A 58,054-nucleotide genomic window follows, 5' to 3' on the forward strand; every position below is an offset into this window, starting at 1 on the left:
TCAGTGCTGTGGATGGAACCGTTTGCAACTGGCTGCTTGGAACTGATGGACCTGGCTGAATGCAGTAATCAGAGCCAATATTCAATCAATACACTATTTAAACAAAAAATGGGTACTCTCTTCTCACAAAAATTTTTTTCCTTTTTATTTCAGCACTACAAAATGGACACTAAGCCACTGATTTGGAAGGCTGTTTTCCTTTTCATGTAATGTTTAAATTGTCTTGGGGCCACCCAAGACGGGTGGGTCATGGTGGAGAGGTCTGACAGAATGTGGTCCACTGGAGAAGGGAATGGCAAGCCTCTTCAGTATTCTTGCCTTGAGAACCCCATGAACAGTATGAAAAGGCAAAATGATAGGATACTGAAAGAGGAACTCCCCAGGTCAGTAGGTGCCCAATATACTACGGGAAATCAGTGGAGAAATAACTCCTGAAAGAATGAAGGGATGGAGCCAAAGCAAAAACAATACCCAGTTGTGGATGGGACTGGTGATAGAAGCAAGGTCCAATGCTGTAAAGAGCAATATTGCATACGAACCTGGAATGTCAGGTCCATGAATCAAGGCAAATTGGAAGTGGTCAAACAGGAGATGGCAAGGGTGAACGTTGACATTCTAGGAATCAGCGAACTAAAATGGACTGGAATGGGTGAATTCAACTCAGATGACCACTATATCTACTACTGTGGGCAGGAATCCATTAGAAGAAATGGAGTAGCCATCACTGTCAACAAGAGAGTCTGAAATGTAGTACTTGGATGCAACCTCAGAAACGACAGAATGATCTCTGTTCATTTCCAAGGCAAACCATTCAGTATCACAGTAATCCAAGTCTATGCCCCAACCAGTAACGCTGAAGAAGCTGAACAGTTCTATGAAGACCTACAAGACCTTGTAGAACTAATACCCCCAAAAAATGTCCTTTTCATTATAGGGGACTGGAATGCAAAAGTAGGAAGTCAAGAAACACCTGGGGTACCAGGCAAATTTGGCCTTGGAATACGGAATGAAGCAGGGCAAAGACTAATAGAGTTTTGCCAAGAACACGCACTGGTCATAGCAAACACCCTCTTCCAACAACACAAGAGAAGACTCTACACATGGACATCACCAGATGGTCAACACCAAAATCAGATTGATTATATTCTTTGCAGCCAAAGATGGAGAACCTCTATACAGTCAGCAAAAACAAGACCAAGAGCTGACTGTGGCTCAGATCATGAACTCCTTATTGCCACATTCAGACTTAAATTGAAGAAAGTAGGGAAAACCACGAGACCATTAAGATATGACTTAAGTCAAATCCCTTATGATTATACAGTGGAAATGAGAAATAGATTTAAGGGACTAGATCTGATACAGTGCCTGATGAACTATGGACGGAGGTTTGTGACACTGTACAGGAGACAGAGATCAAGACCATCCTCCTGAAAAAGAAATGCAAAAAGCAAAATGGCTGTCTGGGGAGGCCTTACAAATAGCTGTGAAAAGAAGAGAAGCAAAAAGCAAAAGAAAAAAGGAAAGATACAAGCATCTGAAGCAGAGCTCCAAAGAATAGCAAGAAGAGATAAGAAAACCTTCCTCAGCAATCAATGCAAAGAAATAGAGGAAAACAATAGAATGGGAAAGACTAGAGACCTCTTCAAGAAAATTAGAGATACCAAGGGAACATTTCATGCAAAGATGGGCTCGATAAAGGACAGAAATGGTATGGACCTAACAAAAGCAGAAGATATTAAGAAGAGGTGGCAAGAATACACAGAAGAACTGTACAAAAAGGAGCTTCACAACCCAGATAATCACGATGGTGTGATCACTCACCTAGAGCCAGACATCCTGGAATGTTAAGTCAAGTGGGCCTTAGAAAGCATCACTACGAACAAAGCTAGAGAGTTTTCGAAGAAGAGACTGGAGTTCATTGAAAAACAGCATATTCTGTGATAAAACTTAGCACATATTAAAGGTGTACAGAAAAAGTCACTAAGGGAAAACTAAACTCAGGTCATGGGAAAAATGAGAAATCTCTGCCAATTCACAAGTATACACAGAGAAAACAATGTATTTACTCAATTTGCTGGGCTTTCTTCTTCCTTAGGCTTTTCTGGCTTCAAAAAATACCAGAAATGCATGTGGATCCAAAGGTAGATGACAATGAGGTGAAAGGTTCATGTTTGGATGTACTAAAGTCATATGGAGGAACCAGAGATCAAATTGCCAACATCCGCTGGATCATCGGAAAAGTAAGACAGTTCCAGAAAAACATCTATTTCTACGTTATTGACTACGCCAAAGCCTTTGACTGTGTGGATCACAATAAACTGTGGAAAATTCTGAAAGAGATGGGAATACCAGACCACCTGACCTGCCTCTTAAGAAACTTATATGCAGGTCAGGAAGCAACAGTTAGAACTGCACATGGAACAACAGACTGGTTCCAAATAGGAAAAAGAGTACGTCAAGGCTGTATATTGTCACCCTGCTTAGTTAACTGATATGCAGAGTACATCATGAGAAACGCTGGGCTGGAAGAAGCACAAGCTGGAATCAAGATTGCCGGGAGAAATATCAATAACCTCAGATATGCAGATGACACCACTCCTATGGCAGAAAGTGAAGAGGAACTAAAAAGCCTCTTGATGAAAGTGAAAGAGGGGAGTGAAAAAGTTGGCTTCAAGCTCAACATTCAGAAAACGAAGATCATGGCATCTGGTCCCATCACTTCATGGGAAATAGATGAGGAAACAGTAGAAACAGTGTCGGACTTTATTTTGGGGGGCTCCAAAATCACTGCAGATGGTGGTTGCAGCCATGAAATTAAAAGACACTTACTCCTTGGAAGAGAAGTTATGACCAACCTAGATAGCATATTCAAAAGCACAGACACTTTGCCGACAAAGGTCCGTCTAGTCAAGGCTATGGTTTTTCCAGGGGTCATGTATGGATGTGAGAGTTGGACTGTGAAGAAGGCTGAGTGCCAAAGAATTGATGCTTTTGAACTGTGGTGTTGGAGAAGACTCTTGAGAGTCCCTTGGACTACAAGGAGATCCAACCAGTCCATTCTGAAGGAGATCAGCCCTGGGATTTCTTTGGAAGGAATGATGATAAAGCTGAAACTCCAGTCCTTTGGCCACCTCATGCAGAGTTGACTCATTGGAAAAGACTCTAATGCTGGGAGGGATTGGGGGCAGGAGGAGAAGGGGACGACCGAGGATGAGATGGCTGGATGGCATCACGGACTCGATGGATGTGAATCTGAGTGAACTCCGGGAGACGGTGATGGACAGGGAAGCCTGGCGTGCTGCGATTCATGGGGTCACAAAGAGTCGGACATGACTGAGCGACTGGACTGAACTAAAAGTCATATAAGAAAGGATTTATTTCCCATGATTCCATACTGATTAATGATTGAAACTGTGCACACTTGAAAATCAATTCTGGACAGGGGTAAAGAGATGTATTTCTGAAAGGCAGTGCAACTCCAGGAAGGGAAGGTATACCTAGATGCACAGTTACAACTTTTTCTCTCTTCTGAAACAGTTTGTGCAAACACTTTGTGGTTTTAATACTTTAATCATCAGATCACCACTTCAGGGACTTCTTGTGTCGAAAGTTAATTTAACTAGATATTTCTTCTCTGATACACGGTTTCAGAGATGATTTTACCCTTAGTTCATCACATTAACTATTGTTTCATTAATAGAAAAATAAAAAATTGGGTTGTATTACCTTGTTCAGCTCAAAATGGACAGTAACTGCAGTCACTTATTATTGAAAATGGACTTTCCTGGTGGCTCAATGGCAAAGAATCTGCCTGCCAGTGGAGGAGATACAGGTTCAATCGCTGGGTCGGGAAGCTCCCCTGGAGGAGGGCATGGCAGCCCAGTCCAATATTCTTGCCTGGAGAATCCCATGGACAGAGAAGCCTGGTGGTCTACAGTCCATGGAGTCACAAGAGTTGGACATGACTTAGCAGCTAAACAACCATCACCAATGCTGAATACTCCCTGGAGCAAAAGAGTTAATGTATTCCTTTGCTATTGACTTTAAATGAAAGCTTTAATGAATACACAAACACGTGTATATGTATTTACTTGCCTTTCTGAATTTTGAAACAATACTTAAAAATAGCCAGGCTCCATGTGAGTTACCAATGACAGCACCTTGAGTCATTTAGAAAGTGTTCATGAGAGAAAAAGCCAAAAATTCATAAAGTGATTTTGCTATTGAATCTGCACAAGCCAATAAGTATTTATAAATGTGATCCAATTCTTCTCAAATACTTGTCTTTCTCAAATATATTCTGTTTTAGTGCATGAGATTTCCACCCCCAACCATTGGGAAGGGAAAGGGTTGATGTATAAGCCAGAAAGATAAGCAAAGTTCATGGCTTTTCAATTTCTTTCTCATTTAAATTTATGTGTTATTATTCAGATAATTGAATTTTGACCCATATACCTTCATTACATATTCCAGTGATATTTGGGGGCGGGGGAGCTGATATTACTTTAAAAAAATTTTTTTTCGTTTGGAGAAAAATTGCTTTACAGTGTTTTGTTAGTTTCTCCCGGACAACAATGTGCATCAGCCACGAGTACACGTATGTATCAGTCTAGAGAGATGGGATGTGGTGGGGCGCAGGAGGGGGAAACATTTTTATTTTTTATTTTTCCTGTGCTGGGCCTTCTTGCAGCACACGGCTCTTCTCCGGTTGTGGCTCGTGGGCTTAGTTGCCTGGCGGCATATGAGATCTTAGTTTCCCGACCAGGGATCAAACCTGAGCCCCCTGCAGTGGAAGTATGGAGCCTTTACCACTGGACCACCAGAGAATTCATCTCTCCCTTTCCTTACCTAAAAATAATAGAGAGTATTTTACCTGCCACCTGGATAGTGTGATTTTTTTTTAACAAATCAAGTTAAGTTGTAAGAAACAGATAAAAATCACAGACAGCTCAGAAAGGATAAAGTGATGATCAGAAGAAAACTTTGCATAAAACTTAAATAAAAACACGATTACAAAATTTTAAAAAAATAATTCATGCCAAATTATCATCCATAATTTAAGCTACAATTATAGAATTCACAAATATGTTGATGTCATGAGATGTACTTAAGTAGAAATTGACTAATTTCAGTAAGAAACAACACCAATAGACATAACACAAAAATATTAAAAGTGAATGATAAAAGAATACATTAGAAGAAAATCCTCAACTATAATCTGCTGAGATGTGTGTCTTGCAAGCCTTCCATAACAGGATTAAGCCAGAGAAGCTGAGCTCACGGAAACAGAGAGAGTATTAATAGATGGTGGTGAGTGTCCATTACTTGACAATGAGACATTAAACATCAATATCCAACATATCTTTGGTACAATTACATAACAAATTGGAAAATGCATTTAAAGTGTGTGGTACACAGCAAACATTCAACAAATAACAAAGATTATTATTAAAGAGATGAATGCAAGTAAGATGTCCATCATCATCCATGAAGATGTTATTTCTTTTTGAGGCTCACTTATTAAAAGCCTAACTTCAAGGCTTCCCTGGTGGCTCAGGGGTAAAGAATCCACCTGCCAGTGCAGGGAACACGCATTCCATCCCTGGTCCAGGAAGATCCCATATGCTGTTGGGCAACTAAGCCCCTGGGCTTCACTACTGAGAACACACACCACAGAGCCCAGGAGCTGCAACTTCTGAGCCCACGTGCCGCAAGTACAGAAACCTGCACGCCACAAAAGAGAAGCCGCTGCAGTGAGAAGCCCATGCACTGCAGCTGGGGAGTAGCCCCCCTTCTCCGTAACTAGAGAAAAGCCCGCACAGCAGCAAAGACCCCACACAGCCATAAATAGACAAATACATAAATAAACTTTTTTAAAAGTCTAACTCCAATGATCCACGTATGGTTTTGACCCTGTTTGGTTCTGCCTCATCACAGAACTGTTAATATTTAATGGAATCAGCAGTTCAGTTCAGTCAATCAGTCGTGTCTGACTCTTTGCGAGCCCATGGACTGTAGCTTGCCAGGCTTCCCTGTCCATCATCAACTCCCAGAGCTTGCTCAGACTCATGTCCATTGAGTCGGTGATACCATCCAACCATCTCATCTTCTGTCGTCCCCTTCTCCTGCCTTCCATCTTTCCTAGCATCAGGGTCTTTTCCAATAAGTCAGTTCTTCACATCAGGTGGCCAAAGTACTGGAATTTCAATGGAAACAACACAAGTGATATCTGTTCACCAAAACCTGTTTGTAAGGCCTTCCTCATAAGCCACAGAACATCAGAACTAGAGCATTTTTGACTCACCAGATTCTGCTGCTACACACAGCAATTCAAACAGGTCCAACCACACTCTCTAGTAAAAACACATCAAGGGCATGCTTGGAGTTCAGAAAATGAGGTGTCCCATCTGCCCACTAGAAGGTACAGTTCACGGGATGGGAACCTACCTGGCCCATCACACAACATCTCCTCAATCAATACTGGAGTGGCCTTTTTCACCACGTTTCTTGTTTTTGAACTGGCACTTAACTCACATTTAAAGCAAAGTGTTACTTGTGCTTCTCCCTGTTTGCTTTATTTACCACAACAAAACTCCTAGACTTCTATTCCTAAATTCTTCATCATATCCAGACCTAGTCTTATATAGAACCTTAGTTGCCATATTTAGAGCTAACAACTAAATAAAAACTAGGGAAAAAAATATTTTTTCTCCCAATGCATGGGGCCCAGGTTCAATCCCTGGTCAGGGAACTAGATCCCACATGTCACAAACAAGACCAGGTGCAGAAAAATAAATAAATATTAACAAAATAAATAACAGTCTCTATTTCTTATGGGATTGTTTCAGAAACATTTCAGACCCATGATACTGCCTTTTCATATGTATATAAAACAGGTTTTACAATAATCAGTGCTTAGCTTCATAGAGCATGACGTTAAGAATAATCCTCACCAAAGACCAGATAGATCTTAAGTGGTATGACATTGTTGAATATACCACAGTTCAATACTGGTCTTCCATTTTGTCTGTATTACAGTAGCAAAAAGTACAAATAAAAGCATAAAGATACCACAGTAAAATTAAGTACTATGGTCAAGAAACTGTGGTCAAAGTCCCTCCATAGTTTCTCTGGAGCCGGAGCTCCTCCAGGTGCCCGGCCCCCATTCCAGCTCCTTGGGACACCCTCAGTCCTCACCCCCCGACACCAGCTTTTCAGATGAATTCAGGAACCCTAACAGCAGCTCTTCGTAACAGTCATGGGCAACACTGCAAGTGAGGTGAGTATGTGATGCATTTACATTTTTAAAGCTAAAATTATAAATGCCAATAAACTATCAAATAATATGTGAATCTTCAAGACAAGACTTTAAAATGTGTGAAATTATGAGTGCCATGAGACTGAAGTTTGACAAAATATCCAAGAAGGCTATCACTGCACAGCTTTCGTGTTCTGTTGAACAGAAGGGATATTTATATAAATAATTGAAAACAGTGATTTTGCTAAAATGAAGGTAATAAAAGCTTACAAAATATGACTCAATTTTTCTTCCATCTAAACATTACTTTCCCTTCAACAGATCACCTCGATTTGTTCAATGAAAATTAAATTACTTCAACACTATCTTTAAAATTAAAAGATAAATTAGAATGAAAAATAAAAAGAACTCAGAATGACTTAAGCTGAATGCAAATACTTTTGAAGATGCAATTAAGTCTTATTTATTTTTATAAAGATAAGACTAATGCTTATATAGTTTAACATTATTTACCTGCCAAAATAAATTATGGACGTAACACTCCACTCATATTTCATCTAAAGCTACCAATTTGAGAATGGTGCTAATTGTTTAACATGGTAAAATGTTTGTAAAGTATTGTGGTCCTTTAAGATTGTATGAATTCCATGATAAATTGGGAGAAATTGATACATTAATTCTTCTCGCAGTTTTCCATTTTGTTGGCATTTTTCATTCCTTCTTTCAGAATGACTCTACTGCTTTATTTACACAGATCCTGTGCCTTTCTTGTGGACATTGTTCCTAAGCATTTTATTATTGCTCGACATATCATGGAAGGATAGTTTCCCAATTCTATTTCTAGGCATGCCTTGCTATCCTACAGATATATTATTGATTTTTGTGTTTATAGCTTCTGTCAATTTTAGGCTTTAGCAAAATGCTGTCAAAAACCCCACTGACCAGACAAGGATGGATTTGCTGAATAAGAAAGGAAAACACCCTGGCTGGGTGACAGATTCTCAGACGAGTCTTGTGAGGTCGGGAACTCCTTGGGATACGGCAGCGTGTGAGACACAATAGCTTTACATGCATGTGCATACAAGACAAAGTTCTGAGCTGAGTCTTTATAATTCAGGTGTTTTTGCTGATTTACAGTTGATATTCAGGGCTAAGTATCTCCCAGAGCCAGACTTACCCTTCTAGGATTAGGGGTAGGCATCATCCTAAAAGATGCTGCTGCTAAAGTGCTGTAGTCAATATGCCAGCAAATTTGGAAAAATCAGCAGTGGCCACAGGATTGGAAAAGGTCAGTTTTCATTCCAATCCCAAAGAAAGGCAATGCCAAAGAATGTTCACAATTGCACTCATCTCACACACTAGCAAAATAATGCTCCAAATTCTCCAAGTGAGGCTTCAACAGTACGTGAACCGTGAACTTCCAGATGTTCAAGCTGGATTTAGAAAAGGCAGAGGAACCAGAGATCAAATTGCCAACATCCACTGGATCATCAAAACACCAAGAAAGTTCGAGAAAAACATCTACTTTTGCTTTATTGACTATGCCAAAGCCTTTGCCTGTGTGGATTACAGTTAGTTCAGTTCAGTCGCTCAGTCGTGTCCGACTCTTTGTGACCCCATGAATTGCAGCACACCAGGCCTCCCTGTCCATCACCAACTCCCAGAGTTCACTCAGACTCACGTCCATCGAGTCCGTGATGCCATCCAGCCATCTCATCCTCGGTCGTCCCCTTCTCCTGCCCTCAATCCCTCCCAGCATCAGAGTCTTTTCCAATGAGTCAACTCTGCATGAGGTGGCCAAAGGACTGGAGTTTCAGCTTTACCATCATTCCTTCCAAAGAAATCCCAGGGCTGATCTCCTTCAGAATGGACTGGTTGGATCTCCTTGCAGTCCAAGGGACTCTCAAGAGTCTTCTCCAACACCACAGTTCAAAAGCATCAATTCTTTGGCGCTCAGCCTTCTTCACAGTCCAACTCTCACATCCATACATGACCCCTGGAAAAACCATAGCCTTGACTAGATGGACCTTAGTCGGCAAAGCAATGTCTCTGCTTCTCAATATACTATCTAGGTTGGTCATAACTTCTCTTCCAAGGAGTAAGCATCTTTTAATTTCATGGCTGCAATCACCATCTGCAGTGATTTTGGAGCCCAACAAACTGGAAAATTCTTTAAAAGATGGGAATACCAGACCACCTGACCTGCCTCCTGAGAAATCTGTATGTAGGTCAAGAAGCAACAGTTAGAACTGGACATGGAAAAACAGACTGGTTCCAAATAGGAAAAGGAGTACGTCAAGCCTGTATATTGTCACCCTGTTTATTTAACTTATATGCAGAGTACATCAGGAGAAATGCCAGGCTGACTGAAACACAAGCTGGATTGCTGGGAGAATTATCAATAACCTCAGATATGCAAATGACACCACCCTGATGGCAGAAAGCAAAAAACTAAAGAGACTCCTGATGAAAGCGAAAGAGGAGAGTGGAAAAGTTGGCTTAAAACTCAACATTCAGAAAACTAACATCATGGCATTCAGTCCCATCACTTCATGGCAAATAGATGGGGAAACAGTGGAAACAGTGGCAGACTTTATGTTTGGGAGGCTCCAAAATCACTGCAGGTGGTGGCTGCAACCATGAAATTAAAAGATACTTGCTCCTTGGAAGAAAAACTATGACAAAACTAGACAACATATTCAAAATCAGAGACATTACTTTGCTAATAAAGGTCCGTCTAGTCAAAGCTATGGTTTTTCCAGGGGTCATGTATGGATGTGAGAGTTGGACTATAAAGAAAGCTGAGTGCTGAACTGTGATGCAGGAGAAGACTCTTGAGAGTCCCGTGGACTGCAAGGAGATCCAACCAGTCCATCCTAAAGGAGATCAGTCCTGAATGTTCAATGGAAGGACTGATGTTGAAGCTGAAGCTCCAATACTTTGGCCACCTGATGAGAAGAACTGAGTCATTGGAAAAGACTCTGATGCTGGGAAAGATTGAAGGCAGGAGGACAAGGGAATGACAAAGGATGAGATGGTTGAATGGCATCACCAACTCTATGGACATTAGTTTGAGTAAGCTCTGGGAGCTGGTGATGGACAGGGAAACTTGGCATGCTGCACTCCATGGGGTTGCAAAAAGTCAGACACGACTGAGTGAACTGACTGACTGAGATTTACCCTGTCTTTCATTTTTCTCAGCCTTCACATACTGACAGGAATGTATCTTTGGGATGTATAGTTTCTAATCATGGGGAAAACCAAAACCACGTGGGTTTAAAACCTTGTATCTAATTATAAATCATCAAGAACTCACATTAAAAGTAGAAAGAAACAAGTGAAATTAATTTTAATAAATTAATCCAAAATATTCAAAATATTATTTTCAACATGTAATCAATATAAATTAATTTTTTGTACTACATTTTCAACAATCCACTATATATTTTATACTTACGTACATCTCAATTTAGACCAGCCACACTTCAAGAGCTACATCTGGCTGGTGGCTACTTGCCAATGCTATGAGTCCACTGGTGAAAACAAAGTTGCTCTTCTTCTGTGCCATCATCATCTATTCCAGTGTCCCTCTTCTTTCTCCCTCCTGAAATCAAGGACTAGTGTTCTCAGAGAATCTCGTTTATACTTTATTAGAGTACCCATTTCACTTTGCCTTACAGTCAGACGTTTCTGTTTCGAATTCCTGAACAAGATGACTAGTGCCGAATGGCATCTGTCCTATTCCCCATCTTCTCTCTTCACTAGGGTTAGCACTTAGTTTCAATAGATGTTTGGTGATGAATGAAGGAGACAATTCTTCCATGACTGATGAACATGCTTTATGGAAGACTTTGTTTCATCTGGGATATCCAGGTTCATACAACCTATTTCCTGATTAAACAATGAAGCCACTCACAGCGCTGTTGGTCTCAGGCTGGAAAGCAAGGGAAGCACTTGCTTTATCCTCTGGGGTCTCATGTTCATGAATTCAATATAACAAATAGTTCCTGAACAACCTCCATATTCCAGGCACCATGCTGGGTGCTCTGGGAGCTGCAAAGAGAAGCAAGAAATGTCCCTGTCCTCCAGACCCTAAGTATTTAGTAGAGGGCACAAAGAATTACACATTAATCATACACAAATATTTACAATTTTAGATTTAGTAAAGAAAGCGCTTTAAAAAGTACTATAGGGAGAGGGCACTTGCGAAAGAGGCTTTATTCAGACTTATCCTTTGAGATGATACTTCAAGGTAAGACAGGATTTGAATAATTGGAATAGAGGGAAGGAAAGAAACAGCTTTAAAAATCTAACAGATGAGGAAGAAACACAATTCAGAGGAGGTACAGTGAAGACACCAATTAGGACAAAGAAATTAAATGGACTCCAAAGAGCAGCATGGAAGACATTACAGTGTGGCAGAGAAAAAAACCCCACCAGAGAGGGCGAGGGCCCCACAGCTCCTTATTTTTGCATTTCTTTCTTTAAAAAAAATAAAAAGTGAGAGTTCAGCTGCATTCCAGTGTTGCTAGTTTCTGCTGCACAGCAAAGTGAGTCAGCTGTGCAGATACATGAGCCCTCTCTGTGACCACAGAGCACTGAGTGCTGCCCAGCAGGTTCTCATCAGCCATCTGCTTTATGCAGAGCAGTGTATACACATCAGCCATCTGCTTTATGCATGGTAAAGAGTCTGCCTGCCAATGTAGGAAATGCGAGAGGAGGGTTCAGTCCTTGGGTTGGGAAGATCCCCTGGAGGAGGAAATGGCCGGTATTATTGCCTGGAAAATCCCATGGACAGAGGAGCCTGGCAGGCTATAGTCCGTGTAGTCCCAAAGGATTGGACACAACTTAGCAACTGAGCATGCACAGAGTATATATGTCGATCTCAGTCTCCCAGTTCATCCCACCATTCCTTCTTAAGCTCTTATTTAAGAAGGCAATGCTGCAAAGAACTCGACTGGAGGAAAGACAAACCTGGGAATTCTGGGAGGTGGGTCAGTCTGTGTCACAAGCTCAAAGCAGCAGAGGCAGGGACTAGAGGAATGAAGAGCCCTCCAACCAAGGAAGAGCAAATCTAAACAATGTTCAACAACCAGATCTGAGCAAAGCCCCAGAGTGACAAAGTATGAGAAGAGATCAGATAAGCCAAAACGAACTTTATGTCGCACAGGAGACATAGGTGATATTCTGCCCGGATGGTACTATATGCCCTGAGATCACAGAAGCAGTCAGAACAGGAATCAGACAATAATAGCCTGGGAAACAGAAGAATAGAAACAGTGATTCACTGAGTTGACGTATAAATTACAACCTGCGATAGCCTTCTCCAAGCCACTAGAGTTAAGATTCATGCCTGGAGGTGTGTAGGCAACTCTGCACACAGAGCAACAGAAAATAGTTGAAGGTGGCTCTAAGGCAGGTGCACAAAAGGAGAGCAGAGAGAATCTGGTTTAAGGACAAGACTGATTGACCATCAAATTTATTTTAAAATTTAAGATGCACCTATTCCCCTTGAGCACTTTTACTTCAAAAAAAAGAGAAACCAGTCCCTGTTACCTCTCAGAACAGGCACAGCAGGGCGCCCACAGAACGCGTTTTTGCATTCAGTGGTACACACCCAGACCGTGAAGGAGACTCATGGCCAGCAAACAGAGAGCATGTGCCAACTACCAGGCCATATGCAAAGCACTCCTATCAGAATTTAATCCTCAAAGTACTCCCTATGACATTACGCTACCTTTTAAAGTCTAATGATGCAATTCCTGGCTGCGCTGGGTCTTCCTTGCTGCGAGGGCTTTCCTCTAGCTGCAGCAAGCAGGAGCTGCTCTGCAGTCTCTTGTTGTGCTGGTTTCTCTGGCTGCGGAGCACAGGCTCTAGGCTCTAGTACGTGGGCTCAGTAGCTGCGGTGCCCAGGCTGTAGGGCACAGGCTTCACAGTCGTGGCACGCAAGCTTCGCTGCTCCAAGGCATGTGGGGCCTTCCTGGATCAGAGGTGGAATCTCTGTCTTCTGCACTGACAGGGAGGCTCTTTTACCACTGAGCCACCAAGGAAGCCCTGACATTACGTTGTTCTCTTCATTTCTGAGATGGGGAAGCAGGCACATAGCTTGCCAGCACCACAACACCAGTAACTCATGGGGCTATAGGGAGCTTTTTATCTTGTAAATTCGTAATTTTTATAGTTAGAGGACTAATCATATTTCCTATTTTTTGCATGTCAGATTTAGTAAAACAGATTTCCTAGGAATTTAGGTAGCTCATTTAAATACTTGAACTTACTGGCTTAAGTCTGGTCAAATTTCTCTCAAAATTTTTAACATTTGGCTTCATTTCTGATACTGGTTTTATGTGCTTCTTTCTCTTTTTCTTAACTAGTCTTGCTAGAAATGTATCAATTTACTTAGTCTTTTCAAAGAAAACATTTTCTTGATTTGTTGTCCCTTTCTATTATATATTTGTTTCTTATTTCATTAATTCCCCCTCTTATCTATATTATTTCTTCCTTCTATTTTCCTCAGGAGTTGCTGGTGATTTTTTTCTAGTTTCCTGATATGAATGCTTATTAGATCACTGATTTTTAGTCCTTGTTCTCGTCTAAAGTATGTATTTAAAATTACACAACTTCCTGAAGACACAGTTTTTTCAGGCAGAAGCCCAATGTGTCTCCCTTTGCCTGGCAAAGCAAAATAGCTATCTTTTTCTACTTAAATGTCCATACAATAGAATACTACTTTGTGATAAAAATAAAGTACTGATACCTCAAAGTGTAATGTGAATAAACTCCACATCATGCTAAGTGAAAGACGTCTGTCACAGAAGAGCATGTGTTCCATGACTCCACGTACAAATCATGTCCAGAATGGACAAATCTACAGACGGAAAGTAGACCAGGTGGCTGCCTCCAGTCGGGGGTGTGGGTGTGGTAGAGTGGCATGGCTGCTGGCCCAATAGGCAAGGGGTTTCTCTCTAGGGTGATGAAAAAGGGCTAAATTAGACTGTGGTAATGGTTGCACAACTCAGTCACTATACTACAAACCATTTAGTTGTACCCATTAAATGGGTGAATTGTGTGGTATGTGATTGTATCTTAATAAAGACGTTAAAGAGAAAAAATGGCTATTCCATTAAATCAATGAAATATGATTTTAAGGTACATTCTATTCATTAACTATTAAACACTGAGTTTATTTTCAGGTTTTCCACATTGCTGAGTAATACTGTAACTAAATACTCCATTTGAAAGAACTATTTTTTTTTAACTAAAGCTGCTATAAATGTAAAAGACATGCTATGTTATTAAGGTCACCTTTATAACTTCAAGATTAACACTTTACAGATGTAAAGAACTGGTTATCTTCCATACAATTATCTCCCATAAAACAAGGTCAGTAGCCTGTTCTTATGCCTCATTTATGGTTAGTCTGGCAGAAAGAGACACAAAAATAAAGTGCCTTAAACAAAGAAGACATTTTTCTCGGTCACATGAAAGTCTAGAGGTAGGCAACCCAGGGCTGGGGTGGCAGGTATCTCCACAATGTCCTCAGGACCCCAGGCTCCTTTTAGTCTACTGCTTTGCCAGTCACAGTATGCTCTTATGGTTCAAACAGTAGCTAAAAGAGGACCATGCTCCAGTCCCGGTTTAGCCTCCAGTTAGTCACTCTAAGCAAAACACTTTGTCAGGGCCTTCATTTCCTCATTAAAAACAAACAAGTTGGACCCAATATTCTCTAAGGTCCTTTCTAGCACTGTGATTGTATGGTATCTTGTGGGTTCATTTCAGAAAACTTAACATTTGTTTACATGAAATCACTTCTGATACATTGATCAGAAACTGTTCATATAATGAACTGTGAATTACTTACTTCTTAACATATTTTTTCAAGCCAGAAACAGTAATTCAGCTATCACATTCTGAGATTTTAATCAAAATAAGATGACCAGAATCATAAAATTTATCATTTACAGCATTAAACTTAAATATATATATATATAGTTAATAGAACATTAAAGTCAAAAGAATATCTGACAGAGGGAGAGACACTGAGAATTCATGAAGTATGTTTCATCGATAATTACTCCATAACAAATATGTACTCAGAATTTGTGGACATAACCTTACAAGCTGGGGGAAAATGCCTTCCCAAATGTAAAAACAGAGAGCCAAAATGATTCTGAATTTCTAAAGGTACATTTTGAGGAAGAAAGAATTCTTCCCCATTCCCCCAACCTCCTGTCCCAAAGAGGAGAATTTAAAAATATGCACATCTTTGGTAATAGTTTACAGAAAATAAATGCCCAGATAGAAAGACAATATTTAACTTAATACTTATTCTTTAATTTGTTTTTTATTGCAGACATGTTAATTTCATTTTGAACATGGTATGCCAAATAACCTGAACTTCCAGGAATGAAGTCATGTAGCTCCCCAAGAAATTTCTTCATGGCATCAATTGATATATAACCTACAGAATAGAATATATATATTGGAAATTCATACTATCTCCTTTTCAAGGTCTTTGATTTATTAGAGCTAAGATTTCCAAAGAATGTTTTTAGAAAAGAAGTAAAAAGAAGAAATACCAGTGAGAATATTCTCCATAAAACATGGTAACTATCGGGGAACACCTTCCTCGCCTCTTCACCACTATCCCTAGCCTTATACTCTTTTAAAACACCAGATACTTCATTAGCCACTTTGACTACAGAGAGTGTGATGTACCAGTTAGGGCTGGAACTTAAAAGTACCTAGACCAAAATAACTGGGACATGTGTCTGGCTTAGAATGTAATCACTTAGAACTCCCTATCCAGCTAGCTACTAACACAAACAGCTTTCCCTAGTAGGGCAAGCAACACCTTCCTGCATTGCTAACACTGAAATAACAGTCTTTAATAAAAAATTAAGAGGAAAAAGGATATCACAACTTAGTCAACAAAGGTTGTAAGTGTGAGTAATTCCAATGTCATTAATAATCTGAAATAGATATGAGAATCAAAAAGAAAACCTGAATGGAAAGAGCTTACAGACTCAATGATTTTGAGTAATATTACCTTGATAGCAGTTGCTTATCTGAGTGATAATGTTTTATGTGTAATATAAATGTTTGTGGTTTATACTAATATTGAAACCTAATTTAAAAGTAAATACCATATGAAAAAAAATTCTGCTAAAGCTCAGGGATGACTGAATTTAGACCACCACCATCAATAGTATATCTATACAGTTTGTTTATAATAACAGATAATAAATTCAGTTAATAAATTAACTATGAGGCCAATAAAACTCATTAGAATCTTTATAGATATTTTAAACATAACCATTTACTTTAGAATATCTCTTAAAGCACTATTACTATACTCCATATTGTTCATGGTCCTTGCCTAATGGCTAGATTTCTGTGTAAAATAAAGTAGTGCATTAAAATATTAGCATTTAATTAACTGCACATACATACTATGTGAAGTTTCTAAAGATATGACGGAGGATAGAAATGTTTTAAATATTTACTATATTAATAAAATTATTCCTGCAAGTTAAAGAAGGATAGGACATTTACGATTTAAAACTGGATTATTGTAGCAGTTTTGAAGTAGTTAGGACTTCAGGCTGAAACTGACAGACACTCAATTTAAACTATCTTAGACAGAAACTAATGAGAACCTACTGCACGCATAGCACAGAAAACTCTACTCAGAGTCCTGTGGTGACCTAACTGGAAGGAAATCCAAAGAAGTGGGGATACACATATACACACAGTTGATTCACTTTGCTGTACAGCAGAAACGAAAACAACATTATAAAATGACTATCCTCCAATAAAAATCCATTTTAAAAGATTAAAAAAGAATAAACTAGCTGAAGGTGAGTTTACTGGAAAGACACTGCTGTATCAACCAAACTATGAGGAAGGCATACATATTGCTAAGCCTCAGAAATAACTAGCTCTCATGGCCATCTCACTGATCTCCAGTTTTTTCCTATACATATTAATTTAAATTATTTTTCTTCTCAACACAAGCTGACTTTCTTTACAGGGTAGAAAATATAGCCACCAATAGCTCTCAAGTTTTTTATCTTAGAGGTGTGGTCACTTGAATAAGAACAACATGACTTGCTGCGTTCCATGTCTAGAAATCCAAAGAACTGATTGGTCCAGCTCAAGTCAGGTATTAATTCCCAAAGCAACTGTTTGGGGTAGGAACTAGCTCATGTTTTGGACAATGTAACCCAAAATAATTGGGAAGAAAAGAGAGTTCCTGAGAAAGACATTCTTGGTGGACAATTCTATATGAGTCTGTGGTAGTCAGCCCCTCAAATGGTCCTGAATGATCCCTATTTCCTGGTATTCATAAATTTGTGTAGGCTCCTCCCACTTTGTAATTGGATTGTTCTGTATGACTGACAGCACTTGGCAGAAGTAATGATATGTCCCTTCTGAGAATAGGATATAGAAAAGACACTGGCTTCTGTCTTCAACACACTCTTTCTTGCATTGCATTTCTCATTCTGAGGAAAGCAAGCTACCACGTTGTGAATAGCCCTTATGGAAGTCCACTTGGTGAGATCTAAGCCTTTTGCCAAAACCAACAAGAACCCAAAGCCTGCCAACAACCATATGCATAAGCTTTGAAATGGATTTTTGTGTCCCTAAAATGACTGCAAACTAGCTGACAAACTGACTGCAACCTTACTAGAGAGATTATTAGACATAAGTATCCAACTAAGGCTTCCCTCGTAGCTCACTCAGTAAAGAATCTGCCTGCAATGCAAGACACCTGGGTTCTATTCCTGGGTCAAGAAGATCCCCTAGAGAAGGAAACAGCAACCCACTCCAGTATGCTTGCCTGGGAAATCCCATGGACAGAGGAGCATGGCAGGCTACAGTCCATGGGCTCACAAGAGTTGGACACAACTTAGCAACTAAACTGCCACCATCCAACTAAGATGCTCCTGGATTTCTGGTCCTCAGAAACTATAAAATAATAAGTGTTCACTGTCTTAAGCTGCTAAGTTTTGAAGCAATTTGTTACATAGCAATATATAAATGGAGAAGGGAATGGCAAACCACTTCAGCATTCTTGCCTTGAGAACCCCATGAATAGTATGAAAAGGCAAAATGACAGGACACTGAAAGATGGACTCCCCAGGTCGGTAGGTGCCAAACATGCTACCAGAAATCAGTGGAGAAATAACTCCAGAAAGAATGAAGAGATGCAGTAGAAGCAAAAACAATACCCAGTTATAGGTGTGACTGGTGATGGAAGCAAAGTCCAATGCTGTAAAGAGCAATACTGCATAGGAACCTGGGATGTTGGGTCCATGAATCAAGGCAAGTTGGAAGTGATCAAACAGGAGATGGCAAGAGTGAATGCCGACATTTCAGGAATCAGCGAACTAAAATGGACTGGAATGGGTGAATTTAACTCAGATGACCATTATATCTACTATTGTGGGCAAGAACCCCTTAGAAGAAACGGAGTAGCCATCAGAGTAAACAAGAGTCCGAAAAGCAGTACTTGGATGCAATCTCAAAAAGGACAGAATGATCTCTATTCATTTCCAAGGCAAACCTTGGAATATCACAGTAATCCAAGTCTATGCCCCAACCAGTAATGCTGAAGAAGCTGAAGTTGAACAGTTCTATGAAGACCTACAAGACCTTGTAGAATGAACACCTAAAAAAGATGTTCTTTTCATTACAGGGTACTGGAATGCAAAAGTAGGAAGTCAAGAAACAGCTGGAGTAACAGGCAAATTTGGCCTTGAAGTACAGAATGAACCACGGCAAAGGCTAATAGAGTTCTCCCAAGAGAATGCACTGGTCATAGCAAACAACTTCTTCCAACAACACAAGAGAAGACTCTACACATGGACATCACCAGATGGTCAACACCGAAATCAGACTGATTATGTTCTTTGCAGCCAAAGATGGAGAAGCACTATACAGCCAGCAAAAACAAGACCGGGAGCTGACTGTGGTTCAGATCTTAAACTCTTTATTGCCAAATTCAGACTTAAATAGAAGAAAGTAGGGAAAACCGCTAGACCATTCAGGTATGACCTAAATCAAATCCCTTATGATTATACAGTGGAAGTGAGAAATAGATTTCAGGGACTAGATCTGATAGATAGAGTGCCTGATGAACTATGGACGGAGGTTTGTGGCATTGTACAGGAGACAGGGATCAAGACCATCCTCATGGAAAAGAAATGCAAAAAAGCAAAATGGCTGTCTGGGGAGGGCTTACAAATAGCTGTGAAAAGAAGAGAGGTGAAAAACAAAGGAGAAAAGAAAAGATATAAGCATCTGAAAGCAGAGTTCCAAAGAATAGCAAGAAGAGATAAGAAAGCCTTCCTCAGCAATCAATACAAAGAAATAGAGGAAAACAATAGAATGGGAAAAACTAGAGATCTCTTCAAGAAAATTAGAGATACCAAGGGAACATTTCATGCAAAGATGGGCTCGATCAAGGACAGAAATGGTATGGACCTAACAGAAGCAGAAGATATTAAGGAGGAGCCAAGAATACACAGAAGAACTGTACAAAAAAGAGCTTCACTACCAAGATAATCACAATGGTGTGATCATTCACCTAGAGCCAGACATCCTGGAATGTGAAGAAGTCAAGTGGGCCTTAGAAAGCATCACTACAAAGAAAGCTAGTGGAGGTGATGGAATTCCAGTTGAGCTCTTTGAAATCCTGAAAGGTGATGCTGTGAAAGTGCTGCACTGAATATGCCAGCAAATTTGGAAAAACCACCAGTGGCCACAGGACTGGAAGAGGTCAGTTTTCATTCCAATCCCAAAGAAAGGCAATGGCAAAGAATGCTCAAACTACTGCACAATTGCACTCATCTCACACGTTAGTAAAGTAATGTTTAAAATTCTCCAAGCCAGGCTTCAATAGTACGTGACCCGTAAACATCCAGATGTTCAAGCTGGTTTTAGAAAAGGCAGAGGAACCAGAGTTCAAATTGCCAACATCCACTGGACTACTGAAAAAGCAAGACAGTTCCAGAAAAACATCTATTTCTGCTTTGTTGACTATGCCAAAGCCTTTGACTGTGCAGATCATAACAAACTGGAAAATTCTCAAAGAGATGGGAATACCAGATCACCTGACCTGCCTCTTGAGAAATCTGTATGCAGGTCAGGAAGCAACAGTTAGAACTGGACATGGAACAGACTGGTTCTAAATAGAAAAAGGAATACATCAAGGCTGTTTATTGTCACCGTGCTTATTTAACTTAAATGCAGAGTATATCATGAAAAACGCTGGGCTGGATGAAGCGCAAGCTGGAATTAAGATTGCTGCAAGATATATCAATAACCTCAGATATACAGACGACTTCACCCTTATGGCAGAAAGCAAAGAAGAACTAAAGATCCTCTTGATGAAAGTGAAAGAGGAGAGTGAAAAACTTGGCTTAAAACTCAACATTCAGAAGATGAAGATCATGGCATCTGGTCCCATCACTTCATGGCAAATAGATGAAGAAACAGTGGAAACAGTGGCAGACTTTGTTTTGGGGGGCTCCAAAATCACTGCAGACAGTGACTGCAGCCATGAAATAAAAAGATGCTTACTTCTTGGAAGAAAAGTTATGACCAACATAGACAGCATATTCAAAAGCAGAGACATTACTTTGCCAATAAAGGTCTGTTTAGTCAAGGCTATGGTTTTTCCAGTAGTCACTTATGGATGCGAGAGTTGGACTGTGAAGAAAGCTGAGCACCAAAGAATTGATGCTTTTGAACTGTGGTGTTGGAGAAGACTCTTAAGAGTCCCTTGGACTGCAAGGAGATCCAACCAGTCCATCCTAAAGGAGATGAGTCCTGAATGTTCACTGGAAGGACTAATGTTAAAGCTGAAACTCCAATACTTTGGCCACCTGATGAGAAGAGTTGACTCATCTGAAAAGACCCTGATGCTGGGACGGTTGAAGGTGAGAGGAGAAAGGGACAACAGAGGATGAGATGGTTCGATGGCATCATCAACTCAATGGACATGAGTCTGAGTAAACTCCAGCAGTTGGTGATGGACAGGGAGGCCTGGCATGCTGCAGTCCATGGGGTCACAAAAAGTTGGACACGACTGAGCGACTGAACTGAATTGAACTGAATATATAACTAATAAAGTATCTCTTATAAGTTCCCAAGCTTTTAATTATCAGAACTTTTTGGTTTGGGGACTTCCCTGGTGGTTCAGGAGTTAAGAACTTTAATGCAAGGGGGTCTAGGCTTGAGATTTTTTGCCTGCAAGAAATTTATCACTCTTACTTATTCTTTTCCTTTTTATTAACTATATGTGCTCAGTTGCTTCAGTCATGTCTGATTCTACAACCCTGTGGACCATAGTCCTCCAGGCTCCTCTGTCCATAGGCTTTTTCCACCTTGAATACTGGAGTCAGTTGCCATGTGCTCCTCCAGGGGATCTTCCTGACCCGGAGGTCACACTGGTGTCTCCTGCATCTCCTGCACTGCAGGCAGATTCTTCACCACTGAGCCACATACGAACTGTTAATCAGAATTTTTTATTATGGTTATAACCAGTGACAGCAGACTGAGAGAACTTAATTCCAGTCAAAAGCAAAAAAATTAACAAAAAACAGACCAAAAACACTTTGATATTTTATGGGACACTTGTAACACCTGGATATACGTCTGGTTGTCACAACATGGGGGTCATGTGGTGGACAGGGGCATGTTTCTGGATGGGGTGCTACTGGGCACCCCATCTAATGGGCACTGGCCAGGGTTGCTCTCTACAGCAAAGAATCATCTGGCCTAAAATGCCAACAAAGGTCCGTCAATTTCAAACTATGGTTTTTCCAGTTGTCATGTATGGATGTGAGAGCTGGACTATAAAGAAAGCTGAGCACCAGAGAACTGAAGCTTTTGAACTGTGGTGTTGGAGAAGACTCTTGAGAGTCCCTTGGACAGCAAGAAGATCCAACCAGTCCATCCTAAAGGAAATCAATCATGAATATTCACTTGAAAGACTGATGCTAAAGCTGAAACTCCAATATTTTGGCCACCTGATGCAAAGAACTGACTGATTTGAAAAGACCCTGATGCTAGGAAAGATTGAAGGCAGGAGGAGAAGGGGATGACAGATGATGAGATGGTTGGATGGCATCACTGACTCAATGGACACAAGTTTGCATAGGTCCCAGGAGTTAGTGATGGACAGGGAAGCCTGGCATGCTGTAGCCCATGGGGTTGCAAAGAGTCGGACATGACTGAGTGACTGAACTGAACTGAAAATGCCATATATGACAGTTCCAGGACTGAGAAACTCTGTTCTAGGGTATAACTCCAACTTGTATTTTCTAAAACCAGACATCTAACTAGATTTATTTTAAGATATTTAACATTCACTGAGTTGAACTCAACCCATTTTGAGGAAGAGACAGTAAAGTTATAGTCACAAATGTTGATAATGCTGCCTAAATTAGAATGCTGCTGCCCTACATTTTCAATTAGATTACCACTGCCCTATATTTTCAATTAACACATGCTGATTTTCTCAAAAGGAAGTTATTTCTTCCTGTACAGGCAAATGAGCATGATAAAAAAGGAAAGACTGTCACTTTATGTCAAAATTAAAGACAATTAAATAATTTTTTAAATAAAACTTTCTTTTAAGAAAGCACTATTTTTAAATTTAATGCAGTATTAGAAAGAAAAAATAATTATTCAACTTCACAAATTAAAAAATTAGAAGATTTTAGTTCTACCAATAAAATCAATACCAGCTTACCACAGGTTAAAATTATAAAGATGACTAATGATTATTTTTACAGTTTTTGCTAATTTTATTTGGCTGCACTGGATCTTAGTGGCAGCACATGGGATCTAGCCCTCTGCCTGTGTGCTAAATTGCATCTGACTCTCTGTGACCCTGTGGACTGTAACCCTCCAGGCTCCTCTGTCCATGGGATTCTCTAGGCAAGAGTGCTAGTGTGGGTTGCCATTTCCTCCTCCAGGAGATCTTCCTGACTGAGGGATCAATCCCATGTCTGGCCGGTGGGTTCTTTACCACTAGCGCCACCTGGGAAGCCAGGGATCAAACCCAGGCCCCTTGTATTGGAAGCACTGAGTCTTAACCACTGGTCCACCAGAGATATCCCTATAGTTCTTTTTTAGTTTGTTTTATATAACACTGCCATGTCTTTTTAAATATTAAGATGGCGATGAGATATAGAACAGCATTGTTACTTGTTCAAGCCTAAGCATATGTCTTTACTGTATGGCTGATTTTAATATTTATTATTGGTCTTTATGTTATCAAACAGTCAGTAAATCCAAATAAGCAAAAGACATTTAGTATGTGGTGATGGAGCTGCCTGAAGCAAAATCAATACCAATACTATACCATAACCATCCATTTTTAAGGTACCTACATCTTATGTGAATATTTAGATCTAGGGAAAATCTAGGCAGCAACCAGCTACTCCCAACCGTAGTACTTAAGTACAGTTGACCCTCCAAATAATGTGGGGGTTAAGGGTGCCAACTCTTTCAGCAGTCAAAAATCCGTTCACAATGTATAGCCCTGGAGATTCAATGTTCCTCTTTATCTGTGGTTCTACATCTGCAAACTCAACCAGCTGCAGATTATGCAGAACTGTAGCATCTATTATTTTTAAAACCCTCATATAAGTGGACCCTGGAAGTTCAAACGCTTGCTGTCCAAAGGGCAACTGTACACCCTCTTAGTTCACTGTCCCTTGCAGCCAACAGTTGCCCCTAAGACTTCCAGAACTGACTTTGCTACTATCATAGTTGGAATAGAAGTTTTCTTTGATATCTCCAACACTCAGCCCCAAACTACACATTCAAAGTTCTTAATTGCTTTTCTGAAGGCCATTTATATTACTCAAATGAATAGAAGGAAAAAACTAATAAAACAAGTGGATAGATAAACTTAGTTAGAGGAACAGTAATATGACAGAAGACATTTATGAATTTGTAAACTAGTTGCGAGAGGTAATTATGACAATGCTAAAAAAGATAAAACGATAAATATACAAATGATTTTATAATGAAACATCCAAAAGTCCACACATTTTAACTGTAGTGTTTTAAAAACAATTTTTTAACCCTCTATTTTTAAAATTAATGATGACCCTACTAAATACTACCCACATTAAATTATTCAAATAGTATCTCCTACTTTGCCTCACTTAGCACTATTCAAATTTCAACAGCCACTTTTCAACTAGTTCCTTTGTTTGCACCCTCTCAATGTCAGCCTCAATTAACTGTCTTCTTTTTATGCTGGGCACTAGAAAACCTAAATATGGAGTCTTTCAACATCTGGGTGACCCATGAAAGGGCTTCTGGGCACACGTGAGCCTCTTTAAATTATATGTAAAGTTTATGTGTTACGTTTGTATGTATGTATGTATGCTTGGGGGAAGAGACCTATGTTTCATCAGATTCTCAAAGGAAACTATATAATTAGGGTTGTTCAAGCAATTTATCTAGCTTCCCTGGTGGCTCAGATGGTAAGAATCTGCCTACTATGCAGGAGACCTGATCCATGAGTCGGGAAGATCCCCTGGAGAAAGGAATGGCTACCCACTCCAGTATTCTTGACTGGAGAATTCCATGGACAAAGAAAACTGGGGGCCTACAGTCCAGGGGGCCACAAAGAATCGGGCATGACTGAGCAACTAACACTAACATTTTATACAATTAATCTTCCAAATTGGGACACTTAAGAGCAAAAGTTGATGCCAGGACAACAGGCATAAACTGGAACTGTCTTATGTAAACACGGATGTGTTTCCACCTTACCAATAGACCAGCGTTTTAACACAGGAAATACAGGGCCTATTTGGGGTCAGTTCTGCAGATTAATTTTTTTAATGTGTGAATGAGGTCTCCTATTAGTGTGTATGGCAGGGGAGTTATACTTTGTATAACATATTCCCTTGTTTCTTCCCTACTTGAGTTGACTCTAAATTTTATTTTAAATTACCTGTTACCATGTTGTTCACTGGATAGTGCTGAAGAGGAAAGTACATCTGCTTTTCTACAACTGGAGTCCTTATACAATGCTTTTCTGTGCTATAAAATGAAACATATAGAAAGTCATATTTATATTTGTTTTTTGGACTTGTTATACAAATTAGAAATTATTCCAGGCAATATGTATAGCAATGTATTGCTCTGTGATAAAACTTCAGTCTTATTAGGTGAAAACATTAACTATGAACTTCTTCTGTGCTTCCAAACAGACGGGGAAACAGTGGAAACAGTGACAGACTTTATTTTGGGGGGCTCCAAAATCACTGCAGATGGTGACTACAGCCATAAAATTAAAAAGATGCTTGCCCCTTGGAAGTTATGACCAACCTAGACAGCATATTAAAAAGCAGAGACATTACTTTGCGAACAAAGGTCCAGCTAGTCAAAGCTATGGTTTATCCAGTAGTCATGTATGGATGTGAGAGTTGCACTGTAAAGAAAGCTGAGCACCAAAGAATTGATACCTTTGAACTGTGTGCTGGAGAACACTCTTTTGAGTCCCCTGGACAGCAAGGAGATCCAACCAGTCCATCCTAAAGGAAATAAATCCTGAATGTTCATTGGAAGGACTGATGCTGAAGCTGAAACTCCAATACTTTGGCCACCGGATGCGAAGAACTGACTCATTTGGAAAAAACCCTGATGCTGGGAAAGATTGAAGGAGGGAGGAGAAGGGGACAACAGAGGATGAGATGGTTGGATGGCATCACCATCTCAATGGACAAGAGTTTGAGTAGACTCTGGGAGCTGGTGATGGACAGGAAGGCCTGGCATGCTGCAGTCCATGGGGTTGCAAAGAGTCAGAAATGACTGAGTGACTGAACTGAACTGACCAGATATTTTTGGTTTTCTTGACTACTTCAAAACACAAGTATTTATTGAGTAATAGAGACCTGGTCTTCTCCCCAATATTCTTGAAAGCATAATAATTCAATAATACTTTATAATTAGATAAAATACATAAATACACATGTAATTTTAAATACTCTAAAAGAAAAGGCCCCATTTTAAATAATCGTCACATTTACTGCTATTGTGTTCAAATAACTGGAGCTCTATTAATTAGTACTTGCACATTTTAAGCAAGAAATGATGTCTGGGAAAGAACATGAGGTACACTAAGTGACTTCTGAGTTAAAAAGAGAAAAAGTTAAATTATTCTGAGTGTGGTTATATAGTACAATTAATTACATTCTAATTTTTACAAAGCTAAGCAGTTTTCAACTAAAATATCTTATTTTCCTACTGCCAAATAGCAATGTTAACTATATTTAGGCTATATATAATCCATAGATAATACAACTGTATGAGAATAAAAACTTCAATAATAAAACATTGAGGTCATCCTTAAATTTATTTTCCTAAAAAATATCTTAAATTATATTGAGAGATAACAAAGACTTTATTTTCAATTTGTTTAAAAGTCCATCTAAAAGAAACTATAGCCTGGAGACTTCCCTGGCGGTCCAGTGGTTAGGACTCTGTGCTTCCACTGCAGAGGCCATGGGTTTGATTTCTGGTTGGGGAATTAAGATCCTGCATGCCATGAGGCATGGCCAATAAATTAAAAGAAAATAAATGAAAATAGAGAAACCATAGCTCATTTAGAAAGAGTCCTACAAATAAAGCAAAACAATGTTCCCAGAAAAGTCAGGGACTAAACAAGGATACCCATTATCATTGTTATTATTTACTATGGCTTTATAATTTCTGGCCAAGCAGAAAGAGATGGGGGAGGGAAAAGCAAGAAACGCAAGAGATAGCTAGTAAAATAGAAGAGCTATATAGAGAAAAGGAAGAAAAAATACTTTCATTATTAACAAATGATATAAATGTGCATCCTGAAAACCCAAGAGGAAAAACTGAAATATGTTTAGAATCTTAAAGATTCCAAGTGGGTAAATGTAAGACAAATACTCAAATAAATTTTCTATGTATCAGCGATGACTAATGAAAATAAAATGGAAAAAAATGATCCAATCCACTATAGCAACAAAGTTCATAAAAATCTAGGAATAACATAATAAGCAGTTTCTGATTCTATCTGTAGAAAAATTAGGGAACCTTTCTGAGATATCAAAAAATAAAAACAAAAAAGGCATTGTCTTGGATAGGAATACTGAAAATTATCAATTATTCTCAAAGGGATTTTAGTGCTCAAGAAGAAATAATTCTAAAATTCACAGGAACAATCACATTAGAAGATCTAACAGGAGGTAAGATTAAATTTATAATAAAATGAAATAATACCTAGGAATAATCTTAAAATAAATAAAAGATTTATATGAAGAAAATATGAAAAAGAATTCTAATATATATCTAGTTATGTGGCTACACCAGATCTTAGTTGCAGCATGCGGGGTCTTTAGTTGCAGCATGTAGGATCTAGTTCCCTGATCAGTGGTCTAACTGGGGACCCCTGCATTGGGAACACGGATTTTTAGCCACTAGACCACGAGGGAAGTCCCCTGAAAAAAAAATTTTAAGGTCCACAAAAGAAAACTTGAACAAGTGAGGAAAAATATACCATTTTCTCAGATAGGAAGATTCAGCGTCAAAGTCTCCCTAAATTAACCTATAATTTTTGTAATGTTACTAAAAATAAAAACAGGAATTTTTAATATGAACAGGCTGGTTCAAATTCCATCAAAATTCAGATGGAAAAATAAACCAGGAAGAATAGCTAACTAAGAAAATTTGGAAAAGAGTAAGGAGGAGGAACTAGCTCTAGATATTAAATCATATTATAAATAATTAAAACAGCGGTACTGTTGTATGACAAACAGAATGTAATAGAATATATTAATAATAAAGTCCAGAAATAGACCCAAATACTTAAAGGGATTTAACCTAGGATAAAGGTGGCATTTCAATACAGTGGCAGGGGGGAGATAAATTATTCAACCAACAGACAAAAGTAGGTAATTATCTGAAGAAAAAAAAGGTGAGATCCATACCTCACATCTTACACCAAGATATATTTGAAATGTGTCAAAGATTTCAATTTAAAAATTAAAAAGTATCATTAAGAAAAACCATAGCAAAATAATAACAATAATCTCATAGAAGGCTTTCTTAAAGAATGAAACAAAACGCAAGGAGCCATTAAAGAAAATATTAGTAAGAATGAATACAGGACTTCGTCCAGTGGTTAGGATTCCACCTGCCAAAGCAGGAGACATGGGTTCGATCCCTGGTCTGGGAAGATTTCACATGCCATGGGGCAACTAAGCCCCTTGTGCTGAAACTACTGAGCCCTCATGCCAAGCCCATGCCCCACAAGAGAAGCCACTGCAATGAGAAGTCCACTCGCTGCAACTAGAGAAAGCCCGTGCACAGCAACAAAGGCCCAGTGCAGACAAAAATAAATAATTTCTTTTAAAAAAGAATGAATACATATAGTACAAAATTTCTGCATGCAAAACCCATTTTTTATTTATGAACTTTATTTTTTTATAAAAATTACGTATTTCTTTGGCAAACAGTCTTCACCTTATTTTACTCATAGCATATCTGGAATGCCACACTACAGGATAAGTCTTAACAAGGTCTATATTTCCAAAGTAGCACGTGTCTACCAGGCACTGTAGAGGAAGATAAAGAAAAGTCAGGATCTGCTGAGGTGAAGAAGACGGAAGGGGTAATATATATTAGCAAAAGGCTAATGTGAAGGTAGAAATATGTTATCACACTGTGTCAGAGAAAGTATAAAAGAATGATGACTATCCCAGTTTACCCTGGATTGAGGGATTTCTCAGACATGGGCTTTTCAGTGCTAAAACCAAGACCATTCCAAGCAAATCTGGATGTCTGGTTACCCTAACCATGTAAATACAAAATCAATTGGAATGTAATTTGGTTTAACCTCTTGGAGGGCAATTTGACAAGGCCTATCAAGCATACAAAATGAATACACTCCTGACTCAGCAATCCCCTTCTAAGAATTACTCTACAGACACTTGCACACATACAAAATGACATTATTTGATCAGTCACTGAAGCACTGATTTTAACAGCAAATGAGAAATTACCTCAAGTCCAGGAAAACAGGAAAACAGTTAAATAAATTATGGTAAATCCATATAACAAAACACCACATGGCACAAAAATGAAAACGTTCTTTATGTAGTTAACATGGAATGATCTAAAAGGTAAATTATTAAGAGAAAAGAGGAAAGGTGCTGAACAACGTTTATAGAATATTACTATCTATGAAGAAAAGGAAGAATATTTACTTGAATTTGCCAGTATATACATATACAAGAACCTGATAATACTGGTTGCCTCTGGGAGGGAAACGGGCTATTTAGAAGCCAGTATATTTCATCAGTTCAGTTCAGTTCAGTTGCTCAGTCATGTCTGACTCTTTGCGACCTCATGAACCACAGCACACCAGGCCTCCCTGTCCATCAACAACTCCTGGAGGCCACCCAAACCCACATCCATCGAGTCGGTGATGCCATCCAACCATCTCATCCTCTGTTGTCCCCTTCTCCTCCTGCCCTCAATCTTTCCCAGCATTGGGGTCTTTTCAAATGAGTCAGCTCTTCACATCAGGTGGCCAGCGTACTGGAGTTTCAGCTTCAACATCAGTCCTTTCAGTGAAGACCCAGGACTGATCTCCTTTAGGATGGAGGATCTCCTTTAGGACTGGTTGGATCTCCTTGCAGTCCAAGGGACTCTCAACAGTCTTCTCCAACCAAAGCATCAACTGTGAACTTCTCCACAGTCAAAAAGCATCAATTCTTCTGCACTCAGCTTTCTTTATAGTCCAACTCTCACATCCATACATGACCCCTGGAAAAACCATAGCCTTGACTAGATGGACCTTTGCTGCCAAAGTAATGTCTCTGCTTTTTAATATGCTGTCTAGGTTGGCAAGGGCAGTGGCCGAGAGGAGCTATCTCACATCAGAGGTAAGAGTATATTTCACAGTTTCCCCTGTTGTGTATCTTGAATTTTGAACCATATGAATATATTATCTATTAAAAATAAAATTTGACAATAGAAAATAATACGTAGGCATGAGGAACTAAGGAAAAGATTTTTTAAAGGAGAGCAATGAGTTTGGTATTTATGTGCCTTGTCGGGTATTTACGTTATTTATCTGGACATAAAAGCAGTAAAAGAAAAAGAAAAGTGATTAGTTTAACAATGTAAAAATTCAAAACTTATGTCTCCAAAAAATATAAGCCAGATAAACATCTGAGGAAACAATGTGACTAACTGGATATGTGACAATGTGACAAAAAGTATAATATAGCTATTATGTAAAGATATCAGACAAGTTGATAAGAAAAACAGTAAGACTCCCAGCAGAAAATGAGGAAAGGGTAAAAATAAGTCATAGAAAAGGACATGTAAAATGCTAATAAATTAAAAAAGATTCAAACCTACTAGTAATCTAATAAAAAATACAAATTAAACCAAGATCCTATTTTTCATCTATTAAGTTAGCACAAGACTTATTAATATACTGATGAGGATACAGTGAGACAAACACTAGTGGAATTTTTAAATTTGTACTTTTATGGGAAGCAACAGGCATCATGGCCTTTAAAAACATTCATGTTTCATTAATACCATAAAATTCACATCTGAGAATTTACATTAAGAAAATCATCTAGGGAATTTCATGGCTGTCCAGTGGTTAGGACTCTGCACTTTCACTGCCAAGTAGCTGGTCGAGAAACAAAGATCCTGGAAGCAACATGGTGCAGCCAAAAAATGAAAAGAACATTATCTAAAAAGTGGAGAAATATTTATTTTTAAAAAGATATTTATGAAGGTGCTACAAGAGTAGCAAATTATAAAGTTTTTTTAATTTAAAGGGAGGTGGTTAAACGGACGATAAGACTAAATGCCAATACAGCCATTCAGTTCAGTTCAGTCGCTCAGTCGTACCCGACTCTTTACGACCCCATGAATCACAGCACGCCAGGCCTCCCTGTCCATCACCAACTCCCAGAGTTCACTCAGACTCATGTCCATCGAGTCCATGATGCCATCCAGCCATCTCATCCTCTGTCGTCCCCTTCTGCCTCCAATCCCTCCCAGCATCAGAGTCTTTACCAATCAGTCAACTCTTCACATGAGGTGGCCAAAGTACTGGAGTTTCAGCTTTAGCATCATTCCTTCCAAAGAAATCCCAGGGCTGATCTCCTTTAGGATGGACTGGTTGGATCTCCTTGCAGTTCAAGGGACTAAGAGTCTTCTCCAACACCACAGTTCAAAAGCATCAATTCTCTGGCACTCAGCCTTCTTCACAGTCCAACTCTCACATCCATACATGACCACTGGAAAAACCATAGCCTTGACTAGACGGACCTTAGTTGGCAAAGTAATGTCTTTGCTTTTGAATATGCTATCTAGGTTGGTCATAACTTTTCTTCCAAGGAGTAAGTGTCTTTTAATTTCATGACTGAAATCACCATCTGCAGTGATTTTGGAGTCCCCAAAAATAAAGTCTGACACTGTTTCCACTGTTTCCCCATCTATTTCCCATGAAGTGATGGGACCAGATGCCATGATCTTTGTTTTCTGAAGGTTGAGCTTTAAGCCAACTGTTTCACTCTCCACTTTCACTTTCATCAAGAGGCTTTTTAGTTCCTCTTCACTTTCTGCCATAAGGGTGGTGTCATCTGCATATCTGAGGTGATTGATATTTCTCCCGGCAATCTTGATTCCAGCTTGTGTTTCTTCCAGTCCGGCGTTTCTCATGATGTACTCTGCATATAAGTTAAATAAGCAGGGTGACAATATACAGCCTTGATGTACTCCTTTTCCTATTTGAAACCAGTCTGTTGTTCCATGTCCAGTTCTAACTGTTGCTTCCTGACCTGCATACATTACAGACATGATATCAAATAAGGTTTTTCAAAATGGGGAACTGCCCATACAATAATAAATAGAAAATGAAGAGACAGACTCTCTGCTATCTGACCTCAACTCTACTTAATGTGTACACGGAAATCACTTCAGTCATGTCCAACTCTTTGCAATCCTATGGACTTCTGTGTCCATGTGTCTAGTTTCTCAACCACCAGCCTCCTCTGTCCATGAGATTCTCCAGGCAAGAATACTGGAGTGGGTTGCCATGCCCTCCTCCAGGGGATCTTCCTGACCTAGGGATGGAACCCACGTCTCTTACATCTCCTGCATTGGCAGGTGGATTCTTTACCACTAGTGCCACCTGGGAAGCCCACTTAATGTGTGTATCTGTATAAAACTAGCAAGAAATGTACTAATGTTGATGGTGGTTATCTGAGTGGTGGGTTTGGTTACAATTTAAATTTTCTTTATTCTTTTTTTGTCAGTATTTTCCATTTTGACAAACTAGATGCATTTATTATAAAATAAGAACAAGAAAAATAAGCAAAAATTCATGCCATTTTCAGAAGATTTGGGAACATCCTGGGAAAGAAAAATAGCACAATGATTAAGGGTTTGGACTCTACAATTGGTTTCAAAGTACCTTCACTACTTAAATAACACAGGGTGACTTATTTAACTCTTTGAACCTGTTTCCTCAATTGTAAAACAAGGCTAATACTATTTATCTATCTTATAGAGTTGTTAGAATCAAATGAAATACTGTGAATTGCCTGGCTCATAAATGTCTTCCATTTGGCATGTGTTCAATAACTAGTTCACCATTTAGTGTTCAATATTACACGCTCTGGTGGTTCCACAAAGAAAGACATCTACCTTTATTTTTGTTATTTTGTTGTTACTGGAAAATATTAGACATATTTCCCCCAGATTTGTAAGCTCTCTTTGTATATTAGGGCTTCCCTGGTGGTGCAGAGGTTAAAGCGTCTGCCTGCAATGTGGGAGACCTGGGTTCGATCCCTGGGTCAGGAAGATCCCCTGGAGAAGGAAATGGCAACCCACTCCAGTATTCTTGCCTGGAGAATCCCGTGGATGGAGGAGCTTGGTGGGCTACAGTCCACGGGTCTCAAAGAGCCGGACACGACTGAGTGACTTCACTTTCACTTTCTTTTGTATATTAAGGAAAATAGCTTTCGTCAAATGTTTTTTCAAGTATATATTTTTCTTTTAACTTGGTTTATATTTCTATTTCCAGGCACAAGTTTAAAATACTTTTGGTAGTCATATTATCAGTCTTTTCCTTCAGTTCAGTTCAGTTCAGTCACAGCTGTGCCCGACTCTTTGCGACCCCATGAATCGCAGCATGCCAGGCCTCCCTGTCCATCACCATCTCCCGGAGTTCACTCAGATTCACGTCCATTGAGTCCGTGATGCCATCCAGCCATCTCATCCTCGGTTGTCCCCTTCTCCTCCTGCCTCCAATCCCTCCCAGCATTAGAGACTTAACCAATCAGTTAACTCTTCGCATGAGGTGGCCAAAGTACTGGAGTTTCAGCTTTAGCATCATTCCTTCCAAAGAAATCCCAGGACTGATCTCCTTTAGATTGGAATGGTTGGATCTCCTTGCAGTTCAAGGGACTCTCAAGAGTCTTCTCCAACACCACAGTTCAAAAGCATCAATTCTTCGGCGCTCAGCCTTCTTCACAGTCCAACTCTCACATCCATACATGACCACAGGAAAAACCATAGCCTTGACTAGACGGACCCCACTAATGTCTCTGCTTTTGAATATGCTATCTAGGTTGGTCATAACTTTTCTTCCAAGGAGTAAGCATCTTTTAATTTCATGGCTGCAATCACCATCTGCAGTGATTTTGGAGCCCCCCAAAATAAAGTCAGCCACTGTTTCCACTGTGTCCCCATCTCTCTATTTGCCATGAAGTGATGGGACCAGATGCCATGATCTTCGTTTTCTGAATGTTGAGCTTTAAACCAACTTTTTCACTCTCCTCTTTCACTTTCATCAAGAGGCTTTTCAGCTCCTCTTCACTTTCTGCCATAAGGGTGGTGTCATCTGCATATCTGAAGTTATTGATATTTCTCCCGGCAATCTTGATTCCAGCTTGTGTTTCTTCCAGTCCAGCGTTTCTCATGATGTACTCTGCGTATCAGTTAAAAAGCAGAGTGACAATATGCAGCCTTGATGTATTCTTTTTCGTATTTGGAACCAGTCTGCTGTTCCATGTCCAGTTCTAACTGTTGCTTCCTGACCTGCATATAGGTTTCTCAAGAGGTAGGTCAGGTGGTCTGGTATTCCCATCATTTTCAGAATTTTCCACAGTTTATTGTGATCCACACAGTCAAAGCCTTTGGCATAGTCAATAAAGCAGAAATAGATGTTTTTCTGGAACTCTCTTGCCTTTTTCCATGATCCAGCGGATGTTGGCAATTTGATCTCTGGTTCCTCTGCCTTTTCTAAAACCAGCTTGAACATCTGGAAGTTCACAGTTCATGTATTGCTGAAGCCTGGCTTGCAGATTTTGAGCATTACGTTACTAGCATGTGAGATGAGTGCAATTGTGCAGTAGTTTGAGCATTCTTTGCTATTGCCTTTCTTTGGGATTAGAATGAAAACTGACCTTTTCCAGTCCTGTGGCCACTGCTGAGTTTTCCAAATTTGCTGGCATATTCAGTGCAGCACTTTTATAGCATCACCTTTCAGGATTTGAAAGAGCTCAACTGGAATTCCATCACCTCCACTAGCTTTGTTCATAGTGATGCTTTCTAAGGCCCACTTGACTTCACATTCCAGGATGTCTGGCTCTAGGTGAGTGATCACACCATTGTGATTATCTTGGTAGTGAAGCTCTTTTTTGTACAGTTCTTCTGTGTATTCTTGGCTCCTCTTCTTAAATCTTCTGCTTCTGTTAGGTCCATACCATTTCTGTCCTTTATCGAGCCCATCTTTGAATGAAATGTTCCCTTGGTATCTCTAATTTTCTTGAAGGGATCTCTATTATTTCCCATTCTATTGTTTTCCTCTATTTCTTTGCATTGATTGCTGAGGAAGGCTTTCTTATCTCTTCTTGCTATTCTTTGGAACTCTGCATTGAGATGCTTATATCTTTCCTTTTCTCCTTTGCTTTTTGATTCTCTTCTTTTCACAGCTATTTGTAAGGCCTCCCCAGATGCCATTTAGCTTTTTCACATTTCTTTTACTGACAGAATGTGATCCACTGGAGAAAGGAATGGCAAACCACTTCAGTATTCTTTCCTTGAGAACCCCATGAACAGTATGAAAAGGCAAAATGACAGGTCACTTAAAGATGAACTCCCCGGGTGGGTAGGTGCCCAATATGCTACTGGAGATCAGTGGAGAAATAACTCCTGAAAGAATGAAGGGATGGAGCCAAAGCAAAATCAATATCCAGTTGTGGATGTGACTGGTGATAGAAGCAAGGTCCGATGCTGCAAAGAGCAATACTGCATAGGAACCTGGAATGTTAGGTCCATGAACCAAGGTAAATTGGAAGTGATCAAACAGGAGATGGAAAGAGTGAACCTCGATAGTCTAGGAATCAGCAAACTAAAATGGACTGGATAGTGTGGATTTAACTCAGATGACCATTATATCTACTACTGCAGGCAGGAATCCCTTAGAATAAATGGAGTAGCCATCATGGTCATCAAAAGAGTCTGAAATGCAGTACTTGGATACAACCTCAGAAATGACAGAATGATCTCTGTTCATTTCCAAGGCAAACCATTTAATATCACAGTAATCCAAGTCTATGCCCCAACCAGTAACGCTGAAGAAGCTGAAGTTGAATGGTTCTATGAAGACCTACAAGACCTTGTAGAACTAACACCCAAAAAAGATGTCCTTTTCATTATAGGGAACTGGAATGCAAAAGTAGGAAGTCAAGATACACCTGGGGTACCTGGCAAATTTGGCCTTCGAATACAGAATGAAGCAGGGCAAAGACTAATAGACTTTTGCCAAGAGAACGCACTGGTCATAGCAAACACCCTCTTCCAACAACACAAGAGAAGACTCTACACATGGACATCACCAGATGGTCAACACCAAAATCAGACTGATTATATTCTTTGCGGCCAAAGATGGAGAAGCTCTATACAGTCAGCAAAAACAAGACTGGGAGCTGACTGTGGCTCAGATCATGAACTCCTTATTGCCAAATTCAGACTTAAATTGAAGAAAGTAGGGAAAACCACTAGACCACTCAGATATGACCTAAATCAAACCCCTTATGATTATACAGCGGAAGTGAGAAATAGATTTAAGGGACTAAATCTGATAGATAGAGTGTCTGATGAATTATGAACAGACATTTGTGACATTGTACAGGAGACAGGGATCAAGACCATCCCCATGGAGAAGAAATGCAAAAAAAGCAAAATGGCTTTCTGGGGAGGCCTTACAAATAGCTGTGAAAAGAAGAGGTAGAAGATAGAATGGTAGAAATAAATGAAACAGAGAGGAAAAAAGAAAAAATATATTAGAAGAAATGAGGACAACCTCAGAGACCTCTGGGACAATGTTAAATGCCCCAACATTCAAATCATAAGAGTCCCAGAAGAAGAAGACAAAATGAAAGACCATGAGAAAATACTTGAGGAGATAATAGTTGAAAACTTCCCTAAATTGGGGAAGGAAATAATCACCCAAGTCCAAGAAACCCAGAGAGTCTCAAACAGGATAAACCCAAGGCGAAACACCCAAAGACACATATTAATCAAATTAACAAAGATCAAACACAAAGAACAAATATTAAAAGCAGCAAGGGAAAACCAACAAATAACACACAAGGGGATTCCCATAAGGATAACAGTTGATTTTTCAATACAAACTCTTCAGGCCAGAAGGGAATGGCAAGACATACTTAAAGTGATGAAAGAAAATAACCTATAGCCCAGATTACTGTACCCAGCAAGGATCTCATTCAAATATGAAGGAGAAATCAAAAGCTTTACAGACAAGCAAAAGCTGAGAGAATTCAGCGCCATCAAACCAGCTCTCCAACAAATGCTAAAGGATTTCTCTAGACAGGAAACACAGAAAGGGTGTATAAACTCAAACCCAAAACAATAAAGTAAATGGCAATGGGATCTTACTTATCAATAATTACCCTAAATGTAAATGGGTTGAATGCCCCAACCAAAAGACAAAGACTGCCTGAATGGATACAAAAACAAGACCCCTATATATGTTGTCTAGAAGAGACCCACCTCAAAACAAGGGACACATACAGACTGAAAGTGAAGGGCTGGATAAAGATATTCCATGCAAAGAGAGACCAAAAGAAAACAGGAGTAGCAATACTCATATCAGATAAAATAGACTTTAAAACAAAGGCTGTAAAAACAGACAAAGATGGATGCTACATAATGATCAAAGGATCAATCCAAGAAGATATAACAATTATAGATATATATATGCACCCAACATAGGAGCACCCCAATATGTAAGACAAATGCTAACAAGTATGAAAGGGGAAATTAACAATAACACAATAATAGTGGGAGACTTTAATACCCCACTCACACCTATGGATAGATCAACTAAACAGAAAATTAACAAGGAAACACAAACTTTAAATGATACAATAGACCAGTTAGACCTAATTGATATCTATAGGACATTTCACCCCAAAACAACAAATTTCACCTTTTTCTCAAGCGTACACAGAACCTTCTCCAGGATAGATCACATCCTGGGCCATAAATCTAGCCTTGGTAAATTCAAGAAAAATGAAATCACTCCAGTCACCTTTTCTGACGACAATGCAGTAAGATTATATGTCAATTACAAGAGAAAAACTATTAAAAATCCCAACGTTTGGAGGCTGAACAACACACTGCTGAATAACCAACAAATCACAGAAGAAATCAAAGAAGAAATCAAAATATGCACAGAAATGAAAACACAACAACCCAAAACCTATGGGACACTGTAAAAGCAGTGCTAGGGGGAAGGTTCATAGCAATACAGGCTTACCTCAAGAAACAAGAAAAAGGTCAAATAACCTAACTCTATACCTAAAGCAACTTGAAGAGGAAGAAATGAAGAACCCCAGGGTTAGCAGAAGGAAAGAAATCTTAAACACTAGGGCAGAAATAAATGCAAAAGAAACAAAAGAGACCATAGCAGAATTCAACAAAGGCAAAAGCTGGTTCTTTGAGAGGATAAATAAAATTGACAGACCATTAGCCAGACTCATCAAGAAACAAAGGGAGAAAAATCAAATCAACAAAATTAGAAACAAAAATGGAGAGATCACAACAGACAACACAGAAATACAAAGGATCATAAGAGACTATTATCAGCAACTATATGCCAATAAAATGGACAACTTGGAAGAAATGGACAAATACTTAGAAAAGTACAACTTTCCAAAACTGAACCAGGAAGAAATAGAAAATCTTAACAGACTCATCACAAGCACATAAATTGAAACGGTAATCAGAAATCTTCCAACAAACAAAAGCCCAGGACCAGATGGCTTCACAGCTGAAGTCTACCAAAAATTTAGAGAAAAGCTAACACCTATCCTACTCAAACTTTTCCAGAAAATTGCAGAGGAAAGTAAACTTCCAAACTCATTCTATGAGGCCACCATCACCCTAATACCAAAATCTGACAAAGACGCCACAAAAAAAGAAAACTACAGGCCAATATCACTGATGAACATAGATGCAAAAATCCTTAATAAAATTCTAGCAAACAGAATCCAACAACATATTAAAAAGATCATACATCATGACCAAGTGGGCTTTATCCCAGGGATGCAAAGATTCTTCAATATCCACAAATCAATCAACATAGTACACCACATTAACAAATTGAAAGATAAAAACCATATGATTATCTCAATAGATGCAGAGAAAGCCTTTGATAAAATTCAACATCTACTTATGATAAAAGACATTCTAGAAAGCAGGAATAGAAGGAACATACCTCAACATAATAAAAGCTATATATGATAAACCCACAGCAAACATTATCCTCAATGGTGAAAAACTGAAAGCATTTCCCCTAAAGTCAGGAACAAGACAAGGGTGCCCACTCTCACCACTACTATTCAACATAGTTTTGGAAGTTTTGGCCACAGCAATCAGAGCAGAAAAAGAAATAAAATGAATCCAGATTGGGAAAGAAGAGGTAAAACTCTCACTGTCTGCAGATGACATGATCCTCTACATAGAAAACCCTAAAGACTCCATCAGAAAATTACTAGAGCTAATCAGTGAATATAGTAAAGTTGCAGGATATAAAATCAACACACAGAAATCCCTTGCATTCCTATACACTAACAATGAGAAAACAGAAACAGAAACTAAGGAAACAATTCCATTCACCATTGCAATGAAAAGAATAAAATACTTAGGAATATATCTACCTAAAGAAACAAAAGACCTATACATAGAAAAGTATAAAACACTGCTGAAAGAAATCAAAGATGACACAAATAGAGGGAGAAATAGACCATGTCCATGAATCAGATCAATATGGTGAAAATGAGTATGCTACCCAAAGCAATCTATAGATTCAATGCAATCCCTATCAAGCTACCAAGAGTATTTTTCAGAGAATTAGAACAAATAATTTCACAATTTGTATGGAAATACAAAAAAAAAACACAAATAGCCAAAGCAGTCTTGAGAAAGAAGAATGGGACTGGAAGAATCAACCTGCCTGACTTCAGGCTCTACTACAAAGTCACAGTCATGAAGACAGTATGGTACTGGCACAAAGACAGAAATATAGATCAATGGAACAAAATAGAAAGCCCAGAGATAAATCCATGCACCTATGGACACCTTATCTTCAACAAAGGAGGCAAGAATATACAATGGAGAAAAGACAATCTCTTTAACAAGTGATGCTGGGAAAGCTGTTCACCACTTGTAAAAGAATGAAACTAGAACACTTTCTAACACCATACACAAAAATAAACTCAAAATGGATTAAAGATCTAAACTTAAGACCAGAAACTATTAAACTCCTAGAGGAGAACATAGGCAAAACACTCTCCAACATAAACCACAGCAGGATCCTCTATGACCCAGCTCCCAGAATATTGGAAATAAAAGCAAAAATAAACAAATGGGACCTAATTAAATTTAAAGGCTTCCGCACAACAAAGGAAACTATAAGCAAGGTGAAAAGACAGCCTTCAGAATGGGAGAAAATAATAGCAAATGAAGCAACAGACAAAGAATTACTCTCAAAAATACACAAGCAACTCCTGCAGCTCAATTCCAGAAAAATAAATGACCCAACCAAAAAGTGGGCCAAAGAACTAGACAGACATTTCTCCAAAGAAGACATACAGATGGCTAACAAACACATGAAAAGATGCTCAACATCACTCATTATCAGAGAAATGGAAATCAAAACCACAATGAGGTACCAATTCACACCAGTCAGAATGGCTACTATCCAAAAGTCTACAAGCATAAATGCTGGAGAGGGTGTGGAGAAAAGGGAACCCTCTTACACTTTTGGTGGGAATGCAAACTAGTACAGCCACTATGGAGAACAGAGTGGAGATCCCTTGAAAAACTGGAAACAGAACTGCCATACGACCCAGCAATCCCACTGCTGGGCATACACACCGCGGAAACCAGAACTGAAAGAGACACATGTACCCCAATGTTCATCACAGCACTTTATAATAGCCAGGACATGGAAGCAACCTAGATGTCCATCAGCAGACGAATGGATAAGAAAACTGTGGTACATATACAAGATGGAATATTACTCAGTCATTAAAAGGAATACATTTGAATCAGTTCTAATGAGGTGGATAAAACTGGAGGCTATTATACAGTGAAGTAAGCCAGAAAGAAAAACACCAATACAGTATACTAATGCATATATATGGAATTTAGAAAGATGGTAACAACAACCTGTATGTGAGACAGCAAAAGAGACACAGATGTATAGAACAGTCTTTTGTGACTCTGTGGGAGAGGGCGAGGGCAGGATGATATGGGAGAATGGCATTGAAACATGTAAATATTCATATGTGAAATGAATCACCAGTCCAGGTTCGATGCATGATACAGGGTGTTCAGGGCTGGTTCAGGGGATGAACCAGAGGGATGGGATTGGGAGGGAGGTAGGAGGGGGGTTCAGGATGGGGAACACATGTACACCCATGGCAGACTCATGTCAATGTATGGCAAAACCAATACAATATTGTAAAGAAAATAAATAAATAAAACTGAAAAAAATAAAATAAGAAAAAATTTCCTTTTCCCATTCTTCTCTTACAAGGATGCTTGGGATAACTATTCCCTCCTTTACTAATTCCTTAATATCTTCATGGTCTCACGTTTTCAATTTCATTTTTCTTCCTAACCTTACCAGTTTCTTATCTCAAAAAGCATAACAAGTTCAAAGGAGTTCTGTGAATAGAGATTCAGTTCAGCTCAGTTCAGTCGCTCAGTCATGTCCAATACTTTGCAACCCCATGAACTGCAGCATGCCAGGCCTCTGTCTCCATCACCAACTCTCAGAGTCTAGCCAAACCCATGTCCATCAAGTTGGTAATGCCATCCAACCATTTCATCCTCTGTCGTGTCCGTCTTCTCCTGCCCTCAATCTTTCCCAGCATCAGGGTCTTTTCAAATGAGTCAGCTCTTTGCATCAGGTGGCCAAAGTATTGGAGCTTCAGCTTCAGCATCAGTCCTTCCAATGAACATTCAGGACTGATTTCCTTTAGGATGGACTGGTTGGATCTCCTTGCTGTCCAAGGACTCTCAAGAGTCTTCTCCAACATCACAGTTCAAAAGCATCAGTTCTTCAGTGTCAGTTTTCTTTATAGTCCAACTCTCACATCCATACATGACTACTGGAAAAACCACAGCCTTGACTAGACGGACCTTTGTTGGCAAAGTAATGTCTCTGCTTTTTAATACAAAGACCTAGAATATGGATATTCAAACTTAAGTGGTGGATTATCTATAAGTCACAGGACCATGAAGCAATAGTTCACTAAAATTCAATACACAACTTTGTGCTAAATCAGATAACAATGTATATCAAATTAAGGAAAACCATATAGGAGGTACAAAAGGGACAAGAAAAAATTATGGGAAAAAAAAAATTGCAGGTAAAAAAACTACACTATATAGATTAAACTCAATTTTTATATTGAAGAAAGATCACTTTATTTCAGCAGCTAAATCCCATACTTTCAATAGTTAATGCTTCCTATGAACATCTGGAAGCCACCAAAGTGGAAAATATAGTATTGGGACTAGATAGTGAATAAGCCTGTAACAAGGATTCATCTCACAGATTAGCCCTAACACAGCACCAAGTCCATGTTTGTTTGTCTTTTAAAATATAACTTTAATTTCTTAAGCCAAAGTAGCCACATTATAAACAATGTGGAAAAGAAAGAGGGAAATCCTCTTTCTAATCCTCCAATCCTAATAACATTACTAATATTTAGTTTATTTCCTTATTATTATATATATTAAAAATAATATCACAGTAATCAAAAAAATCCTGTTTCTTTTCTGTAAGGCTAGGCTAGCATAATATGGTTAAATGCACGGGTTCTGGAATTAGACTGACCCAGTTAAAATCCTGCTTCTCCCCATTTAATAAAGGTTTGTGTGACTTTGGGGAAATAACTTCATCTACCTACACTTGTGTTCCCTCCCTGTTGTTTGACCTGAGGCCAGTCTATGGTGGAGGAGATGAGGATAACGGTGACCTCCTTCAGAAGGGTCGTGCATGCACTACCGCACTCAGTGCCCCCGACCCTACCGCACGCCACCACTGACCCATGCCTCCACCAGAGATGCCACGACACTCACAGGCAAGTCTGGGTCAGTCTCTTGTGGGGTCACTGCTCCTTTCTCCTGGGTCCTGGTGTGCTCAAAGTTTTGTTTGTGCCCTCCAAGAGTCTGTTTCCCAGTCCTGTGTAAGTTCTGACCACTCTGTGGTGGGGTTAATGGTGACCTCCTCCAAGAGGGCTTAGCCATACCCAAGGAGGGAACACAGCCGTGCCCATCAGAACAGGACCCAGTTTCCCCCAGTCAGTCTCTCCCATTAGGAAGCTCCCATAAGCCCCTTATCCTTATCCATCAGAGAGCAGACAGAATGAAAACCACAATTGCAGAAAACTAATCAAACTGATCATATGGACCAAAGCCCTGTCTAACTCATTAAAACTATAAGCCATGCTGTGTAGGGCCACCCTATACGGATGGGTCATGGTGGAGAGTTCTGACAAAATGTGGTCCACTGGAGAAGGGAATGGCAAACCACTTCAGTACTCTTGCCTCATGAACCCCAGGAACAGTATGAAAAGGCAAAAAGATACACACTGAAAGATGAACTCCCCAGGTCGGTAGGTGCCCAATATGCTATTGAAGAACAGTGGAGAAATAACTCCAGAAAGAATGAAGAGACAGAGCCAAAGCAAAAACAACACCCAGTTGTGAATGTGACTAGTGATGGAAGTAAAGTCCGATGCTGTAAAGAACAATATTGCATAGGAACCTGGAATGTTAGGTCCATGAATCAAGGTAAATTGGAAGTAGTCAAACAGGAGATGGTAAGAGTGAATATTGACATTATAGGAATCAGCGAACTAAAATGGACTGGAATGGGTGAATTCAACTCACATGACCATTATATCTACTACTGTGGGCAAGAATCCCTTAGAAGAAATGGAGTAGCCATCCTAGCCAATGAAAGAGTCCAAAATGCAGTACTTGGTTGCAATCTCAAAAACGACAGAATGATCTCTGTTCATTTCCAAGGAAAACCATTCAATATCACAGTAATCCAAGTCTATGCCCCAACCACTAATGCTGAAGAAGCTGAAGTGGAACGGTACTATGAAGACCTACAAGACCTTCAGAATGAATACCCAAAAAAGATGTCCTTTTCATTTCAGGAATGCAAAAGTAGAAAATCAAGAGATACCTGGAGTATCAGGCAAGTTTGGTCTTGGAGTACAAAATGAAGCAGGGCAAAGGCTAAAAGAGTTGTGCAAAGACAACGTACTTGCCATAGCAAACACCCTCTTCCAACAACACAAGAGAAGACTCTACACATGGACATCATCAGATGGTCAACAGCAAAATCAGATTGATTATATTCTTTGCACGTGAAAATGGAGAAGCTCTACATAGTCAGCAAAAACAAGACCAGGAGCTGAATGTTGCTCAGATCATGAATTCAAAATTGCAAAATTCAGACCTAAATGAAAGAAAGCAGGGAAAACCGCTAGACCATTCAGGTATGACCTAAATCTTATACAGTGGAAGCGACAAACAGATTCAAGGGATTAGATGTGATAGACAGAGTGCCTGAAGAACGATGAACAGAGGTTCATGACATTGTACATGAGGCAGCGATCAAGAGCATCCCCAAGAAAAAGAACTGCCAAAAGGCAAAATGGTTGTCTAAGGAAGCAAAAGGAAAGGAGAAAAAGGAAAGATATACCCATTTGAATGCAGAATTCCAAAGAATAGCAAGGAGAGATAAGAAAGCCTTCCTTAGTGATAAATGATAAATTACAGGAAAAGAATAGAATGGAAAAGACTAGAGATTTCTTCAAGAAAATTAGAGATCCCAAGGGAACATTTCATGCAAAGAAGGGCACAATAAAGGACAGAAATGGTATGGCCCTAACAGAAGCAGAAGATATTAAGAAGAGGTGGCACCAATACACAGAAGAAGTATATAAAAAAGATCTTAACGACCCAGATAACCATGATGGTGTGATCACTCACCTAGAGCCAGACATCCTGGAATGTGAAGTCAAGTGAGCCTTAGGAAACATCACTATAAGCAAAGCCAGTGGAGGTGATGGAATTCCAGTTGCACTCTTTCAAATCCTAAAGATGATGCTGTGAAAGTGCTGCACTCAGTGAGTGAGTGAGTGAAAGTCACTCAGTCATGTCTGACTCTTTGAGACTCTATGAACTGTCCCTGGAATTCTCCAGGCCAGAATACTGGAGTGGGTAGCCTTTCCCTTCTCCAGGGGATCTTCCTAACCAGGGATCGAACCCAGGTCTCCCACATTGCAGGTGGGTTCTTTACCAGCTGAGCCACAAGGGAAGCCCAAGAACACTGGAATGGGTAGCCTATCCCTTCTCCAGAGGATCTTCCAGGCCCAAGAATCAAACTGGGGTCTCCTGCATTGCAGGTGGATTCTTTTAAAACTGAGCTATGAGGGCTCAATATGCCAGCAAATATGGAAAACTCAGCAGTGGCCACAGGACTGGAAAAGGTCACTTTTCATTCCAATCCCAAAGAAAAGCAATGCCAAAGAATGTTCAAACTATCACACAACTGCACTCATCTCACACGCTAGCAAAGTAATGCTCAAAATTCTCCAAGTCAGGCTTCAACAGTACATGAACCATCAACTTCCAGATGTTCAAGCTGGATTTAGAAAAGGCAGAGGAACCAGAGATCAAATTGCCAACATCCACTGGATCATCAAAAAAGCAAGAGAGTTCCAGAAAAACATCTGCTTTATTGACTACACCAAAGCCTTTGACTGTGTGGATCACAAAAAACTGTGGAAAATTCTTCAAGAGACGGAAATACCAGACCACCTGACCTGCCTCCTGAAAGATGTATCTGCAGGTCAGAAGTAATAGCTAGAATCAGACATGAAACAACAGACTGGTTCCAAATTGGAAATGTACGTTAAGGCTGAATATTGTCACTCTGTTTAGTTAACTTATAGAGTACATCATGAGGAATGCCAGGCTGGAGGAAGCACAAGCTGGAATCAAGATTGCTGGGAGCAATATCAGTAACCTCAGATACACAGTTGACACCACCCTTATGGCAGGAAAGTGAAGAACTAAAGTCTCTTGATGAAAGTGAAAGAGGAGAGTGAAAATGTTGGCTTAAAACTCAACATTCAGAAAACTAAGATCATGGCATCCAGTCCCATCCTTCATGGCAAATAGATGGGGAAACAATGGAAACAGTGACAGACTTTATTTTCAGGTGCTCCAAAATCACTGCAGATGGCGACTGCAGCCATGAAATTAAAAGATTCTTGCTCCTTGGAAGAAAAGCTATGACCAACCTAGACAGCATATTAAAAAGCAGAGACATTACTTTGCCGACAAAAGTTTGTCTAGTCAAAGCTATGGTTTTCCAGTAGCCATGTATGGATGCGAGAGTTGGACTATAAAGAAAGCTGAGTGCCGGAGAATTGATGCTTTTGAACTGTGGTGTTGGAGAAGACTCTTGAGAGTCCCTTGGAATACAAGGAGATCCAGCCAGTCCATCCTAAAGGAAATCAGTCCTGAATATTCATTGGAAGGACTGATGCTGACGCTGAAGCTCCAATACTTTGGCCACCTGATGCAAAGAACTGACTCACTAGAAAAGAACCCTGATGCTGGGAAAGACTGAAGGCAGGAGGAGAAGGGGACAACAGAGGATGAGATGGTTGGATGGCATCACCAATTCTATGGACATGAGTTTGAGCAAACTCTGGGAGTTGGTGATGGACAGGGAAGCCTGGCGTGCTGCAGCCCATGGGGTCGCAAAGAATTGGACACGACTGAGCGACTGAACTGAACTGACCTGACCTATACTTCATCTCTTTTTCTGTAAAATGGCAATGGTGATAATGATGCCAATGTCATAAGAAGACTGAAGATTAAATGAGATTAAGACACAGTGTTCAAAGGTGTCTATATTGAATGCAGTATACAAATCAGTGAAGTATACAAATTCAGTACCTTCTGGATAAGTCTTTCTTGTGATCTGTTGCTAATACACTGCTTTCCCTAAAGGCCTTTAGTTCATTTGATGTTACTTCATCTTGCTGTGGACAGCAAAAGAAATCACATTTAAAAAAATCAGCCATATCAATCATGCAATCAGTATCAATTTTTTAAAAAGTAAATTGGCAATATATATATCAACAGTCACAAAAGTATCTACAGACTCAGATCCATTCCATTTTGTTTCATAGGAAAAACTCACAAAATTTTGTATATACACACACAGAATTATCTATTTTTAGAGATACATAAAGAAAGGAGACCTGGATTTTTAAAATATATGCTATGCTTGTATTAGATAGTAAAACTGACTGAGTTTATTCTCTTACTGATTTTTTAAATTTTCCCTAATGTGGTCATATAACTCTTTGGTTTTTTTTAAAAAAAGAAGCCAAAAAAAGTGTTATTGATTTAAACTTTCTTAAAATCCTTGACATGAAAACTCCTAGGCATCCTACAAGCTGCAAATCAAAAATATGAAGTAAGTTGAACAAATTGTTTCCCCTTCAAAATTAAAGAAACATTTAGCTATGGAGTTACAAAAGAACTAAACATATATAAAGCTTTTCCAAAAGATTATGTTAAAGTTGACAAACCTCAGATTCTGGTATCTATAACAATATATTTACATAATATTCCATTAGGAAATTTCTATATATAGGTTGCAACCCCACTCTAAATAATAATAATGTTTCCCAAATTACTTTCCAGATTTACCCTTGCTATTGCCATTAAAAGAGTTAACTTCTACTTACAAATTTCATGGTTGTGTTATTATAATTAGTTAATATTCAATATCAATCAATATTTGAAAGAACAAAATCCTTTACCATATAATCATACAATTCTAGAGTCAACAGTCAATACAGGCATATGCTACTAATACATTAGAAAAAACACTGGATTGGGCTGGAGCTGAGAAAACTTGGTTCCACTTTGCTAATATCTGGCTATGTGAACTAAGTCAGAGGTCTTTCCTTCTTACCTCAGTCTTCTCATTTCTAAAGCAGAATAATTAATGGTCTTCAAGGGTCTTTTGGTATACTCAATAATTATTATCAAATAGTAACCATTCTACCACCATTTGTGTCCCTGGAACATTCTAACAAGTCAAGGATTAGAGTATTTTCTCATAATTAGATTCAGAACTTTGAACAAGAACACAAGATAATACTGTGTTTTCTTGATGTTGTTTTGGCAGCTCCTGGGATCTTATTTCTCCGACCAAGGATTGAACCTGGGCCCTCAGCAATAAGAGTGCGGTGTCCTACTGGACTGCCAGGGAATTCCCTATACAGTGTCCTTTTTATTATATCACATTGAGCTGAACGTAACAAGAGGTTGTTTCAAATTGGTGATGCTAAATTTGATCAGTTGGTTAAGACAGTGTCTGCCAGATCCCTCCATTGTAATGGTACAAGCAATGCTTGCCTTTGTAATCAATAAGTAATCTGTGAGGTGATCATTTTAGATAATGATTTTAGCATCCATTTATAACCCTTGCCTAAATCAACTATTTTATTGGGAGTGGTAAAGTGCAAATTTTCTACCCTATCATCCCTTCTACATTTATTACCTTTTATTCTGAAAGGAAATTTTCCCTACCCCTCTTTTACTTCCCTCCTTCCCTCTTTCCTTTCTTCCTTTTTTCCTCCTTTTGTTCCTCTGTTCTTTTTTTTCTTTCTTTATGCTTTTGGAGTATCATTGTGGAATCGATTTTTTTTTTAATTTTAAGTACTATAATCCATCACCATCATTATTCTTTTTGGATAAATTCTTATCCCAATTTTGCCTTTGCATAAAGATTCTGAAGTAAATAAAAAACATGGCAAATGTGAGGCAGGATGACAAAAGTTAAAAAACTTACAGTATTGCATACATTTATTGAGGTATTATTCATAACATTTAACAAACAGTACAAGAAATTAATCAAATAGCATCTACACTGGCAGCAAAGAACCGGTAAATACTGTGTACCTATTATTCCCTTAATATTACTGAGGCAAATTTTAAAGCTTTTTATTTTATTCATACAAAAATCTCAATTTCACTAATGTTACTAGCGTAAAAACAATGCCAAATGAGATAATGTTCAATAAAAAACATGCCCTCTAAATTTCTTACTCTGGGTCACTGGAACTAACACATCACTAGTACATATTTTGAAGATTACACTGCTTTCAAATTTTTTTGAAACTGTACATTCTGTATCAACTGTATACCTTAATTTACTCTTACCTTTTCTATCAGAAAATGTTGGTCTTGTTCCCAAATAAAACTACCAATTTTTCTCCTTATTTCTGTAGTAAGAAAAATAAATCCAATATTATTTTTCAAAAAGTAACTTTGTAGAATTCACTGAATTTTGTTTAGGTTTCAAATTTCTAGGTCAGCCTTATTCTACTTGTATCAAAAGTACCTGAGATACTTGTTTAAAACGAGGACTCTTATTGAACCAGATTGTTGAGAAGCTGGGAACTTGCATTTCTAACAAACTCCAGATGATTCCAATGCATTATGTAAATCACTGTTCTAAACTTTTTCTGCTATGATATTTTCATAAGGTGTCAGTGTGTTTAGGCCAAGCATTAATAAAGATAACTGTCCAGTCAAAATAGAAGGCATAAAATTCCTGAATTTGTGGAGTGCTTAATTCAATAGTTTAGTTTGTTAAAAGAAGGTAGGATGAGCAACATGTCAATTGGGCATGATAGTGCAGGAATTCTACAATGTTCAGCATGTCAAAGGACTGACATCATCTTAAATCAATGATGTCAGGTTTCCACAGTAGCCCACTCAAGGATAAAATAGTTAACATTCCTCTAGACCTAAGCCGTCTAGATTCCTCTAGACCTAAGCTACCTAGATAAATGTGGGTACATATTTGAAATGTGTCGTTAGTCCAACTTGAGATGTGCTCTAAGTTTAAAATAAACACTGGAATCAAAAAAAAATGAACACAAAAATTTATCTATAATTTTATACTGATTATATATTGAAATAATATTCTAGTTATGTTACATAAAACATATTCTTAATATGAATTTCATCTTTTTTATTAACTTGTGGGTAATATGAAACCTAAAATTAGTATGTTGCTTACATTTGCCTTTCTTGCTTTTACTAGACAATCCCGGTCTAGGTGAATAATAATGCACACTTTTTTTAAAAGGAACATGTTTTCATTTAAAATGGATTTTTTTTAAGTCGAATACATTTTAATATAAGTTGTTAAACTCAAAGATTTAATAGGAGTGGTAACTTAGGTCAGATAGTCATTCCATAATATAAGCTCCCTGAAGGTAGGTATTCACTGATTTTAAGTAAATCAATTCTCCTATCCAGTCATTAATTTATTTGCATAACCACTTAAAACAATTTATTTTTTAAGTTATAACTAGGTTTTTCCAGGACATCAACTATGGAAGAAAGCCAATCCTCGAAGTTCCCAAAGCTCTTCTACAGAAATATTTTTCAAGTTGTTTTTTTTAACAAATACTCTGCTCGCTGGGAATCTGTACTATTTTCAGTCTGTCTTTCTAGGGATGGACACATACACATCAAGAACTGGGTAATAATAAGATCTAAAAAATGGGATATTTAATGCTAGTTCATAAAATATAGGTAGGATTTGGACAGAACAGGCTAAGAATGTGTGTTCCTAGCAGCGAAAACTGAAAGAACCAATCTCAGAAGCAATTTATTCATTTGCTCTATACTTCATACGGTTGCTAAAATAATGTGCAAGTTCTTTAAATAATATAAAACAATACAAATACATGGATTTATTATCATGATGAATCTTGAAATATCAGTGGGGGGGGGGACAGAAAAAATAACGGTGAGAGCCAAAACTAGCAACGAGCGTTTATTATATACTCACAGGTCAGATTACTTAATATATTATCCTCAAAACAACTGGGGAGAAATGCTGGAGGCCACAAAAATTAGTTAAGTGCTGGATTCTCGCCAGTGAACAATGTGAGGACAATATTTGTATCAGTCTTATTCACCACTGAATCCCCAGCGCCTTGGTTGAAACCTGGCACGGTAGGAGCTCGGTGAATGATAAACAAATCGAGAACACACACCCAAGGCAATCTGATCCAAAGTACATGCTTTTCTGTTTACACTAAATGATATAAAACAAAAAGCTCTGATGAAGAACAAATATCAGTAAAGTTGGATGACATAGCCGGATTTCGGAGTTTAACAGCGATTAAAGATCTTTGCTAACCTTTTTGCAGGCTTGCAGGAGGAAGAATGAAATGACCTAAAGCCACCGAGTTTTTTATTTCAGCATTGGCTACAGCAGAGAGATAGAAGGCATGAAAAACTGTAGCATTATCTTCTATGTAATCAAGACTCTGATATATTCTAGGAGAAAGGAAATAATTTAGGTTATGAAATAACAAGAATGTATTCAACATTTCAAAAGAAAGAATAAATGAATGGAAACAGAATTACTGTAGGTGATCAGGAGACTGGAGGGTGGGGAGTGAAGGGGTGAGAAAGGGAGGGAACCAGAACCGTGATCAGGCCTCTGTTCTGTAAACATAATCCCACTGCAATGCTAAGGGGGCTCACAGGTGGACAGACTGGAGTCAGAGCAACCTCCCAGAAAGTTTTTGTGACATCAGGGCAAGAGGCAGTTTACGGTGTGTACTAAAATAGCGGCAGCAAGAACAAAGAACATTTACAGGAGCATGGTACACGGTGTTTGACCTTGGATTAACTGGATTAATTAATAGACTAATGGAAGTAGGAGTTATTACTCAAAAAATAACCAACATTTTCAGAACACAACGTTTAAGATAACAGGCAATCAGATTTTGTTTAAATTAACGAATAGGAGAGCTCTACAAGGCATCACATGGATGTGGGAAAGTCTGCTGGAAAAACACAACTTGAAGTCGGGAAGACTTGAGGAGTGGTTAGGAGGCCAGGCCTTAGCGGCAGAAAAAAGGGACTGTGAGCTATTCCCGCGCCTGCCCCTCCCCCTCCCTGCACATCCAGACGGGACTGAAAATTTGCTCGTTTCCAGTCTCTCTTCATATTATCAATATTCATTAGCGGACGGCAACTGCCAGAGACAACTCCTGGTTCCTGATGACCCAAAAGGTACCCCCAGGTGACCTTCAGGTACCTCAGCGTGTCTGGGTGTGAGGCATCGCAGCTGAACAAGAAGTCGGCGGCCCTCGGGTCACTGATGGTCCCCCCTTCAGCCACTGTGGAGGCAAGAGCACATGGTGAGCCTAGCAAGTGCCCTGGGGCCAAGGTACCAGAGGGAGGGGCGGTGCTCTCCTCACCACCTCACCCACCCCTGCTGCCCAATCTCCTACCCCAAAACTGCCTCAGGTCGTGGCTGACGCTGCCACAGAACCAACCCCGCTGCCCTTGAAACATGGCGCTGCCTCACGCTCCTCACACGCGAGGACTCGGGGGGGGGGGGGGGGGGCGGGGTAGAAGGTGAGGTCACTGATTGGTCCCGGGTCCGAAGCCAAGCTCCATGATTGGTTGTCAGAGTAATACCTCCGAAAAGCCTGAGACAAGACGGAGAAGGTTCTGGTCTCTACCAGCTGTGCACCGCTGCTTGTGGAACTGTGAAGAGTCGTCTAAGCTTTCTCTGACTCGGCAGAGGAGGAAGGTGTCCTGCTTGTGAGTTTTAAGCCCTTAGCATTAACAGAGGTTTTGTGCTGTATCATTATTTTGAAACAAAACCCATTTTATCTCTTTTAAATAAATGTTTCAGTTGGAGTCTCTAAAAGAGAAGAATTCTTAAACAAAAATATCATCATCACATTTTAAAAAGGACTTCCCTGGTGGTCCAGTGGTTAGGATTCCACAGCTGCCATTGCAGGCCTAAAAAAGGCAAAAAACGAAAACCCAAAAACCTTTTTTAAAAAACTTGTTTAATATACTAAGGTATCACCGGTGTTCAAGTTATGTTATTCTTTGGTATTCCCCCACATCAGTTTTGATAAGCTACACTGTTCCTGCATGGGGTCAATTTATTCTGCAATTTAAATATTGATATAAAGTTGAGCATTGCCTGCGAAATTCAATGAACAAAGAAGCCAGGCGGATTACAGTTCATAGGATCACAGAGAGTCACACATGACTGAGTGAGCATGCAATAAAAACTTCTATGATGCTTTGTAATGTCAGGCTCTGTAGCAGTGGTTCCATTTTCATTTGTGATACTAGTTACTTGTGCCTTCTTTTCATTTCTTAGTCTTACTAGAAGTTTGTAGTTCTTGTTAGCCTTTTCAAAGGACAAACTTGTGACATTTTTGATACTTTCATATGTCTCATTTGTATATCATTAATTCCTGCCCTTATAATTTCCTTCTACTTTTCTTGGCTTTAAATTGCTATTCTTTTTCTAATTTCTTGAAAGAGATGACTTTTTTCATACTTTGTTTTGCTAGAATGCATATATAAGATTATCGATTTCCTTTAAACTGCCAGTTTTTCAGATGTTGTTTTTTGTTATCATTCAATTAAAACTATTTTCAGACTTTGAATAGGATTTTTTTTATCCATGGGTTATTTAAAATACTAAAAATTTCCAAGTTCATGTGACTGTTTAGTTATCTTGTTATTGATACCTAGTTTAAATGACTTAAGATCAAAGAATATAACTGGTGTGATTATAATCCTTTTAAATTTGTTGAAACTTTCCTTCTGACTGAAATATATGGTCAGAGTCCTGTGTGTGTTTACAAAGAATGTCCTGCAGCTGTTGGATGTTCTCACATGTTGGGTACAGTGTTCTATCTAACCTATGTTCATTGAGTCAAATTTGTTAATCATATTGTCTGATTCTTCTATCAATTACTGAGAGAGGCATGTTAAAATCTCCCAAGTTATTTTCAGATTTATTAATATATTGTTAAATTTTGCCTTATATGTTGAAATTATGTTTTCAGGTGCATGCACATGTATACTTGTTACTTTCTAGCTGATTGACTAATTAAACACTTAAATATAAAAGGCAAAGCTTTATAATATGTAGAGTAAAACACAGGAGACTATCTCTGACCTGTGAGAAGAATTTTTTAAAAATGAGATGAAAGTATTAAGCTGTACGAGAAAGTATTTGCAGTGTAGACAACCAACAGGATTGGTATCCAGAACGTATAAGTAATCTTATGAATCAGTGAGAGACAATCTTATGCAAAAATTGGGCAAACATTTGTATAGGCATTTCACAGAAGAGGAAACTTAATGGATAGTAAACTTTCCAAAAGATGCTCAACCACAGTGGTAATTAGGGAAATGCAAGCTAAAACTATGAGATACCGTTATGTATCCACCTTACATATGTACCCTCCTACTAATAAAAATGACAAGAGAAAGTGAAAGTCGCTCAGCCGTGTCCAACTCTTTGCGACCCACGGTTCTCCAGGCCAGAATACTGGAGTCGGTAGCCTTTCCCTTTTCCAGGGGATCTTCCCAACCAAGTGATGGAACCCAAGTCTCCCGCATTATAGACGGATTCTTTACCAGCTGAGCCACAAGGGAAGCCCTAGATTAATGGGGATTCCCACTGCTAGTGATGGTGTAAATTGGCACAATTTGACCAACTGTTGAGCATTACTTACTTGAAGATGTGCATGTGCTGTATGCTGCTGCTTGTTTGGTATAAACCTAGACAAATTCCTGCTCCCATTTACTGGTACACATATCCAATAATGTGTAGGACAGCAACAGAGATCATTTAAAAAATAAAACAACTAAAAACAACTACTTACTTATTAACAGTAGTTTGGATTATTTAAATTGTTTAATTTTCATACACTGGAATACAACAAAAGTTTGAATTTTAAAAAGCTATGGAAGTCATGCAGCATGATTCCATTTATTTAAAGTTCAAAGAACAGGCATAATGAAACTATACTTTCTAGGGATACATACATGGAAAAACTAAACATACATGTATAATGGGAAAACTAAACAATACATTTGTTGAAAAAAATGTATTTATGAATTATTTACAAACAGGAAAAAACAAGACACAAAACATAGAATAGTGATTAACTCAGGGCTGGGAGAGATACACAGGGGCCTTCAAAGGTTTTCAATACTGTTGTATTTCCAAAGCTAGATAGTGAATTAATGAGTGGGATTTTTTTGTATTATTCTCTAAACTGTCCATTGCATTACATATACTCTTCGGAATGGATTTTACAAGGCATTTTCCTTTTGAGGTTCTCACCTCAGTGAATCCCAACACACTGACTGGTGCCTCTTTATCCTCTACTTCATTTTTTGGTTATTATCGGCCTCATCTCCTGTGGCATGAGAGAAAACAGTATATAAGATAGCCCTAGTCATGCTTCTCAGTGAAAACTATTCTGAGTCTGGGCTTCCCAGGTGGCACTAGTGGTAAAACCCACCTGCCAATGCAGGAGACATAAGATACGCAGATTTGATCCTTGGATCAGGAAGATCCTCTGGAGGAGGAAATGACAACCACTCCAGTATTCTTGCCTGGGTAATCCCATGGACAGGGCAGCCTGGCAGGTTATAGTCCATGGGGTCAGAAAAGAGTTGGACACAACTGAAATGATTTAGCATGCATGCATTCAGAGTCTGTTTCCAACAGGGAAGTCTTATATTGGTGTTTTATAATTCATACTCCTTAAAAAATTCCTACTTTTAATTGTAATCTGAGTTCTCAGTAACTGGGTTGTTCAAATTATTCAATATAGAACAACCAGTTATCTGGGGAAACTGTGGGAAAATTTGTGTCATCTATGTTCAGACAAACACTGGAAAGCTGAAGTAGCATATCTGAAAAAGTGTTAAAGGTTGGTTCCTGCAGATAGCGGAAGATATGTGTGCACCTGCGACCTATTGTAATTCCCCTGGTGATCTGAATAAAACACTCACAATTTTCTTTCCCTTTTATAAAAACGCTTTATTGTGTATAATCTACTTCCCATAAAAGTTGCCCGTTATGTTTGCAGCTCACTTATTCATAGCATGGGCTTCCCTGATGGCTCAGCAGGTAAAGAGTCTGCCTGTAATGCAGGTGGAGAGTATATGGGCGCTTATCATACAAGCACGCGATTTTTCTCTATGTTTAAAGTTTTTTTTTTTTTAAGATTTAAAAAAGAGAAATCATGTTCCTTTAGTTCAGCGGTTCTCTGCCCTGGACACATTAGAATCTGCCTGTGGGTTTGCTGCCGGGGTCAGGAAGATTCCCTGGAAAAGGAAATGGCTACCCAGTTCAGTATTCTTGCCTGGAGAATTCAGAGAAGCCCAGCAGGCTACAGTCCATGGGGTTGTAAAGAGTCAGACATGACTAAGCGATTACCACTATTTATAGTGTATTTGTGTGGCTATGCAGCCATTTCCAAAACACATTGATTTTTAAGAAATACATTTTCCAAGTCTAGATTAGAATTTACATTCATTCCTGCTTATCTTTCATTTTGTCCAACTTAATCACATCTTTTCCTTTGAATTTTCTCCTCCTCTACTAGTGAATATTGACCTCCCCTTTCTCTGAACTCTGTAGCACTTGTCTGTCCCAAAGGACAGACTTTACATGTCAGTTATCTAAAACATTGCCTGTATATGACTTAACTAGACCCTCATCTTTCCCCCAGATTCTTTGTCATATTACTTGAGGGTTTTTTTTAACCATAGTGCCTAAAATCCCACCATTAGAAATATTTACTTATTTATATGGACTATATATTAGCTAGTAAGTAGTGTTGTGTTGATGTTAAGTTTTCTGAATTTGATAATTTAGTGCTGTGATTATGTAAGAGAATATCTTGGTTCTTAGAAGATACTTGCTGACGTATTTAAGAATAAGAATCCTAATGCCTGCAACTTATTCTAAAGTAGTTCAGCAAAAATGACATTAGTAATAATTATAGACACACACAAAATCACATGGGGTGGATGTCAGGAAGAGAGACTAAGAAAATATGGCAAAATGTTAATGATTGGTAATGTAGGTGGAGAGTATATGGGCGTTTATCATACAAGTATGCAATTTTTCTCTATGTTTAAAGTTTTGTGGGGTTTTTTTAAGATTTAAAAAAGAGAAATCATGTTCCTTTAGTTCAGTGGTTCTCTGCCCTGGACACATTAGTAAGCTTTTAGAAACTACAAATGCCTGGGCCCCAACTGCTAGAGATTCTTATTTAATTGGTCTTAAATGGGGTCCCGGCACCTGAATTTCTTTTAAGTCCTCCTAGGTGAACTTTTTTTTTTTTCTTTTTATACTTTTATATCCTTCAAAACATCCAGCAAGGTTCCAGGTACAGAATAGGTCTTTATTACATTCCAGTTTAAATGAATTCATTTTTTAAAAAAAATTTCTTAAATGAAGCCTTAACATGTCATGGCTGTTTGCCCAAATCAGCAGTTACAAATGTATGTATATTGTGTATTCCAACACTACATAAATATTACCTGTCATGTAGGTATCCTTCCACTATGACAGATAGGATAGGGGGCTTTTACCTTGCCAAAAGAGCTGTGCTGATTGTAATTTTAGAGGGCCATGCTGCAGATCCTAAGCACTGCTCCCTTGCCCTCCATCCCTCCCCAAAAAACTGTCAAATATAGAGAATGAAGCCAGGTGGGAGTTCTGTGGAAAGGAGACAGGGATGGTTCCTCAAGGGTACTGCTGAGGTTAGTAATGCTTAGAAAGAAGCAACAAGCTAGAGAATGAATATATTGGAGAGTACAAGATGAAATACACTGCTGTTTAAATTATAGGCAAGAATGTTTACAAGGACATAGTCTAAAGTAAATGGATATACTTAAATATATTTGAATACAGAAAAACAAATGCTCCACAGGTAGGTAAAGCAAGAAAAAGAGACTGAGAAAGAGTCAGAGTTTAGCTGGACTAAAAAAGTATCTTGAGAGAATTCAAGACCAGATTATAAACAAGCCCAGTCCATCTTATTTTTTAAATCTCAGGAACAGTTTTCTTTTAATTAAAGTATCAGTTTCCAGGAAATAAATGTCTTGTAAAATGTACATAAGAGCATAATTAAATAGGAAGAAGAGTGCACGTCTAAAAATAATCTGTTAAAAGTCATTATGTTGGAGAATAAGGACTGCATGATAGAATTTCTGATC

The 58,054-nt window shown here is 38.8% G+C and overlaps 1 protein-coding gene across 1 annotated transcript; it reads right to left on the reverse strand.

Annotated features, from left to right (window-relative positions):
- On the reverse strand, positions 15,571 to 52,367 carry TERB2 (telomere repeat binding bouquet formation protein 2). Its single transcript, XM_005686226.2, has 7 exons — positions 52,282 to 52,367; positions 52,086 to 52,167; positions 51,177 to 51,316; positions 49,178 to 49,239; positions 46,895 to 46,980; positions 25,248 to 25,336; positions 15,571 to 15,719 (listed from the first exon to the last, which is right to left on the reverse strand). Exons 1-7 carry the CDS (start codon positions 52,343 to 52,345, stop codon positions 15,577 to 15,579), a joined length of 666 nt encoding a protein of 221 aa, XP_005686283.2. The 5' UTR covers positions 52,346 to 52,367; the 3' UTR covers positions 15,571 to 15,576.

Source organism: Capra hircus, chromosome 10, assembly GCF_001704415.2.
Source record: "Capra hircus breed San Clemente chromosome 10, ASM170441v1, whole genome shotgun sequence".
NCBI lineage: Eukaryota > Metazoa > Chordata > Mammalia > Artiodactyla > Bovidae > Capra > Capra hircus.

Bases quoted from the DNA above. Each gene is read 5' to 3' on its own strand.
- TERB2 (XM_005686226.2), bottom strand. From the start codon at position 52,345: ATGTTTCAAGGGCAGCGGGGTTGGTTCTGTGGCAGCGTCAGCCACGAC. The intron at 52,168-52,281 runs GTAGGAGATTGG...TTGCCTCCACAG, and splicing joins CGACCTGAGGCAGTTTTGGG to TGGCTGAAGGGGGGACCATC. The intron at 25,337-46,894 runs GTACTGAATTTG...TTCATTTTATAG, and splicing joins AAGAAAGACTTATCCAGAAG to CACAGAAAAGCATTGTATAA.